Below are 70,350 nucleotides of genomic sequence, written 5' to 3' on the forward strand. Positions count from 1 at the left end.
TAACCCACTCCCCCACCGGGGGCCTGGAGAAAAGAAGGGCTCTGCAAACCTGTGGCCAGATTCACCCCCACCCCCACCTCCCCAAGGACCCTGTCCTGGTGCTGCTCTCACTGCTGATGCTGAAGCCCCTTCTGAGGGCCCTTGCCTTCTAGGAAGGACCTGGCAAAGCTAAGGCGAGGGTAGCAGGCAGGTGGGCAGGGCAGCAAGCACCCAGGCACACAGGGTCAAATCCAGTGACCCCACCCGTCACAGACGACATGAGCAGCAGGCAGGCATCCAGGCCTCCCCTCAGCTCAGTCTTCAACCTGCTGCCACGTCGATGAAGGGGTTTAACACACCGTCTGGGGCTCTGATTTCGTATGTGAGCTTGACGCTGAGTCATCTTGACTCCTGATGGCCCAGGTGTCACAGGTAGGGCAAACGGGCCTTTCTCCCGAGCCACTGGGTGGGCTACCATCTGCACCATGTGAAGACAACCCCAAAGGAGCCCTGGCCGCACGGTGGGCTGAGCACTGGGCTCCCCACCACAGCAGTGGTTCGAGGCCAGCAGCCGCTCCCCACAAAGAGAAGGCTGTCAGGTCCCAAGACCTCCAGCCTTCGCGGGTCGTACTAAAAGGGCATCAACTGATGACACCGGCTCTCACGGCCCCACAGTGACCATGATGACAGGGAGGGGGCTCCCCAGGAGGGTGGTCAGCTGCAGAGGGCTGGGCCATGGCGGACAGCTAAGTGAAGGGGTGGGGAGTGAGGCCAGGCCCCTTGGCTGGCTTCATTTGAGCAGGCTCCCCGCAGGTTCCTTCCCTCCACCCCCACTGGCACGTGTGTGGGGGGTTAAATTCTTCCTCAACCAGCTTCTCCGAGACAGGCATCCTGGCTTCGCAGCGCTTGTGGCTGCTAGCCCAGCATCAGCGGTTCAAACCCAGCCGCTGCCCCACCATGAGAAGATGGAGTCGTCTGCCCTCCTAAGACAACAGCCTTGGAAACCTCAAGGGGAAGTTCTGCACTGTCCCATGCGGTCACTCGGATTCAGAATGGGCTCCACAGCAGTGGGCTTAGGGTTCAGAGACAGCACCGACTATGCCAGGACGGCGTGACGTGCTAACTGGGGTCTCTGCACCCCTCCATGGCCAGGCCATGCTCACAAACATGCTGGCACACAATGTACCAAGAGGTGCTGTGGCAGCACCCAGTGTCTCCCTGCAATATGGCCTCAGCACTGGGGAGAGGGGCTGCCAGGGTTCCCCTTCCTTCCCACAAGGTGTACCTCTCCCTCCTTAAGGTCCTGCTGGTCCCTGGGTCCAAATCAATCCAACTACCACACCCTGGGGTGTGACCCCCTCCGCACAACCCCAACACACCTGTGTTGACTGGGTGGACGGAAGGATGTGTGGGTGTCAAAAGGGCTCCTGTCACTGGTCTGCCTGTGTTTCTGAGGCTTACGTGGCCAGCTGAGTTGCCCCCGCGTTTGGTCCAGGGGGAAGCGCTGCCAGCAGGCAGGGAGGGCAGGTACCCTGCAGATTCTGCGGTCTCTTCTCCCTGGTTGCCCTCTGCACAGACGCCTTCCTCATTCCTCTCATGTCCCGGGGCCCCTCCAAGTCTAGCCCTACCCCCAGTCGCGGTCACTGCAATCCGGGGGCCAAAGCCCCATGGGCAGAGGCCGCAGGCGATGGCGGGGGTGGGTAGGAGTTTCTCTAACTGCCCACATGGGGTAAGCGTCGGCTGCCAACAGCTAGGTGGGCGGTTCCGACCCCCGGCCGCTCTGCCGGGGAAAGAAGAGGCCGTCTGCTCTATCTGGCCCCGTCCCTGGCCGCCCCTGGACCTGCTGTGTCACCGAGGCGCCCGTGGCGCCCGCAACGGAGCGGTGACCGCCATCCCCAGGCCGGCGGGGCCCGTCAGGCGGTTTCAACTGCGGCTCCGCGCGAAGAGCACGGGAGGCTGGGGGCGCCCGGAGCCCCCGCCCCACCCCGCCGCGCACGCTACCTGCAAGCCCCGGCCCGGCCTGCACCGCCGCCCCGGGAGGCCCGTCCGGGCCGCCGCCCTCCGCCATGGGCGCTCCGGCCTCGGCGCCGCCACTGCAGCCTGCGCCGGCCCCTGCCGGCCAGTTCCCCACCCCACCACGGGCCACTTCCGGCGCCGCGAGAGCCACTTCCGCCTGCCCGGCTTCCGACTTCCGGCGCCCCGCGCCCTCCCGCTGGCCCTGCTTCCGGAGACGCGACGGCGGGCTGCCGGCTGGGAGGACGTGGGGATCGGGTAGCGCAGGGCTCGGGGCCGGGGTCGGAGGCCGCCGCCGTTTCCCCAGAGGGAACGGGGACCCCAGGAAAACACGGCCAGCTGCGGGTGGGGCTCGGGCGGAGCCTTGGGTGCACGCCCCTGGGCACGGAGTGGGCGTGGCCTGCCCGTTGTGGGCGGGGCCGGGAAGAGACCTGTGGAAGCGCGCGGATTCCAATACTGCCAAGCCCAGAGCCTGGCAGCAATGTGCCCGTGCACAACCCGGTTGTGACAGCCGCCGCAGAGGCTAGGTCTCAGGGGGTGGTGAGTGCAGGTGGCCGCCAGGGCACACGTGCACGCGGACGGACGGACGTACGAGATGGCTGAGCGCTGCAGGCTCCGGACACCTGGCTGCAGACACTGCCGGGCGCAGGGCCGGGGCTGAGACCTCATGGAAGAACTGTATCCTCAGCCATTTCTGATCCCGAATTGTAGCCTGGCCCTTCCCTAATAAACCCGCTATCATGCGGATGCTCTCTGGGGCTACTAGAGCCATGGATTAGAGAACCCAAGAGAAGCCGAGACACTGGGACGGCTGGTGTCAGGCATCTGCCACAGAGGAAGCAGCTTGGCGTTGTCCCCCCACCCCAGCTGCCTGTTTTCCACAGCCTATCTCAGGAGGCAGGAGCTAGGGTGGAGGAGGGGCAGCAGATGAGACTAGCAGTTGATGGGCTGGGAACCATGCCATCCAAGGTGTGGCCCTGTGAGGCCCAGATATACCCACCAAGGACCTGGCTGGGTCTGCAGGTGTTCAGAACAGATAGCAGCTGCACGCACTGCGGTGGCATGGGGACAGGGTGACATTGGGTGTGAAGTGAGGTGGCACCGAAGGGAAGTCCATTCTGACAGCAACCCCAGGGTTCATGGCAAAGTTGAGCAGCCCCATGGGCTTCCAAGGCTGGGATCTTTAAAGAATCAGACAGCCTCGTCTTTTCTCCTGCAGGGTGGCTGGTGGGTTTGAATGCAAACCTGGGTTTATTAGCAGCCCTAATGCTTAACTCACTGCCATAAACTCAATGCCATTGAGTTGATTCTGACTCATGGAGACCCTTTCGGACAAGGTAGAACTGCCCTTGTGCACTTCTGAGACTAACTCTTCACAAGCATAGAAAGGACTTTCTCCCGCGGAGCGGCTGGTGATTTCGAACTGCCGACCTTACAGTGAGAAGCCCAACACACAACCATATAAGCTCCCAGGGTTCCTGACCCACTGTTAGTGGTGGCATAATTCAGGAAAGGGCAGTGGACACACGCCACAACACGAAGAATAGCATGAATGGTATTGAATAAGTCATATGAAATGTACTGGTGAGCGTTTTGCTGTGTAACTTTTTACCCCAAAAGCAAAACGGAAGCCCCAGCCTGGGCCTCCCTCTGGGATTTTGATGTCCTTGATCTGAGCTGGGAGTCTGGGCCTCTATCTGTGGCCTGTGCCTGTGCAGATCCTCAACACCTCCCTGGGGCCCCACTGCCCTGGCTCCTGGGCAGAAGTTTTTCACAGCAGTTTTTCAAAGCCATCGGGATACTGGGTATGAACACTCAACACCACACCCTGCCCAACCAGGACCTGCTTCTCAGAGGGCAGAGGGCAGGTTCTGGGCTGAGCTGAGCCAAGGGGGCAGGTAGCAGGATTCAAGCCCAGGACCCTTGACACACTGCCCCTTCTCTGGGCCCCACCTCTCCCTCTGACCCGCTCAGCTACCCAGACCTGGCCTCAAAGCCCCATGGGCCTCACTGCTGCCCACTGGGAGGGACACAGACCCTGAGGCTTAGTCGAGGTGGTGGTCTTTGCCCCCCAAGGCCCCACAACACCCTGGCAGACTCCCTGATGCTGCCTCCTCCCCCCACAGCCCTTCACTCATTTATGTCCCCAAAACAAAACACCCAGTTGGCACCAAGGGTGAAGTCCTGGGCTCTTAACAAGGTTGACTTTTTGTACCCAAGAGCAGCTTCACAGTTTGGAAAGACGTGGCTGTCTGCTCCAGGAAGGACTGACAGCCTAGAAACCCTGCGTGGAGTTACTGAGTCAGAGCCCTTCCATGGCTGTGAGCCCCCCCAGGGTGTCCCGCGCGGGAAGAGGGCAGCCCGGTGTTCCTGGAAGGTAACATGGCGGTCTCTCCATCCAAGCACAGGTCAGTTTGGGGATCCTCCATCTCCACCTGACTCTCAGAGCCTTGGGCAGCACCAACCTCACAGCCAATGCCCCACCCTGACCTCCCTGGGGCTGGGAAGGGGGAGGTGGGGCGGGATCTCTGTGCTCACCAAGCCCCTCCCCCACCCACAGGCACTGCCAGGACAGGAAGGGGGGGCTTTTCTGGAAGCACACAGCAGGGATTTGCGGGTAGAGGGAAGCAATTAGAAGCCTTTCAGAGACAGAGACATGAGCACAAGTCCTGGGCTGTGAGCTAGAAGGTTCTTTGCCCCCTCCCAATGCCCTCCAGAGAGAGTGGGCCTCCTGGGGGGCTATCAGGCTAGGAGACTGCAGTGTGGTGCTGACCTCTGCAGCCTCCTGGGCTTCCCCCACCCCCACCCCCAGGCCCATGCAGCCCTCTGGTCTCCTGTGGCTGATGGCAGGAAATATGTAAAAAGCTTTCAAAAGTACACTTCCTTTCCCATGGGGCAGTTCTGCTCTGTCGTGTAGGGTCACTGTGAGCCAAAAATGACCCAGTGGGAGAAAGGAAAGGGGTTTTTAGGACATATGCCTGACCTCGTGTCATCTAGACTTGGTCACGTCTTGGACCAAAGGCTCATTATATTTGGCCTTCAGGACATTTGTGTTTTATTTCAGATTAAATTACAGTGGTGGTGGTGGTTGTCAGTGAAAAAAATAGTACACTTTCTTTAATGCTTCCGCTTGAAGTCCAGATGAATCCACCTTCTCTTCTCAAAGGCCATGAGTCCAATGTGGGCCGGCGGGGGGATACTACAGGGACACCCTGAGTGTGGCTGCTGGCCAGGAAACCAATCGGCTCTGTCCACGCTCACCCAAATCACAATCGCCACTGCTGTCAAGTCCATGCCGACACACAGCGATCCCGGCTAGTGTTTCTGAGACTGAGTCTTTAAGGCAGCAGACAGCCTCATCTTTCCCCCAAGGACTGGATGATGGGTTTGAACTGCCGGCCGTGCAGTCAGCACCCCAACCAATGCCTAGCCCACCATGTCACCGGGGCTCCTCAGATCACCATGAACAGGTTTTCTGCTGTGTTTGTTTTTTAACAAAAGGCCTTAAGCCAGAAAACAAGTGCCCAGACAGGGACACTTGGCAGCCTTCGTCCACTGCACAGTGCCGCCCTCCCTGCTGTTCCCAGGGGTGGGGAAGATGGTGTAGGCCCCAGCGAGGCCTGGTTCTGGAGCCAAAAAGTCGTCGGGGGCTGCTGATGGAGGGGAACAAAGCCAGGCTTCATGCTCCACCTGGTGGCCCATTTGGTGAAGCACTTAGGAGGGCCTAGGACACACACACACACACACACGAGGGCCTAGGACAGACACACACACACACACACACACGAGGGCCTAGGACAGACACACACACACACCTCCACCCCTTGGCTTTCATGACAGCCTGTGAATTTATTTTTCCCAGAGAGATATTTGCCCAGGGGTATGGCTGTGCGTGCGTGCTTCCTACAGGACATCTGTTGTGTTTTAAGTCCCAGGTTTATAAAGCAGGGGGACCCGGAGAATGCTGCCAACAGCCCCACGTCCCGTGGGGTCCCTGAGAGAAACCTCCAGGCTGCTTAGCCACTTCCCTCTCGAGTTTTCAGGACTCTTGAGAAAACGCTTTTGTGTGTGCCCCTGGCCCGGTGCTATGGCAAGACACACACAGACATCGATTCAGCTTCCAAAAGGAGAATTCGCTGTCACCGAATCAATGCTGACTTCCAGAGACCCCGGGGGCACGGCAGGGCTGTGCCCTGTGGGCTTCTGAGGCTGTGACTCTTTCCGGGGCAGAAGCCTCATCTTTCTCCTGCAGGGCCCATAGCAGGAGACTCGGCATCGACACAGAGCCCGGAAGTCAGGGAAGGAGAGGCAGGATGATGAGTGGACAGCAGGAGCCCAGGGAAGAAGCGGAGAGAGCGCTGCCAGCCCAAGGGGCATGTCACCAAGTACAAGCCGTGAGGAAGGCTGGATGGGAAGCGAATGTGCTCTGAGAACGCCCGCCCAAGCAGCGGTCCACATTGAGCAGCGGCAGCAGTGGCGGCAGCGGAGAAGAACCCACCAGGAGCATACAGAACACTTCCTAAGACAGTAGAGTATAGCCAAGTATTAAGTGTGACTGGGATAAATTCCCCGAGGCCAAAAAAAAACAACAGACTACTCAGTAGGATGTTTACAAGAGACAAATTAGAAATAGGAGGATTTGCGTTTGGAGACCTGAAGGTCAAGGGTGAAAAACTCCAGCGCTGGCATGAACTGCATGGGGAGATCCATTTTGACAGTTGGTGGGACACCCAAAAGCACCTCAGTCAGTGCTGGAGCAAGCAGCGCCTGCAAGGGCGTGAATCGGAGCAGCGGCAGGAACAACAGACCCTTTTTAGAAATTACATGGACATGTCGTGAAACCTGTGTTCAAAGTCCAAGGGGGGCACCGGTACCCGCCTGCCACACACTGAACACGGGGCAAGGGTATCAGGGGTCAAGGAGAAGATGGCCGGCCACACTGCACGTGGGCCAGAGAAGAGGCGATGACAGAGAGGAAGGACAAGATAAGATGCTCAGTCAACGGCATCAGACGCGTGGCTAGGTGAACACTGAGCGTCACAATGGGAATGCCGTGAACTGCTCACAGAGACAAAGAAGTCAGCGTTGCATAAAGGAGGCGGCAGAATGTGCGTGTGTGTGTGTAATGCATACAAAATACACCATTGGGGGACAAACAGATGAGTAAATGGAGACTCGCCAGCAATGGGGTCACCGTTACAAGGTGACAGTACACGTGATGTTTATTTGCTATATGAATATTATGTCATCAGAAAAGAAGCACATGGGATTGTGACAAGAGTTGTGTGAGCCCCCAATAAAATGATTAAGAAAGAAAGAAAATAAGTGAATGTGGTTAGGATCAGGGACAAAGACTGCCTCCACTTTGTGGCCCACTGAGCTCCGGTACAGGCCGTCGCCGCCCTGCTCACAGGTGGGAGAAATGTCCCCGGGAGAAGTCACGACGGAAGGAGCACGTCCTGCAGGGCAAACATCCCGGGGGACCAGAGGGGTGTCACAGCCAACCCAGCTGAGAAGGGCCCTTTCTCTCCCACCCTTGGGTCTTCGGCTGCAGCCCCCACCCACTTCAAACAGGGCCGTGCCCTCTCCAGCTCCGGGTCGTGGCCTCCCCTTTGTGCGTCCCATCCCCCTGCTTCCAAGAAGTCTGCCCAGACACCCGGACGAGGGCCTCCCCTTGGCCTGCTGGCAGGTGTTTGACAAGGGGTGTTGGCAACATCCCTGGAAAAAACGCACACGTGTGTGTCAGTCACTGCGTCTCTTCGAGCTCCCCACTGGGTCTATCCGCTCTGCGCGCATCCAAGTAGAGAGCTGGGCCAGCCTTTCTCTGGCGTGTTCCCGGCTGGAATGGAACCTCCAACCTGTGGGCACGCCTTCCAGGGCGTCCCCAGAGGGAGCCTTCAAGCACGCCGGGAAGTGGACGAGCGCAGACGCGGTCAGCTTACCATCAGACCTCCCTCTGGAGCCACTGTCAATGGGTTCCGGTTTGTAATATTTTTCTGCTTTCTTTTCTCTTACGGTTCTTCTCTATTTTACTTTGCTGTCGTTGTTAAGTTTAGAAAAACATTCCAAACTTAACGAAACCCCAAAGAAACAATTGATGCAATTATTGTCTCTATCCATCTACCTATCATCTATCACCTATTACCCATCACCTACCATTGACGGATCATTTACAATCATCTATGCATCCATCCAAACATCCGTCTACCTATCAATCATCTAACAGTCCTTTATCTACCTATAATCAATAATCATCTACCTGAAGCACTTGCTGATAAAGATCAAGGATTGCAGTGTTCAGGATGGATGACAACTCAATGTAAACACGACCAAAATCCTCACCTCTGGACCAGTAGGTAACAGCATGATCAGCAGATGAAAGGTTGTCAGGATTTCGTCTTGCCTGGATCCACAGTCAATGCTCACGGAAGCCGCAGTCAAGAGGTGCAAAGACGCACTGCGTTAGGTAACTCTGGTGCGCAAGACCTCCCTCCTTAGAGCGCTGAAAAGCAAGGACGGGACTTTCAGGACTAACGTGCACCTGACTCGAGCCGTGGTGTTTTCGTTGCCTCCTGTGCTGTGGAAGTTGAACACTGAATGAAGAGCACTGAAGAAGAATCGATGTGTTTGAACTGCGGTGCTGGAGCTGAATAAAAGGGCAAGCCCATGTGTCTTGGAAGAAACACGACCACAGAGCTCCTTAGAGGCGAGGACGGCAAGACTTCGTTTGTGTTACATACTGTGGCCATCTTGTCGGGAGAGGCTAGTCCCTGGAGAAGGAAGGACATCATGCTTGACAGTGGACGCACACCTGTGAGCTCGAGAACAGGCACGGCGGTGAGGCTGATGCAGGACTGGGCTGGCTTCGCTCTGTGGTGCGGAAGGTCGCTATGGGCCAGCACCAGCTCGATGGCACCTAACAACAAAAGCCGCCTATCAGTTATCTACCTCCCTGCTTACCAGCTCGCCATCAGCTACCTATCTAGCACACAGAGGTTGTTTCCCACACAAAGAAGGCAGCACAATTGATAATAACAAACACTGACGCTATTAGGAATTCCGTGAGACAACTGGGTCTCCAAGAAAGTGCTGGCTGGTTTTTGCTTAACCTCCCTCCACGGCCAGCCTCTGTTGCCACGGATGACACGTGTGGCTGGGACATGAGCGCTGCTCGTGTTCAGGAGTAAGAGGAGAAGGCCAGCGTGGCGGTGGGGACCTGCCCACCCCGTGGAGGATGCGAGCACCTTGGCTGTAGGAGAGTCGTGGCTGGCCCCTGGGCAGGTACGCCTGTGTTCAGTGTGATTTGAGCCTCAAAGGCACCAGACTCGGGCTCCTCTCCTGACCTCTCACCCGGGCGGTCGGCAGTGCCTTCCTGCCAGGGCCTCCTTAAATGGGGACAATCGTCAAAACCGTGAGGCCAGCCCGATTTGCAGATCGAGCCCTGGTGGCATCGCGGTGACCTGTGGGCCGTGATCGCACGTCACAGCGCGAAACCACCAGCCAGCAATTCGCGAGGCGGGCTTTCACGCCTGTAGAGTGACCACCTAAGACGCCCAGGGGCAGTTCTACCCTCGCTGTGAGTTGGCACGGAGTCAAGAACAGTGAGGCTGCTCACGTTCTGTGTGTGTGCCAATGACCCTGATGTAAACCCTCCCGTCTTGGTCGATGATGACGTCACTCAACAGGGAACGGCACGCGTTGGCAGGGGGAAACGGAGACACGCTAGGGAACAGTGAGTGAGGGGCTGGCATCTCACTTTTTTTGCACAACGCCTGGGAACTTCGTGAGAATTAACCCGGCCGGTCTCCAGCCTGCTCCCGGTGCTCAGGCCCTTCTGGGAAGAAGGCTTTGGAGGCTGCAGAGTGTGGGAGTCAGGAGTCACTCAGCATGCCTGGAGGTAGCCGTTCAGCTGGAGTGGTGCCCCCCAGGCTGGGCCCTGCTAAGTTCTTCCTAAGGGTATCTGGGGGGCCCTAACAGCAGACTGGCCCAAACATGCCTGCCACTGTGGCCCGGTCAGTCTCTTTCATTGCTGGAGGACTGTTTTAACACCGCAAATGGATGTTTGGTCAGGTGTGAAAATGAGACCCCGGGCCCGGCATGTGGCTTTACAGGCCCAGAGTGAGCCGCTGCATGAAGGATATGGCCCGGAGCCCGCGATGGTGCTTGTGGCTGGCAGGGAAGCCACCACGGACAGCAGCCTCCCGGCCCCGCCACTGGCGCTGGGCCAGGAGCTTCCGGAAGGGTTTGGGTCTGCAACCGGCCCGGGTTTCATGCTCAAAATTCACCCGAGAGCCTGTGTGGAAGTTTCACGTTTTAAAAGCGTCCTGGTGTTTGTATTGAAACGGCCCCAAAAACTCCCTCCAGAGCCGTAATTCCGGAAACAGAACACCTCCCGATGTGGCTCCACTCCCGGGTGCGTCCTGGGGTGGGGGACACTGCGGGGTCAGCCTGCGGGGGGTCCAGGCCACACAGGGCTGCCGACACTTGGCTCCCTTATGATTCTCATGGGCACCAGGCACCTTCTCCCATAAAAAAATATTAAAAACTCCATTTTACAACCCTGTGGATCCGGAGACCTTAAATCTATTAGCAGGGCATATTAAAACATCTTGACTTCAAAGTCCCTTTCTCCTGATTATAAGAGATTAAACTACTTTGGGGAGTACCTAGCAGCCTGTGGGCCCGGGTGCTGTGCCCCCGTGATCTAGGTCAGCCTCCCGGGAGCACCCGTTTTAGGAGCTCCTTAGGGCCATGGTCTCGGCTCAAGTGAGGGCTCCGGGCCGGGAGAGGGGCAGCGGGGGCACCCTGGAACTCGCATCAGAAGCTCTACAGGCCCCTGGGCGAGTGCTTGCTAGGTACCGTGGGTGTAATGGTCTACCCCAAATGGACGGGGGATGTCCCAGCCTCTGTCCGCGCACGCCCAACCTCATTTGACAAACAGCATTGCAGGTGCCATCGCGATACAGTAGCTCCCGCCCAAGAGCCGCATGAAGACAGGCCGCGTCGAGATATGTGTCCGTGAGGGCAAGCTGCCCGCTCTGCCCATGTACCAGCCCCCCAGCTCTGGGCCATTCTGGCCCAGGGGATGCATCGTCCTTCCACAGAGCCCGGGAGCGGGGGGGGGCGAGCAGGGGGCGGTGTCCTCCGAGGCTCGCAGGATCGGGCCTCTCCCGCCCACCATATACTTCATTTGAAGACAGTGGTTGAATATGCCCATTTTGAATTTTGAAAAGTATCCCCAAGACATCCCCCCAAAATAGCCATTCCCATGACCATGCATCACACGCACTCGATATCAGTGTCTAAGGCAAGCTGGGCCCCGATGACAACGACAGGCAGGGGAGCGAGCGGGTGCTGGTGTGGATGTACCTACTCACAGGTCACCAAGCACCAAGGGACTGGCTCCCCATCACGCAGCTGGGGGGGCCTCTCAGCATGTCGTCTCTGCTGACTCACTCACAAATCTCACAGCCTCCGAGTCCACGCCGACTCACAGCGACCCTCCAGGACAGAACTGCCCTGTGGGTCACTCTATGGCAGTGGGTCGCCTCATCTTTCTCCTCGAGTCGGCTGGTGGTTTTGAACTGGTGGCCTCGAGGTTAGCAGCCCAGCGTGGAATCCACAGACCCACGGGGGCTCTGCAGAGAGGCAGGCTTGTTGTGCTGCCCGACCAGTGGCCTGCTTGCCCCCTTTATCCACCCTTGCCTTAGGGTGCATTGGCTTCTTGGTTAGAGAATCTTGTGTACGGCTCTCAGTTGGGGGCTGTCTCAGTGTCCCACAGCTGTCATCTCAAACTACCACCAAGAATGGCCCTGTTGGGTGAGCTGACCACAAGGCAAGGACACACCTGAGCACATGGTGGCTCCCGAAAATGGGTCACCTGCGTCCGGCGTCACGCAGGATGCCGAGAGATGACACAGGCTCAGGCCCGTCCAGCCGGGAGTGGAGCTCTGCACAGCACCGTGCTGCGGCTGGGCTCTGTTTCATCACATCGGAGTCCTGGCGGGCAGTGGGCGATGCGTGGGGCTGCCAGCTGGAAGGTCAGCAGTTTGAAACCACCCGCTGCTCCGTGGGAGAAAGGCGAGGGTCTGACACCCACGGGGGCAGTTCTACCCTGGCCCGGCGGGCCCTTCGTGCCCACGTGGGCTACCTGGCAGGGAGTTTGGTCTGCTCCCGTCAGAACAACATCGTCCCACGAGCAGCTTCGGCCATCAGGAAGACAGGCGGGAGAAGCGCATGGAAAACCTGGATTTTATGCTTTGGCAACTTTGACCGAGAACTGGTCCCAGCTCCGCTTTTAAAATCCAAATTCCCGAAGGACAACTGCATTCACTCCCTAACGCACACGCCCGGTGGTGGAAAGCATCTAATGACCGCCCACCCCCACCCCCACCCCCGCGTGCGGTTCCTTGAGAGAATGAGTCAGCTGGAATCTCCAAACTCGGAGCTCGGGGTCAGGCGAGTCTGTCTCGCATGTCAGGCTGCAGAAAGGGGTGCGACCGCAGAGGCATGGGAAGACACACATCCCGCAGCTCCTTCAAAAGAGCAACAGGATGCCCCTGCCCCGCGTGAACGGAACTACAATCCAGGCGCTTCTAGAAAAAATACGCAATTGCTTTTAATGACTTGTGTATAAAAGAAAAATAGATTTTAAGATACAATTTGATCAACTGCTTCATACAAAATGTTCACTTGGGCACTACGAGTGCGATTTCCGGCGAGACACACACAGCAAGCGGTTCACAGACCGCAGCAGTGCCCTGTCTGGGCTTGGCAGAAAAGGCCCACAGGCCGCACACAGGAGGGAGGAGACGTGTCCAGGTGCTCCGGCCCCCCGAGGGCCCTGTGGGCGAGCTGGGCCACTGGGACCTTTAAGATGGTGGGCTTCTGCACCTGCTCTGGGCCTTCTTCAGCTCAGACGGCCCAGAGCCCCAGTCCAGGGCTTCGTCTGGAAATGGCACTGAAGCAAGACAGGTCCCACCAGGGTTGACGCTCCTGCAGCCATGGCCTCAGGCGTAGCCACAGACTGGCTGGGGCAGGCCCATCCCTGCCCAGTGACAGTGAGGTTCTGGGGCTCGGTTTTCTCTAGTCACAGGCCCAAAGAGCTGGCATGGAGCCCCCAGTGCAGGGTCCCTTTACACAGTACCCCACTTACAACAGCCGACCACGTGGGGAACAGAACTGAAACCAGGTACGAAAGTATAACACAAGACCACCTTTGTGCAAAGACAACTCCCAACAACAAAGGGAACACTGGGCTGGCCCACAGGTGGTCCCGCAGCCCTTGGTCTCCTTGGGTAGACGCCCCTGTGCAGTGGGGAGGGTCAGGGCCAGGGGGGCTCCATAAAGGGGCAGAAGGGGCCGCCCCGGGGGCCACAGCAGCATCTGTGTGCAGGTGGAAGCTAGGGCACCGAGTGGGGGGCAGGGAAGGGTCGCCTGAGACAACGGCCGGTCCACACTGTTGGAGTCTCTGCGCTCAGCCGGTGGGACACAGGCGTACTGCACGGCGGTCCACTCCCCGACAGACTGGTATCCACGAGGAGCAGAGCACCCAGGCTGTGCCCTCCCTCAGAGCCTGTGGCTTCGCGTGCAGTTCCTTCCACCAGAGTGCAAACTGGGGCCCGGTCCCTCTGTGTCGTGGCCCACTTACCTGCAGGGCTTCTGGCACAGTGCCCAGCATGGCACGAGGCCTTCCTTGTGGCTGCCCTCGCTCAGGACAAGGTCGGGAGCCACGCCTGGTCTCTGCAGAGCCCCGAGGCCTCCGTGGTCCACGGCCGCGGCCGAGCGAAGGGAGGCGCACAGAGCGGGGGAAGTTTCTAGCTCCGTTTATTGAGAGCAGGCTGCGTCCAGGCTCACCTGCGGGAGCTCACGTTGACACTGTGCACCATCTTCTGGATCTTGTCCTCGTTCCGCAGGATGTTGGCCTTCACCGCACAGATCTTGTCCCGCTGCTCCCGGATGAGCTGCTCCAGCTCAGCCAGCTCGGCCGCCAGCGGCTCCACAGCCGCGTCCGTGATGCTGGGGGCGGACAGCGGGCCGTCAGGTCAAAGCTGCGGCCTGCGGTGCTCGCTCCCGTCCGGGAAAGGAGGACACACAGATGCGTGCAATACTGACAAAACCTAACCCGCTCATACTCCAAAACCTAACCCACTGCTGCGGCTCAGAGCCGCCTGGGTCATCGTGACCCTCCAGGACAGCGCAGAGCTGCCCATCCCTGTGGGCTTCACAAGCGGGACATCTGTATGAGAGCAGACAGCCTCCTCTTTCTCCCACAGAGCAGCTCCTGGGTTGGAACCACCAACCTTGCAGGCAGCAGCCCACAATGCCGCCAGGCATCCTCTAACCGAAGGTAGAGCTCGTCAACAAGGCGCTTTGAGCGTCTGGAGAGAAAGAAGGGGCTTTCTGTTCCCACAAAGAGCTCCTGTCGCATAAACTCGCAGGGGCACTTCTGCGCTGTCCTATGGGTCCTGACGAGTTGGAATCCACTCCAAGTCCGTGAACTTGGGGCTTTTTTATTTTCGTTTTGTTTTTGAGTATATGAGTCAGAATCGACTCACAGGGGCAGTGGGTTTGGGTTGGAGCTGTGTGTGCCGAAGTGGGCGATTCCTGGGACCACCGTGAGCTGAATGGACACAGCAGTGACCAGCAACCCAGCCTGCCACCTGGGGTCGCCGATGGTCAGCATGCTCAGGAGAAAGCTCACTGTCCTGAGGTGAGTGCAAGCCCACCACAACAGTGATCAGAAAGGCACTCCTCCCCAGGGGCAGCAGCTCACGTACCGTCAAGGGTCCAATGCCTCAAGGGTGCACGGCCCCCAGACGAAGGGGATTTTGATAAGGCACATGAGAAATGATGTGCAGATTATAAAGTCCCCTGCAATCCTGAATTTCAAAATCTATTTTATATGCATAGTAAGTACACATCTTTGTGGTTCCTTTAGACAAACACAGATTGTGCTGTATACAAAGAGGTTAATGGGGGAAGGTAGTGGAAGGAGGGCTTTTCCTAGAGACTTCTCTCTGCTCCAAGGTTATAGGGTAGGAGACCCACTGGCCCCCAGCACACCCAGCACCCCTTCCTTCCAGCTAACCTCTGCTCCTGCTGCAGGACCCCCGGTATACCCCACTCCCCAAGCTGACCTCTGCTCCTGCTGCAGGGCCCCTAGTACACCCCACTCCCCAAGCTGACCTCTGCTCCTGCTGCAGGGCCCCAGTACACCCCACTCCCCAAGCTGACCTCTGCTCCTGCTGCAGGGTCCCCGGTACACCCCACTCCCCAAGCTGACCTCTGCTCCTGCTGCAGGACCCTGGTACACCCCACTCCCCAAGCTGACCTCTGCTCCTGCTGCAGGGCCCCCGGTACACCCCACTCCCCAAGCTGACCTCTGCTCCTGCTACAGGGTCCCTAGTACACCCCACTCCCCAAGCTGACCTCTGCTCCTGCTGCAGGGCCTCGGCGTGCTGCCGGCTCTCGCTGTGCCACAGCTGCAGCTCGTTCTGCATGGCGTCCACGTCCTCCTGGAGATAGTCCATGATCTTGCCCAGAGGCAGCGCGCTCCGGCACAGCGTCTGGATGGACGTGCGCAGCTTCTCCATCTCCTTGCAGGCAATGTCCTTCTCCTTCCTCCAGGCTGACTCGTAGACCAGCGACTTCTCCTGCAGTGGGGGGCAGGGGACAGAGCTCAGCTCAGGGCCCGTGGGGCCACTCACACACGCCCTGCGCCCAGTGGCTGGGGAGCAGGCTTCCAACCATGTGCCCTCACCACCGCTCTGTGACACACGCAGAAGACAGTGCGCTGGCAGTCAGGCAGCTGGGCGCGGGGCTCAACGCACTGGCCTCCTGTCCCTGGGCAGGGGTCTCTTCTGCACGGCTGTCTGAGGGCCATATCTCTGTACAGGACACCGCTGGCCGGACCTTCTGTGGCCACCACCTCACAGGCTTAGCACCCGCAGTGACCTTCTCAAACGGGCTCCCTCAAGGGAGTGGTCCTGGGTCTGGTTATGCAGAGGGACCACCTGTCTGTCCGGCGCAACCCTGCCACCAGCTCCCTAGGATTCAGAAGGGGGTGCGCCAGACACAGGAGGGAAGCAGCACAGGAGGGGTCTCGAGACCACGTGTGGCTGAGGGCCCAGGGGAACGCGGGCTGACAGGGTGCCTGGCTGGGGTCAGGAGTCCTGGGGTTCCGGGTAGGGACCTGTACTCCATTTGAGTCGGTCTCCCAGAGGCTGGAGGCATTGGTCAGGAGGAGGAGTTTCTCATGATAAGCCGGTCGTTTGTCCAGGAGCCTTTTGAGCGCCATCCCAGCCCACCTCACGGGCCGCGGGGCCCCTGCTTCCCCCACTGCCAACACCAGGGAGACGCTTTCCGCTGTAGGTCACTAATGTCTTGTCTGTGTCTTAACTTACTATGGTCTGTCCTGGAGTACCGGCCGAGTGGGCGGATGAACAGAGGGTCACCCTGTCTGTGCGAGCACACAGGAGATGCTCAACAGTGGGACTGACAATAAGACGGGAAGCTCCTAGAACTGCCGAGTGAGTTCCATGAAGCGACAGGACGGTAAACAAGCAAAGACAAATGGCATTTCTACAGTTCATCTAACGAACACCAAGATGGACGAGTGAGGCCACTGCCGATCACTTTTCTGTTTAAATACTTTTATTGGAGGCTCTTCCATACATCCCTCCAGTGTCAAGCACATTTGCACATATGCCGCCATCATTTTCAAAGCATTCTCTTCCCACTTGAGCCCCCAATATCAGCTCCCCATTTCTTTCCCCTCCCTCCCCCACCCGCCCTCCCTCACAAACGCTTGATAAGCTATAGATTATGTTTTCCTTATCTTACACCGTCCTCCGTCACCCCTCACCCACTTTTCTGTTATTCGCCCCCCTGGGAAGGGGTTCTAGTTGATCCTTGGGATCGGTTCCCCCTCTCCCCTTCCTCCCATAATCCTCCTGGCATCTCTACTCTCCTTGTTGGCCCTGTGATAATCACTTTTCAGAAACAAAATGCTTGGGAGTAAACCTAACGAAGCACGTGTAGGCCTTGCATGCCGAAACCCTCACCAAGCTGATAACGAAGTCAGCTATGACCTGAAGACATGGAGAGGCAGACCGTGTTCACGGACCGAAAAGACTAAGGCAGGAAACTGACATAGAGGCTGGATATAATTCCTACAAAATCTCAGCAGAATCACCTGGTCGTGTTGCAGGTGCACCCGTTGGGCTGCTAACCACAAGTTCAGCGGTTCAAAACCACCAGTCCTTAATGGGAGGGAGATGAGGCTTTCTACTCCCGTCAAGAAGTAGATGAAACCCACAGGGACAGTGCCTTCCTGTCCCGTAGGGCTGCTATGAGTTGGAATCGACTCGATGGCAGTGAGTTAGGTTTGATTTTTTTTGGCTTTTTTAAAGATTATTCTAAAATGTATACGGAAAGGCAAAGAAACTAGAATAGCCAAGCCCATTTTGAAAAAGACGAAAATAGAGGGCAGAATTGATCGACCCAGTTCCAGGCCTTGTTATAGGGCCACAATGAAGCCCTCGTGGCATGGGGAGCGGCACAGGCACAGAGATCGAAAAAACCCAACAGAGAGCCTAGAAATAGACCCGAACAAATACATCCAACTGGTTTCTTTCCACTCCACAGAGGGTCCTGGCCTTTTCAACAAATTGGGAAACCCCAGGGGTCCCCATGAGTCAGGCCGACTCACAGGCACACAGCAACAATGGCTGTGACATAGCTGTAAGACAGCACAACGCTCCCACCGTCGTCGACACTTTCACTAGAAGTCTCCTGCAGTCTCACGGGGCGTGCTTTCAAAGCACAACCCTGACCGTCTGTAAGTGAGGGAAAGGTCACAGGACAAGAGAACCGACCGTGCGATTTTCCCACGGCCTTTCCGACGCCCCTCCCCCGCGGTTCCTGCGGCTCACCATCAACCATCAATCTTCCATGAGCAAACAGACCTCTGACCTGAGCATGAGGGCTCAGTCCCGTGACTGAACTCTGACAAAGGAAGAACAACCCCGTTTCCAAGTCTTAGGGCGACATGAGGGCCTGTCTGAAGCATGAAGGGCCCGTGGGAAACTCAGTGGGTGGTCGGGAGGCTGTGCGCTGCAGGGCCCGGCCTTGGCTCAGCTTCTCCATACCTCCCCTCACTCCCACTTAGATGAAAAGTCATGTTGCAGGGCAGTGAGTGAGCTATTGGATGTGGCTCTTCTACCCAGAGTCTAACTCCCACCAAACAACCTCCCTGCACTGGTCTCCTAAGACACTGGAGGAAGACACTGACAGGCCTCGCCCTGCGTCCAGGTGTGGCATCCTGCTGAAGCCAGCCCTCGGAGCAGCAGGAGGGAGGGAGCTCTTTATTAGCAAGAGCCAGGAGTGGAACACATCCTCTGGACCGGAGCTTTCTGCACAGGATCCTGGATCCAGCAGACAGGGCAGCTACAGCATCAAAGGAGCAGCAGCAGCAGAACCCGGAGTCCGAGCGTGGAACAGAGCAACAGGCTTCCCCACCCGCAGAGCAAATCAGCTGAGTGCTTTTCTGCAGGAGCGGGGCGCCTCTGAGCACCTAACCCAGGGAGCTGAGCTTGCTCACCCACGGGCTGGAGCGGATGTGCCTTTCGGGATGAGGCTGACAGCAGAGTGGTGTGCCCCTTTGGGCACTGAGCAGCAGACCTGAAGCTTTGTCGCAGGTCCTGGCAAGCAACTACCCTGGGCATTTCTCCCTGGCAGGACAACTGCCCACTTCCTAGAAGAACCCTTGAATCCTGAAATGCGGCTGAGTTCCATGCAGCCATCACAGTGGACAGTAGGACCCAGAGACCCAGGAGAGGGCTGAAATAGAGGACATCAGGCCCGTGGGTGCGATTGGCATCAGAAGGGGGACTCAATCGATGGCTCCAGACTCATAAAGGCATTGGGGGGGGGGGTCTTTAAGAAAAGCCGGGGAAGTGAAGCACTGATTCCTGGAATGACTACGTTGGTGACTGCTGTGTGTAACGGACGGTCGCAGGGGTGAAGGACATGCTGCCACTGAGAGGGAAACATCTGCTCTGGGCCGGCCTGGGGGAAGCCGGGCAGGCCGAGCTTGCGGCCCGCAGTAGACAGGAGACACACTCCAGAGGTGGAAAAGAGATTCAAAGGGTTAAATAACAGCAAAAACACGAACAACCACACACCTGAACAACAGAGAAAGGGATAAGCTGTCTCTGGCACATTCACGCTATGGAAGTTTAGGCATCAACCAACAATAATAGCAACTCTCTCACACACCACAAGACGTGGACAAAGCCAGAGAACATGGTGCTTGGCAAACTCAGCCAATCTTAAAAAGGCAATTATTCCCCATCCCCGTCATTATAAGGGAAGGGAACGAAGAAGAACTCTGGTCTGGGCATCGTCGATGAGGCTCTGATGAGTGGTTACGAGGAGGTCAGGAATGGGAGCAGGAACAAGGAGGGGAGAGGGGCAAACACAGGAGGCTCCATGGGATAGTGTTGATTTCCCTACATGGTCACAGTCCTTTAAGAACAAATACTTCCAGGTGCTCAGTCCGCAAACCAGCATGACGGAGGTAAGACACAACTCAAGTGGACTCAAGTGGACTCGGAGTCTTAGGTGACAAGCACATCTCACAAAAGGGAGGGGGGTTAAGGGTTACAGGTTTCTCCTCTTCACACCTGACCCTCAGTATTCCTCTTCTTGGTCCTAAGGAAATCAATCAGTCACAGAATGGCAATCGTAATCGCAAGCTCTTCCACCTTCAGCCTATATTTGATTGGAGATGCTAAAAGAGGAGTTAGGAATTGTCTGAAAAGAAAAGGCTTTTTGTCTGAAGCCAAGGTAGATGGAAGTGCTTACAAAGAAAGCCTGAGCGCCACCCAGAAGTGCTGGGGGAAAGGCTGAGTGTTACTTCTGAGATCTGAAAGCCAGCACTTTGCCTGGAATGCGCACGACAGGAGAGTCTGTGCCCCGCAGAGAGCCTCCTCCTGGGGCGGGAAGTGAATGAGCTCACCAAGGCCCCACCTGGATTCACCTACAGAGAGGGCTGACCTGGGCAGGCCTGCTCCAGAGGCTAGGGTGAGCGTGAGGGGAAGGCTGGTTGGTCTCAGTTTATAAACTTGGCGTGTGGACTCCCAGGCTGGCAGCTGGTGGTATAGGCGGGGCCGGCCGGCCAGGCTGAGGTGAGCAGAGCCCGTCACAGTCAAGCCTCAATGGTTGTGCTGGGCTTCCCAGCGCATGGGGTGGGGGGAGGGGACACCACAGGCCCATAGAAAAGTGAAACTCAAAGGTAACAGTGTTCCCACCACCACTACACTGTGGGTGGAAACGTCTGAAACAGTGTGAGCATGGCCAACACGCTAGGAACAGAGGCTACTGGGAAACAGCCCCAGACTCGGCTACTCACAGCTGCCCCAGGTGCCCACTATGACGACACAGGGCATATCGGCCAGGGGCATACACCACACGGTCACTGCCAGCATGCCCCAGGAAATGCAATGCCACGTTTGCCAAAATCACCAAGAATTTCACAAGGAAACCGGTGACCCTGCCTACCAGTAACAAACGGGGGAGGGCGGGGGGGGGGGGGATGAAGCAGGCGGTTTTTGTAACAGCAGAACATGAGAATACCGAGGTGTAAACCTCAGAGGACAAATGACTGGGTGCCCAGGTGTAAGCCTAAGGGCAGGTGAGCACACCTTTACCAAGCGCAGGGCTGAGTTTGCGGGCCACTGGAGGAAGGGGTGGGTGCATGCAGAGTGCCCGGGCTCAGGAAAGCCCGCAGCAATCTCTTGCTTCTGACGTCCATCCTGTGACCCTGCCGCAGGGTCAGACCCCAGGGGAGCAGGGGCAGCCCTCCTTCCACAGCCTGTGGCTGCCTCATCAAGGAGCCTTCCTGTCCTCTCCCTGAGCTGAGAATGGATGTGACTTTGCCCACAGCTTAAAGAATAACCCCCTTGGCACAAGACAAGCAAAGGCACTGCCATCGAGTCGAGTCTGACTCACAGCGACGCCACAGGACAGGGCAGACCTGCCCGGTGGCAGGTGCCTGCTATAAACCGGGCCCAGCCACATGAGGGAGGTGCTGCTCCCACCAACCGCCAAGGGAACGGCCTGACCGGCAGGTGCTGTGCTGAGCCCCACTGCCCACCGGACCATCCCAGGTGTGGGGTCACCTGCAGGCATTCAGCAGCCCCACCAGCCCCAGCCCTGTGTAAAGTTCCCCAGTCCATCTCCCGGCGTCCACCGAAGGGCAAAGGAGGATGCTGTGTGCTGGGGGGCCTGTGGGGAGGCGCAGGGAGAAGTGAGTCGGCTCGGTCTCTGCAAAGGCTGATGGTTACTACATGAAGGGGGGTCTGGGGTGAAGCTGGACCACAACTCCGCCAGGACAGGGAGGGACAAGTCATTTTTTGAGGACTTACTGGGAAGATGAGAGCCCTCTCGGGGAAAACTCAGGGTGGGCCATGCCCTGTTCCTCCGGAAAAGTCTCTGTTCATCTGAGAGCACTGGGGACCGGGACCCACTCAGGACAAAAGCCCACCTTCCTAGCTGACCTCCAGACTTCAGGCCCCAAAGCTGCTCTCAGCACACGTGGTGTGGAAATCCTCTTGGCCCCCCACCCTACAGCTTTCCAGGCTGTGAGCCCACCCCCACCCCAGAGTGCAGCTCACTGATGGTCAGTGCCCATGTGGAGGGCTCCAGGCGCCACCCCGTGGTCAGTGTGAGCACCTGCAGGGCCAGCACATCCCTGACCCAGTTCTTCCTGCACCCCTGCCAGGGGACATTGCCTCTGGCGTCTCTCAGACGCCAGACACCAAGGACACTGCCACCAACAGAGAGGAGCCAGGAAGGGAGTGTCCTCTGGGTACCGAGACCCCTGCAGGGAGCCTCCTTGACTCAGGAAACAGAGTTCAGCCACCAGCAGGGTGGGGCGGCTTCCAGAGGACAGCTCAGAAACCCCACCGTGCTCGACCCAGTCCTGTGGGGCCGAGAGCCGGAACCCACTAGGTGCAGTGGCTGTAGGGCTCCCGAAGGAGCCTCCTTGCAACCCCAAGGACCCACCCCGCACCCCAAAGACCCTCCCTGCACCCCAAGGACACACTGGCAGCCTCCTCACTGCCTGCTCCCGAGGGAACCAGTGTGTTTTCAGCAAAATTATCCAAAATAAGCTACGCCCCACCTGCCACCTGGAGTCACCTCTGGCTCACAGGCCATCCCCACCCCACCCCACCCCCCGTTAGGGACTCTACCTTCTCGCCAGCTCTGGGAGACTGCTGTGCTTTCTCGTAGTCCTTCTTGGTCTCCAGAATCTTCTTCACCAGCCCTCCTGTGGGAGCCAGGGCTGTTAGCTCACCCAGTCACAAGGACAGAGATGGGGGGAGGGGGACACGCTTCAAGGCGTTGTTTCCTCTGTCAGTGTCGCCAGTGTCTGACAAAGGGGAGAGCACGCAGGCAGCACCTGCAGAGCGTCACGGTGTTTGGAAGAAATGGTTTCTTGGGTGGCAAGGAACTTGAGAGGGGAACCTCCTTTCTAGACTACTTCCAAGGCTGGGGAGAAGCTCGGCTGACGTCAGGAGTCGAGCACAGGGGGATTCGGAACCACTCCCCCAGTTAAAGAGCCCCGGGTCGAGGGCCGTCCCTGCCCCACTTCCCAGTATCTGTGGGAGGTTCAGACTGCTCCTCCCACAGAACTGCCCCACCGGGTCTCCAGGTGGCTGGGCCTTGCTCTCAGGGGCCCACTGGGCGGATGAGAAGCGCGGGAGAGCCCTTCGGAGAGCAGGTTCTTTGCTTAGAAAAGGCACCCCTGTGGGCAGACGTCACAGGGAACACTGGTCCCGCCGTCCTGTGCACTGGCTGCCTGTGGTGCAGCCAACTCATGGGCCATGCAGTAGGTGGTGTGGACAGCTCCCTGGGCTGCCAGAGGGAGCGTGCGCACATGGGTGGTGCGTGTGTGCGTGCGTGCGTGCAGGCACCATCAAGCTCAAGTGACCAGAATTGGCTATTCTGAATCAAATGATCATCTAGTTTACTGCTCCAGGAACATCTGTCAGGAGAGGCCAGTCCCTGGACCGTCGTGCTTGGTAAAGACGAGGGGCAGCAACACAGAGGAGAAGAACGGACCCCGTGGCTGCAGCCATGAGCTCAGGCACAGGGACCACTGTGAGGACGGCGCGGGACCGGGCAGTGTTCCCTTCTGCTGTGCACGGGGTCGCTGTGGGTCAGAGCCGACCCGATGGCACCTGACAACGATGATGACAACACGCCAGGAACACAGACGGGGGCGGAGACGAGTCTTTACACGTGCACCTGCTCGCTCTCGCACACACACGGGATGCTTCCAGAGTTCATGGGAGAAGAATTAAAACACAGACTTTTCCCATCACACATACGTGCTGTTGTGAGGTGCTGTCAGGTCTACTCTGACTCAGCCCATTGCAAAACGAACCCGGCCAGTCCAGCGCCATGCCCCGTTCTCACGCCTGAGCCCACGGTGGCCTTCCCCGTGTGTGCTGCCCTCCTTCACCAAGCACGGCCTCCTCCTCCAGGGGCTGGCTCGGCCAACATGCCCCAGGAGGAGGTTTGTCAAGCAAACAAGCATCCATGAACCAGACCCATCCACACGATGCACGTCCCTAAGATAAACCAGGGACGGGCCCTGGTGATGCGGCAGGTTCAGTGCTTGGCTGCTAACCAAAGGTTGGCAGTTTGAACCCTCTGGCGGCCTGCTTGGAGAAGCTGCGGCCATCTGAATCTGGAAGGCGGGCAGCTCTGGAGACCCTGCGGGCAGCTCCTCCTTCCCACAGGGCGGCTGTGTCCGAATGCAGCCCAGGGCAATGGGGCTGGCTTTCCGGGTCAGGCGAGAGGAGAGGAAAGCCTGGAGCGCAGGGCAAAGCCAGAGACAGAGCACCCACAGGCCACTGGGCATCGAAATGCTGCTGAACTTTGGCAGCAAAAAGGAACTGGAGAACTTTATCCCGGGCGCAGCCAGGCGGGGCCCTCGGGCGCTAGCTGCCCCCTAGTAGAGATAAGTGCGCCGTCCACCCCCGGAAGGGAGGCTGGAGGCAGTGGCCCTCGTGTCCAGTGTTGCCCAGATGGGGCGGAGTGGGCAGTGGCAGCTCCACAGCCACGGGTACCATCTTCCCGACAGCATGTGCTCACTTCCTGTCCCTCTCTGTCCCATGGTCACGGCACAGGTCACAGACAACCACAGGGCCAGCAGCACTTCCCTGAGTGTGCACACCCGTGTACACCTGTCTGTCTGGAGAACTCTGTCCCGGACCCCGTGTTCTAAGTCACATGTAGAGGACAGGCACCACCACCTGCCCACATGCGTGTCTTCCCTGTGCCCACCGGGGCCTACCGTGCTTCTCGTCCTCGTCCAGGTCCACAGCTGCCACCTGAGCGGAAGGGAGGGTGGGGACACGTGAGGCACCACATGCCGACATCCAGGGGCCAGCTGCGTGTCTCCCCCTGACCCCCCGGGCAGACTCACCGCTTCCACCTCGGGCACTTCCGAGAGCTGGGGGGCAGCCTCCACCACAAACTGCTCGTCCTCCTCGTTGTCCGAGAGCTGCGTGTCTGTGATCACGTGCGACGGCGCCCTGCCACTGCCCACCCTGGGGGGAGGGGGGTGTCAGGGGCCCCAGCTCAGGCGCACACCTTCCTCAACCCACGGCCCCTGAGCTGTGCCCGCAGTGACGGGGCTGCAGTGCCATGGAGATGGGCCGCGGTGCTCTGGCGCCTCAGGCTCAGTCTGAGCTGTCTGCACTGCACTGTCACCCTCTTCCTTCTGAGGCGTTTGAGGGGAGGGAGGCCTGACCTGATGACCTGACGGCGTGTGTGTGTGTGTGTGTGTGTGTGTGTGTGTCAAACTCTCCCAGCACCACTGACTCCCCTTTCTACACTTGCATGTTTCTGTGTAAGGCAGTGAGTGAGTGAGTGAGTGAGTGAGTGAGTGAATGAGTGTGTGTGTGTGTGTGTGTGTGTGTGTGTGTGTGTGTTAGTTCAACTCTCCCAGCAACACTGACTCCCCTTTCTACACTTGCATATTTCTGGGCAGGCACCGACTGTGTGTGTTGTGTGCATGTGCGTCATACACCTGCCCCACGTCCTTCACATGCACAGCTCAGGAACACCAGCTCCATCCACCACGCGGTTCTTCCCCGGGTGTCTTATAGAGTGGCTATCGCCAAAGGAGACGAGCTCAATGGCTGGCCTGCAAGCCCGCCCGGAGGCCTCAGACGGAAGACAGGCCTGGCCACCCGCTTCCAAAACTCACAGGAAGCCTCCCCACCTCAACCACTGTCCATCGCCATGTCCTGGCCCCCACATCTTGGGGAGCCCGAGACAGCGGGGACCATGGAGTCAGCCTCACCTGTCAACAACTAACACCTCTGAGCTTTCTTGTCGCTTGATGCGGGGAGGGGCCGGTCTGGCGCTAGCCGGCCGAGGTATCTTTCTGAAGCACAGAAGTAAGACATTCCAGCTGGGACGGGATGAACCTGGCCAAGGCCTGCCCTGGTCCCAGGGCATCAGCAACACCCTCGGGTGGCCGTGCCCTACAGCATACAGCCCCCTCCCAGCAGGACCCAGAGGCTAAGGGGCCCCTGCTTAACCTTAGTTTCTGGTACCTCCAAGGTATTAAAATAATGTAACTATGAGAAATAAAAGCAGGGTGTAATTTAGCCACAGGCACAGACTCACCGAGGCCCCCAGACGCTCTATTTGGAATTGCTGAGTCAGAACTGACTCCGCGGCACCGAGGGTTCAGTAGCTAGCTTATTTGCTTGCACAAATACACCCTGGTGACTAAGCCTGAGCATGAAGTGAACAGCCAGGCTGGAAATTAAAACGTGAGGGCAGCGCCGGGGTGTCCAGGCCATAACACCCACCCCAATGTAAACTAGCCTTCCAAGGTGATGAGGCCAAAAGCCACAGACCTGACGTTGGATGCCGGCTCACTGGGGACTTCTGAGTTCTCGGGCACCTCACACTTCTCTTGGTCCGCAGGCCCCACTTCTCTCTCTAAACGGGAGACAAGTCAGTCATCAACTGCCCGAGGAAGAGCCTCTGTCCCTGCGACAGGACACGACGGGCACTGCGGAGCGGAATGTAGAGGGACGCCAGTTCCAATGGTCAGGAAACCTTTGCTGTTGTGTCGGTCAGCTCAGCTGCGAAGCCTAACATAAACTTGGCCTGAGAGAGGAGACGGGCGTGAGCCAGCACGCACGGGCCCAGATGTCCACCACACCGTCGCCACGACGTGGAGACTGTCAACACGGCCGTGTGATGGTGCACGCGGTAACTGCATGCACGCACGAGGGGCCGTTCCGTTCTCATCGCCCCTGCGTGCAGGGGGAGGCCCGGTGCCGGTGGCTCTGTACTGGCTGCCAACCTCAAGGTCACGAGCCAGCTCCTCCAAAGAACACGGCTCGCTGCTGCTCCTATAAGGGGACCGTCTCAGAAACTCACAGGGCCGCTCCGCCCCGTGCCGCGGGGCCACCGGGGTCAGCATGGCCGCGGCACAGGGAGGGCATCTCGTCTGTGGCATTCGTGGGACCATCCACAGTGGGGTCATCGCCACCATGGGTTCTACTCTCCCTGTGTCCCTGCGATTTTAAATGGGCTTTCATTTCTGCCTTTGGCCCTGGACCACACTGTTTCATCACCTTTACAGTTCTCGTATTTTGATGAGAAGTCCAAATTACTAAAATAACTGAATTGACTCCAATATTGAAAGTTTTATATTTCAGAGCAGCAGTTCTCAGTCTGTGGGTCTCAACCCCTGTGGGGTTTGAAAGATCCTGTCACAGAGGTCGCCCAACTCATAACAGTAACAAAATGACAGTGATGAAGTAGCAACGAAAATAATGTTATGGTTGGGGGTCACCACACATGAGGAACTGTGTGAGAGGGTCGAGGCGTGAGGAAGGTGGAGAACCACTGTTTCAGACTGTAATAAAAACAAAGGCACCTTTTATTCTGCCTTATCTTCATTGCACTGGAAACATGATTTATACTGAAAAGACATTTACACTGTGGGGAAACCTAAAATGTATCCTTTTGGAATAAAACCTCACACCATACGGCCCAGGTACGTTCCCTGAAAGTGAGTAACTCTCATGAGCATATCGTGACGGTCTGAATTACAAATCTGAGGATGCACTGGGCCACTGACACACACAGGCTCACAGGGACACATGCTCACAGGGACCCCACACGCTCACAGGGACACATGCTCACAGGGACACAGGCTCACAGGGACCCCACACGCTCACAGGGACACAGGCTCACAGGGACCCCACACGCTCACAGGGACCCCACACGTTCACAGGGACACAGGCTCACAGGGACCCCACACACTCACAAGGACACAGACTCACAGGGACCCCACACGCTCACAGGGACACACAGGCTCACAAGGACCCCACACGCTCATAGGGACACACAGGCTCACAGGGACCCCACATGCTCACGGGCTCACAAGGACACACAGGCTCACAGGGACCCCACACACTCACAGGCTTCCTGCTGTTTCTTACCTGCATCACTGGCAGAGTCCCCTACAAGAAAGCATATCAGAAAATCAGCCTTTGGGTCAGGAAGCCTGAAAACAGCAGACCTGCATTAGCAGAGCTGGGTGGGGGTGGGGTGGGGGCCCCGAGGTCACACAGTGGCCTGGTTACACAAACCAGACAGTGCCGAGGACAAACTGAGGGCCTTGGAGAGAGAGGACAGCAGGGCCTGAGGGCCCTGGACCAGAGACGGGATGGAGACAGGCAGTGTGGGGCCCAAGATTGAGGCTGGGGCTCTTGGGACAGAACCCGAGAGGTGGAGCAGGCGCAGAGAGTGGGCTCTGACAAGGCCGGCTCACGGCGGTCGTGTGCGCTGAGATGCAGACAGGGTCCCCAAAGTCAAGTCCCCGGCTTTTATCTGGGTGTTTAGGGGGCGGGGGAGATGTGGGTTCACACGGTGCTCAGAGGACAGCACTGAGAGGTGGTGACATGTTCTCAGACAGGGACACCAGCGGGGACTACACAGACATTCCCTGACCCCATGGACAGTCCTGCCATTGGCCTCCTGACCCCTCAACACTATCCTCACTGAAATGCCCCCCCTCCCCCCTGGCTTCTGTGATGCCTGCTGCTACTCTCCTGAGATCCTCACCACGGGCCAGACCCTCTGTGCCCGGAGGGCTACAACCCACCCACCCCAAGACAGCAGAGCCACAGCATGGTGAGTCCCCACCAGCGATGCCAACTCCAGCTAGGCGGCACCCGGGAACCTGCCATCTCTCCCACTACCCACCCACATCTCCCCCGGCCCCTCCTCTAACTCCCGAAGTGTAGCATGGTGTTCTCTTCAGCACCAACGGCCCCGCCACCCAGTCATTGTACTAGACCCCAGGGGGTCTCAGGACTGGGCATAACCAGCCCTCTGTCCACTTGCCCCCATGGCCCCACCCAGGGCACCTCAAGTCCTGTCTCCACAGAGGCTGTCCTCACCGTTGCTCTGTCTCTTCCTGGGGTGGGACGGGGCTACACGGTCGGAACAGCGCGTGTGGACACGTGTATCCTGACCAAGCACGCCCAGCAGTCAGGCCCAGCCCGCCACACCCTGCGTCCACCATCCCCAGAGCCATGGCCGTGCCTGCCTGGCCCATGTTCCCGGGAGAGCAGAGCTGTGACCTGGGATCCCATGTCGGGGCGGGGGTCTTAGACAAAGGCTGAGCAGAAGTCAGCTGCCAGCAGGGTCTCCCTGAGCTGCCACTCTGAGCAACCACTGCACAGGCTGCAGCAGAGCAATCGTCCGGGCACTGCTCGGCTCGGGGTCCCGCAGGCAGGTCCGCACCAGCACAGAGCCCCCACAAGCCCCCTGGGGGTACACAGGAGGGAGAGGCCTGGGACCAGGCATCGACCCTGGTTCCACTCCAGCTGACAGAGAGAACCGAGCTGTGGCCAGGGCCTCCCAGGGGTCAAGAGACTGGCCCCTGGCGGGCCCAAGAGGACCTGTAGCTCAATGGGCCCCCTACAACTCCGCCTTCCTCCGGCGAGGCATGGGGAGGGAGTCCCCCTTACCTTTGGGCTTTGCTGCTGGCCCAGCCAGGAGGCTCTCTGGCCACAGCATGGCGGCACTGTCACTGGAGACGCTGGTGGCAGGAGGATGAGCGTCTCGGGCCCCTGACATGAGACAGGGCAGGGCCAGCCATTCAGACAGCCCTGTGCACCCACCACTGCCGATGCCCCACTGCCCACTGAGCTGGTGAGACCAAGGTCCCCCACAATGAGGCAGGGGAGCCCAGACTAGACTGGTGAGAGTGCGGCCCCATATCGAGGCCGGGGAGGACCTCCAGTTCCTATCTCTGGGAGCAGCAGCCCCACAGTAGTGTGGTCCCGAAGCTCAGGAGACGCACAGGAGAAGCAAAAGGAGCCTCTAAGCCCCTTGCACACAGGGTCAGGGGGTGGGGGTGGGGGTGAGGGAGGTGTGGGGGGGTTGTGGTACAGTGGTCAGCGCTCTGCCCACCAGAGACCCCGGAGCAGTTGTGCCGGGTCCCACAGGGAGTCAGGATGGGGGAGGGCACTAGAAGTGCATCCCGGAAGGGTTTCCAGAAGCATTTGTGGGCAGGAGACAGCGCAGTGTGGGGACGCTGCTCACGGCCACCAGGGGGCATCCAGAGCCTAGCTGGGCCCTGTTCCCCCAGGGCTCCTCTACTTCTAAGTGACAGTTCTCTTTCTGGGGTGACGCACTGGGTTGCCAACCCCAAGGCCAGCAGTTCAGACCCACCAGCCTGTCCACAGGAAAAAGAAAGTTTTCTACAGGGACAGTTCTGTCCTGACCTATAGGGTCACTATGAGGCGGAAACGACTCGGTGACAGTGTGTCCTGGTTTCCATGGGAGCCCAGCTCTACCAGAGTAGTTAGCTCTGTGGCCCTGATCTGGGTGCTCTGTGGCCCTTTCAGGAGCCTGGTGGGTGATACAATGAGTCAACAGCCAGGTCCGTGGTTCAGACCCACCAACCCCTTGCTTTGTGGGAGAAAGAGGGGGCTGTCAGGTCCTGTGGAGATTGACAGTCTCTGAAACCCGGCAGGGCAGCTCTGCTCTGTGCTGCAGGGTCACTGTAGTCTGAGGCCCGTCCCTCACCACAGTCCCTAAGAAGCTTGAGACCTGCCTAAGTGGACCAGGACTCCTCCCCGTGCCAGCCTGGCCAGCCAGCACTCAGGGTGCCATGTCACTGCCCAGGGACCATGTCCACACTCTGTGCAACCAGGTCTCACCTACAGTGCCATCACCCCTGGGTCAGGAGTCCCTTCGTCCCCTACAGGTACATACTGATGGCACGTACTGAAGAGCTGTGCCCAGCACCCCACAGTACCATTGAAAATGCACCCCTTCAGGACCAGCCGGGGTCATGGGCAGCTTTCCAGGGGCCGGGAGCAGACTGCCTACTGCCTACTGTGGGTGTGTGGGCAGGGCGGGGGGAGATTAACACTACTAAGGGTTCACCACCTGACCAGCCAAGGCAGCAACGGGAGGCCACATCCAGGCTCCATAAACAGGGGCAGCTCTGCCCATGGCGGGAGCCTGGTGGGACTGCTGAGTGGCTGTGCAGACAGAGCAGGTGAGGCCTTACTGGCTTTGCTCGGCAGTCACCTCTGTCAGGTAAGGGGCGCCCAGGGGAATCAAGTGCAGCCCACTCACTCCCTGTGCTTTATGCTGAGCCCTGGACCCCAGGAAGGGTCTGGGCGAGAGAGGGGCCCCGTGCTGAGGGTCTGGCTCTGGGAGGGGGCCTTACCTCCTTCTGGGGCTGCCGGCTCATGACCTGCTTCACTATCTGGTCCACACGCCACGACGGCAGGCTCTGCAGCTCTAGCTGGGACACTACCTTCCTTTCTTCCTGACATAAAACAGCGACACCACGAGACCCGCTGGGCCGGCGGGGGCCGGGTGGCTTCAGTTAGGTGTGACAGGGTTTGTTGGAGGCCAGGATGCCCGGCAGGTTCTGTCCGGTCTGGCTCAGTGGGCGGTCTTCAGACTCTGGGGGACCCCGGGCACCCCCTCCCAGTCCCGACCTGCCTCCCTGGTGGTGCAGCAGCACCTCATGCTGCACAGACCTCCCTAGTTCACCTACAGACCTCACTGCCCACCCCCACCTTGGCTCAGTCTCCAACCTACTGGGGCCACTTGGTCTACCACCCAGCTTAATTAAAGGCACTCGGCTCTAACAAGGGTGCCTCCAAACAGACTTCTTCCACCTCTTCCTCCCACAGCCTCCCAGCTCAGCGCCCACTGTCAGACCCTGAGCCACCTGGTCCCAGCCGTCGCCTCTCACCTGGATGCTCCAGTCCCAACCCCCGACCACCAGCCAAGGGCCTGCTCTCTTATTTACACCCAAGCTCCCAAGGCCCTGTCACCATGCCCTGCCTACTGGTCAGTGCCCTGGGCTGGCCTCACCCATTCTTGTGGGTTGTGTGTCCTCCCACATCCCAGTGAGCTCTCTGTTCAGCCGCCCCCTCTTCAGAGCCCCAAGGGCCCCTCCCCCACTGCCCACCACTGATTTTCTTCCCAGCCAATGCTGTGTCCCCCACCCTGACCCCAGGATCAGTCCCTCCAGGAAGGCAGGGGATCCATAGCGCCAAGCTGAGGAGGAAGGTACAGACTGAGGAAATCTCCACTCTGAAGCCCTGGCCCTGCTGTGTGGTCCCCACTGAGCCAGACCTGATCCAGTTCCCTTGGGAACAAAGAGCCCACAGCTAAGGGGGCCAAGACCACCCCTCAGAGGAAAGGCTCTGCCCACCGGCTCTCCAGCCCCTTCCTGACGCCACCAACACGTCCAGCTCACAGCACCTCAGTGCCTGCTGTGCACTGCCGGGTGGCCCCACTGCAGATAGAGTCGCCCAAGCCCGGGCTCAGACAGCAAGTTTGTGGGTCCCAACTGATTCCACAGCTGTCTGGGAAGCAAGTGAAACCGAGCCCGAGCCCAGGCCAGCAGGCAGGTAAAATGTCCCCCAGCCAGGACAGCCGCTGATCATTCTAGGTCAGCAGGAAAGCACCTGGGTTTGGCTTCTCGTGCACCCACATCGGCAGCCCCCAAGTCCACCAGCAATAAGCAGGGGACCCAGTCCTCTCCCGCCTGGAACCTAACCCCAGAGGGCCCCGAGACAGCCCTAAAGGCTCCCCCAGAGCAGTTCCCCAGCCTGGGCCATGACGGGGATGCAGCTGGCCCTCTGTCCCGTGCTGCCCCCATCTGTAGAGCAAAGACCCCCACACGTCACCTCCTCACCCTGCTCTTCCCACACGAGCACAGGAAAGGGAGGTGCTTGGACACTGTTCATCCGTATTCCAGTCAACTGCCCTCTGACCTCTGACACACCGGCGTCTAGTCCCCGGGCGTCAGGCTGACGCTCTGCCCCACCTCCTGGCCTGTGCAAGGAGGCCCCGTCCCTGCAGCTGGCCTGCCTCTCCTGCGGGAGGGTGCTTAGCCAGCCTTCCAGCATACGGCCCTGAGACATGCACCATCCTTCCATCCCCGGATCCTGTGGCCAGCCCAGATCTCCTGCCACAGCCGGGCAGCTCACTGCCGCCCGGCACTACGACTACGACCGTCCACACGGAGAGCCGTGCCGGCACTGCAGGGAAGCATGCATGTCCCAGTACCTTCCCCAGAAGTTTTCGACCGCCGTTTTGACGCCTTTGTCATCTGCAACCGGGAGACCTCAGTCTGAAAGCACAAAGAGGGGAGGTGGGGCTGTCAGCGGGTGTGGGTCAGCCGGGTCGGCCAAGCTCAGCTGGAGAAGGGGCGCCGCGCTCCACAGCTCAAGCCCCTGCCCGAGGCTGAGGTCACAGCATCAGCATCGTGCATGGCCTGGGGCCTCGCCCTGAGAGGAGCCCGTCAGCCCCTGCTCGGGGGCAGACTGCCCTCTCAAGGGCGTGTGGGCAGCACGGTGAAGGGCTACACTCCATGTCCACGAGCATGTCACAGAGCACCGTTCACCTGAGCTCCGTGGGAGAAGCCCTGGCCTAAGCACCTCTCAGCCGCCACACAAGCTCCTAACAGCCCCTGCCATCCACACCCCCATAGACACACACCGCAGCTGCCGGAGCGGCCTCGCTGGATTTATAAAAGGGACCCTGTGGGGGCCCAGGGTGGCTCCCAGTGGCCTGGCACAAAGTCAAGCCACTACAGGAAGGGCGACAGGAAAGGGGTCAGTCAGACCAGGCCTCCCGCCCTTTGACACGCCGTGACTATGGCCCAGCAGAGCAGGGAGGACACCAGCCCCACCCCACCCTGCGGCTTCTGTCCCCAGTCCCTCTGGACACATGGTGCCCCTCGGGCTCATCCCCCTGCACCCAGTGACATGCTCCCTGTGCACCGCAGACACTGCCGGGGAAGCAAAGTCCAGAAGCCCAGATGTCCGCCCAAGGAGTGGACACTGCAATAGCTACACCAAAGCAGCCACTATCGGTGCATCCACCCCACACCGAGCCCGCACTCTCCCTGCCGCCCCGAGGAGCAGGGCAGGCAGGCTGCAGGGCCCTTGCTGGCACGACTGTCTGCTGGGGCTCCTCACTGTCGCACCTACCTCCACCTCGGCCTTGGCGTCTCTGAGAGGCCCGTCTGACGGCTTCTTAGACACCTCCCCTGCGCCTGCCGGCTACAGAGGGAAACAGAAAGACAAAATTCTTCCAGGCTTGGACTGCTCCAGCCTGTAACTCCTACATACTGGGACCCCAAGAAACACGTCTCAGTGTTGGATGGAACACGACAGCAGCCAGACAGATGGCTTCTCAGGAGGAAGGACTGAAGATGTTGCTGCTGCTGCTACTAGGGGCTGTGGGGTCGTGGCCAACTCGCAGCGACCCCACATATGAGAAGATGACACACTGCCCACCCTGCACCACACTCAGCATCAACCCTCATCGCTGCCACGGTACCCACTTCCGAAGAGTCCCCGAAAGTGGGCAGCTCCAGTCTTTAGACAGATACCCAAGCTCTCTCACGGCCTGCCTGGGCTGGGGGCCACGGCTGTGAACAGAGACCAGCCTCTTAACACCTCACATACCACCAGCTGCCCTGTGTCCATTCCAAAGCTGGCCTGGGTGAGCAGTCAAGCATGCACTCCCCAGGGCCGCCACATCTCAAGGGGGGTGAGGACAGTGAGCTGGGGGGGTAGGGACAGTGAGTCCCAGGGCAGGGGACAGTGAGTCCCAGGGGGTGGGGACAGTGAGTCCCAGGGGGTGGGGACAGTGAGTCCCAGGGGGTAGGGACAGTGAGTCCCAGGGCAGGGGACAGTGAGTCCCAGGGATGGGGGACAGTGAGTCCCAGAGAGGGGGGACAGTGAGTCCCAGGGCTGGGGGACGAGCCGCAGGGGAGAGTGCCCACGTGTAGGCAGAGGTCACCTTTTTCTCCAGCTTCAAGTGCTCTCCATTGTAGTCCCTCGCAGGGTCCCGGGCAGGGTCTCCATTCTTGGCCCTGCGTCGCTCCCTGTCCCGGTCACGGTCTCGCTCCTTGGCCCGCTCCTTGTCTCGTCGCGGCCGCTCCACGGTGCGGTCCCTGTGGCCCCGTTCTCGCTCCGGCTTGGCCCTGCCCCTGCTCTCCTTCTCGGGGGGCTCGCGGGCCCGTGCTCGCTCTCTCTCTGGGGCCTTGTCCCGCTCCTTGTCCCGGGATGGGCGCTCTTCCCTGGGCTCTGCCGGGGGTCTCTGCTCCTGGCCAGGACTTCCCTCTGTCTCGGAGTTCCTTCTCTCCTGGAACCAACGCGCAGTTGGGGTGGACCCATGCTGCCCCGCCCCGCAGGACCAGACTGCCCAAGGACCCTGCTCGCTCACCTCCTTGTCCTTGTGAGGCCGGGGGACCCCGTCCTTGAGGACTTTGTTATCTGCCTCTTGGGACTTGGCGGCCCTGCTCTTCCCGTCGCCCCGCTCTCCAGCCAGAACTCTCCGCACAGCGTCCTCACTGGGGAGCTGGGTGTGAAGTGGGAGGAGACTCAGGTGAACGTGAGCCGATGGCGTGGGGCCTGGGGCCGACAGCAGTGCTCAGTCAGAGACTGCTCAGCACACTGGGCTCTGCCCACCAGAGGCACTGGGGCAAACCAGCCACAGGTGAAGGACAGGGCCTGCCAGCGGCCATCCCCTTCCAGCACATCCAGGGCCATCAACTGGGGTCCACCCCCGAGCACGCACTGGACTCTGCTCTACCCAAAGTCTCCAAGCCCTGCTGGCTGGCGCCCCTAGACAGAACCCCAGGACCCAGAGCCAGACATTGGCGAGCTCGTCCCCCAGCCTCGGCAGCCTCCAGGCCTCTAAGAGCCGGGTCGAGACTCCCTGGACATACAAGGTGTCCCAGGCTGGGCGAGGGTGCCCTGTGAGCAGGCAGACACCCAGGTCTGGGTCCCCCTCTGGCCCTGTCCTTGCTGAGGCAACACCGCCGTCTTCCCTAGCTCCAGGCTCCCAGCACTGGGGCACCCCATATCTTGCTGAGGCAGCAGCACCCCTGGCTCCCCGAGTATTGGGGTCCCCCACCCCATACCTTGCTGAGGCAGCAGCGCCCTAGCACCTGCAGCAACTCATTGGTCCTCTCAGGCTCGTGACCAGCCACGATGCGTGCGGGCTTGGCGCTCAGTGGCTCCCCGGAGACCAGGACCAGCACGTCGATGGCCTTCTGCAGGAAGCTGATTTTGGCATCTTTATCCTGAAGGGTTTCCAGGGAAAACATGTCACCCTCCCCCGAGCACGCTCACAGGCAGCGCAGCCGCTGCAGAAGGTGCAGCCAGTGCGGCAGGAGGAAGGTTGAGAACCACTGCTCTACGACCTCTATTGCCTGTGGGTGGCGGGCGGAGGCCCCAAGATACAGATGAACAGTGAGTTCCCAAGAGGGCTGCCACACGGGTACCTCTACAAACAGAGGGGGGGCTCCCACAGACAGAGGGGTTCCTGGTGCCAATGCACAGCTGCTCACCCAGAGCCCCAGCCACCAGCCCAGCCCCCAGGGCAGCACACTGGCACCCACCTCAGGATTTCCAGCCAGGGTCCTGAGATAAGTATGTGGGAGCCCCACCCTCCCAGAGGACAACACAGTCCAGGTAAGGTCCTGGGCCACCGTCCACGACCCCACAGGCCCGGAACGGGGCGCTCGCCATAGCCCGCAGACCCACCTTCACGTTGTCAGACTTGAGCTCGGAGTCACTGTACAGGCCCTTCATGAAACCGGTCGTTCGGATCACCTGCAAGCACAGCCCGGCATCAGACGGAACTCGGGCCACCAATGACCTGGCCAGCATCTGAGCACACACCCTGTGCTGGGTGAACACACACATGTGAGGCCTGGGCTGCACCTGCTCTACATGGCACAGTGAGGTTCAGGCGCCCACATCTTGCTGGCAGCAGGGCATACAGGAGCAGGGACAGGACAAGGTGCAAACTCAGTCTACAAATGTAGCCCCAAAACCTTGATGAAAGGACAAGAGGGGAAGGGACTCCCGGGCATGTCTTCATCGGGTCTACGTGCATCACTGGCGGGCCTTTGGGCTTGCTCAGCCTCCCCTGAAGACTCCATGGCAGACGTTGACTCCTGGGGAGCCAGATCCGGGCTGCAGGAGGATGGGGGACGCCCCAGCGGCCCACACAGACCCTCCCAGAACCAGCAAGTACACGGGCAGCGTGATGGGGTAAAACTTGGCTGGCCTTTGCCGCACCCACTCGATTGTCAAGTTTTCTTTAAACTTCTTCCTGATTCGCCTGTGATCAGCCTGTGTCCCTTCAAAGGAATCCAAGAACACAGTTGCCATAACCTTCCTGAGCTGACCACTGGCTTGGACTGGACGGGCCCCACAAAGCCGCTGCTTTCGGAGGACGCCGGGGGCACAAAGACGCGTGTGTTGCTTTGACAGCTTGTCACGTTTTGGTTGGAATGACCCCATGCAGGGTGCACTGGGGCCTCACTGCAGTACTTTGTGACAGGCCCATGTATTTCAGAAGCAGGATTAGACCACAGGAGGTGCCCGAAAGAAGTTCCAGGACGTGAACTTGGTGCAGAGATGTATATGGAAGGAGGAGGAGGACCCGGAACAATGAGCTGTACCCGTGTGGCATCGGTGCAGACCAAGAGGCAGTTATCCCAACAGAGCTAAGGGACATCGTGCGGCTCACAATTGGGGACGATGTGTGTCAGGGATACACTTTCTCTATCTGCATGCTGGGAAAACAATACCAGAAAGCCAAAACCAAACTCCTCGACAGCACATCCATTCCCAGAGGCTGACCTTTCTGAAGAAGAAGGTAGCATCGGATCGGAGGAGGGCTTATTGAAGACACAACCTTGTTTACTGAGAGCCAAGAGGGCTGACCGGACGCACCTCCTGACGGAGAGTGAGATGACAGCCTTCAGGACGGATGACACCTCAACATCGAGAAAAGCAAAATCCTCGCAAGGTGAGCCACTTCACAGGGGACACGGGAAAGGCTGGAGCTGTCAACGACTTCCTGTCATTTGGATCTGCTATCAACGGCCATGAGAACAGCAGCCAGGAAATCCAGGGGCCCGTCGCAGTGGGCAAATCTGCTGCAGAAGACCTCTTTAAAGGGTCGAGGTGCAGGGCTGCTGCCTTGAGGAGGACCGCACACCTGACCCAAGCCATGGCATTTCCAATTGCCTCCTATGCTGGACAGTGGAGGCTGAACAGTGAGTGAGCAGCACGGGAGAGCAGGTGTCCTGACTTAGGGTGCTGGCGCATGCGCTGAAATCCCCGTGTCGCCGCTGTTGGTAGGTGCCCTGGGGTCGGTTCCAGCTTGCAGCGACCACGTGACGGTCTTGCACCAGCCTCACAGCCATTCTTGGGTTTGAGCCCGTTGATGCCGCCATGGTCAGTGTCCGTCCATCTGGTCGAGGGTTCTCCTCCTTTTCGCTGCCAAGCCTGGTGCCCTTCTCCAAGGACTGGTCTCTCCTGACAACATGTCCAAAGCACATGGTGGCGGCGGCGGCGTGTCGCCACCCTTGCCTCTGAGGAGCAGTCCGACTCTGCCTCCTCTGAGTTCTGTGTGCTCTTTGGTACTTTCTCTGACACCACAATGGTTCGACTGCACCCACGCTGCTTCGGTCCTCCTTATTCAGTGTCCAACTTTCACATGCAGAGGAGGTGACTTAAAATACCATGGCTCGGGTCAGGTGCACCCCAGTCCTCAAAGTTAAGTCCCTATTGTTTTTACACTTTAAAGAGGTCCCATGCAGCAGATTTGCCCAGTGCAATGTGCCCTCTGATCTCTTGACGGCTGTTTCCAGGAGCACTGATTGTGGATCCAAGCAAGACGAAATCCTTGCCAACATCCATCTTTTCTTCACTTTACCATGATGCTACCTACTGGTCCAATTGTGAGTTGTAAGGATGCTGTCTTTACATTGAGTTGTAATCCATAGTGCAGGCTGCGACCCTCGATCTTCATCAGTAAGAGTTTCAATTCCTCCTCACTTTCAGCAAGCAAGGCTGTGTCAACTGCCTATCAGTCAGAGTTTGTGAATAAGCCTCCTTCGATGCTGATGCCACATTCTTCCTCATGTAAGAACCATGAACTGCCAAAATAACAAATGAGTCCATCTTAAGAAGTACCACTAGAATGTTCCTTAGAAGCAAGGATGGAGAGCGACGTTGTCTCACACGCTCGTCGAACGTGTCATTAGGAGGCACTACCAGTCCATGGAGAAGGACCCCGTGCTTGGTAAAGCATGTGTGTGTGGTGGGGGGAGGGCACAGCAAAAAAAGAGGAAGGTTCTCGACAAGATGGACTGACACCATGGCGGCAACAATGGTCTCCAATGCACAAGGCCCGTCGGGATGGTACAGATCTAGGCTCTGTTGGACATGAGGTCACCGGGAGACGGAACCAACTGGACAGCACCTAACAACGGCAGGGTTTGGAGTGGAGACATTCCAGAGGGAAGGGGGAGAGTAAGTCAGAGGGAGTGAAGCTGAAAGAAGTGAGGTTGGAGGACTGGCAGGCCCAGGGCGGCAAGCTGCAAACCAGCAAGTTCAGCCTGACTCCTGGTTGCTGAAGAGCATGCCCGTGTCCAGTGCCTGCACACAAGTACACCAGAGAAACAGGCACTGTCACCCATGAATCACACACACACACAAAGGGACTGGGCAGAGTCCATTCAACCAGCCAGTGTTTGCTGCGTTCTATGTACCTCCTTCAGGGCCGTGTGCCCAGAATATGCCAACAGAGACGGGCGGCCCAGTCTCCTGGGTGCAGGAATTCATTCCCTAGCCTAGTAGCTCGGTGTACCGTGGGGGTGTGCATGCTGCTGGAAGCTATGCCGCCAGTGTTACAAATCCCAGCAGGGTCACGCATGGGGGATAGGTTACGGCAGACTCGGAAGAAAGGCCTGGTCGCCTACGCCCACAATCTGCTGGTGGGAACTGTATGGATCACAACAGAACACGGCCTGGTGTTCTGCAAAAGCAGCCCCATGGGGGACGGTGTGTTGACACGGCCACCCAGCGGCCCACCACCGAGGGCGGAGGTGCTCGGGACCAGGTGGCCGTGTATTCTGTTGTCTGCGGGGTTGCCATGAGCTGGCGCCAACGCCACAGCAACCAACACGCTGGCAACCCCCGTGGGGAAAAAGGGCTCACAGGCAGGGGCTGAAAGACACCTTAGTTTCTCCTACAACACCCTCCCAAAAATTCACCAGCAAGCCCTTGTTAAGCTGGCAAACTGTGGGCACTTAAGAAAAGGGTATTCTCCTTGAGTTAACTTAACCCCTTTGGGCAACGCCTCCCAATAGGGCTCACTAAGGGGAAGCATGGGGAAAAGGAAAAAAGCTAAACTCCCTGCTATCAGTCGATGCTGCCTCATAGTGACCCTAGAGGACAGGGTAGAACTGCCCCTGTGGGTTTCCCAGACTGCGGGGTGGAGTGAGTGGGGAGTAGAAAGCCTAGCCTTCTCCAGGGGGTGGTTTCAAACTGCTAACATTGCAGTTAGCAGCCCGATGTGTAAGAGAGCTCTGAGGGTCAGCGTGCACCACCTGCTGTAACTAGACACTGGGGGTCAGCATGGACCATCAGCTGTGACTAGACACACGGGGTCAGCATGTACCATCAGCTGTGACTAGATACAAGGGGTCAGCATGGACAATCAGCTGTGACTAGACACAGGGGTCAGCGTGGACCATCAGCTGTGACTAGATACAAGGGGTCAGCATGGACAATCAGCTGTGACTAGACACAGGGGTCAGCGTGGACCATCAGCTGTGACTAGGCACAGGGGGTCAGCATGGACCATCAGCTGTGACTAGACACAGGGGTCAGCGTGGACCATCAGCTGTGACTAGGCACACGGGGTCAGCATGGACCATCAGCTGTGACTAGACACACGGGGTCAGCGTGGACCATCAGCTGTGACTAGACACACGGGGTCAGCATGGACCATCAGCTGTGACTAGACACAGGGGTCAGCGTGGACCATCAGCTGTGACTAGACACAGGGGTCAGCGTGGACAATCAGCTGTGACTAGACACAGGGGTCAGCGTGGACCATCAGCTGTGACTAGGCACACGGGGTCAGCATGGACCATCAGCTGTGACTAGACACACGGAGTCAGCATGAACCACCAGCTGTGACTAGATACAAGGGGTCAGCATGGACAATCAGCTGTGACTAGACACAGGGGTCAGCATGGACCATCAGCTGTGACTAGACACAGGGGTCAGCGTGGACCATCAGCTGTGACTAGACACAGGGGTCAGCATGGACAATCAGCTGTGACTAGACACAGGGGTCAGCGTGGACCATCAGCTGTGACTAGGCACACGGGGTCAGCATGGACCATCAGCTGTGACTAGACACACGGGGTCAGCATGAACCACCAGCTGTGACTAGGCGCACGGGGTCAGAGGGGACGACCAGATGTGACTAGGCACAGGGGGGCAGCATGGACCACCAGCTATAACCAGGCACGCAGGGAGGCGGGAGGGCAGACAGCGCTCCCCCAGGGCCCAGGAGGATGGGTGACAAGGACAAGGGCCCAGGCGGCGACTCTCGGAGAGGGCACCGGGGCCCTGTGGCCTCCCCTCGGGCTGCGGGCCGGACCAAAGGCCGGTCTCGGCCGGCAGACGCAGCCGAGCCAGGCAGGGCCCCCGCCAGCCTGCCCCGGCCGGCTCGCCCGGCCCCCGACCCCGCTCCGGCTCCGGCTCCGGCCCCGGCGCCCACCTCCGTGACGATGTCGTGCAGGTAGCGGAACGGGGGCTTGTTCAGCAGCTTCTCCGTCAGCGGCGGCCTCCGGATCACCTTGCCCAGCGCGTCCTGCGTCCGCCTCACCACCGCCGCGTTCATGGCGACCGGCCCGCTCCGGCCCCGCGTCCCGCCCGGGTCCCGCCGCCGCCGCCCGGCCGCCTCGACGCGCCGCCCGGCTTCCGTCCCACAGTGCACGGCGGCCGGCACTGCGCGTGCGCGCCGCGCGCCCCGTCGCCAGGGCAGCGCGCCCTTAGCAACGGCCGCGCCACCGCCCCGCTGCCGGGCGGCGCCGCGGAGAGGGCGGCCGGGAGCGGAGTGCGCACGCGCGGGGCCGCGCCGAGCCTGGACAGCCCGCCCCGCGGAGCGCGCGGTCGCCCCGGCTACGGGGCTGGACAGCTGATCCTGAGAGCCGCGTTGCCCTGCGCTGTCGCCGGGTGAAAAGAAAAACCAAGCCGGTTCTGACTCACAGCGAAGGCTTGGAACTGCCCCTGTGGGTTTCCGAGCCCAGAACTCTTTCCCGGAGTAGAAAGCTTCGTCCTTCTCCGAGGAGCAGCTGGTGGGTTTGAACTGACGCTCGTAGGTTTGCTGACTAACGTGGAACGCATCACTCCCTTCCAAAAGCAAAACCAAACTGACTGCCACTAGGTCAGTGTCAGCTCACAGCGACCCTGTAGGATAGTGTGGAACTGTCCCATGGGTGTCTTTACCGGAGTAGAAAGTTGGTGGTTTCGAACCACTGACCTTGCGGTTAGTAGCCCCACTATACCACCAGGGTTCCTTAGAAATCCCCAAAGACACTGAATTGAATGCCCTGTTTATCTCTATTGCTTACAAAGGCGTCCTGGACAAATCACCTGCTCCCTCTGAGGTTCAACCCCACCGACAGGCCCCCCCCCCTATTTGTGCTCGCCTGCCTTACCTGCCCACTGCCTCACGTTCACACCAACTCATGGCCTGTGCATGTCAAGAAGCACTATGTACTGAAAAATAGCTAGGGAAGTAGTTCTCAACCTGTGGGTCGCGACCCCTTTTGGGGGCTGGGGTGGTCATTTCCAGTGGTCTTAGGAACCGAAACACTGCTCCTCTATCCGTCTCCAAGCGGGTACGCCCACATGCAGATACACCCACATACGAGTACCCACGCAAAGACTGTTAGCCATGCTACACCATGTTTCAAGACAAAATTTCATTCGTCATTAGAAATAAATATTTCACAATATATAATTACATATTATTTCTGTGATTAATCACTATGCTTTAATTATGTTCAATTTATAACAATGAAAATACATCCTGCATATCAGATATTTACATGACGATTCATAACAGTAGCAAAATGACACTGATGAAGTAGCAACAAAATAATTTTATGCTTGGGGGTCCCCACCACACGAGGAACTGTTTTAAAGTGTCATGGCTTGAGGAAGGTTGAGAACCACTGCTCTAGGGTTTTCTATGGCAGATTCTTCAGAAATCAACCACCAGGCCTTTCCTCCAGGACACCTGAGGGACTTGGTGGGGAGAAGAAATAAGACTCCCACCTTCCTGTTATCTGCTGAGCATGTTTTCACCAGTCAGGGCTCCACCCACAGGGACTGTGAAGTTCAGTTCCCAGGCTTTTGTCCCACAGACAACTAGCAAGCCCCATACCTGTGTGGTTTGTTAGGGTCCAGAGAAAAGACACACACACACACACACACACACGTACACACACACACACAGCAGCAGCAGCAGCAGAGTTAAGCCACAGCGTTACTAAAGCACAGAGTCACTTCAAAAGCGTAGAAGTGGGTCACCTCTGTGGGGTCAAGAAAGACACCTTAGATAAGAGACATTTCTTCGCTCTGGAGGGGAAGCAGGGCCCCCTCAGGAGTTGAGATGAGGATATTGTCTGAGGAATGCTTGCAGTTTTTGTATATGGCGCTTTCAAAGGGGGATGCCCTTCTGCAGATGGTCAGAGTGATGTTGTAACTAGTTACTCAGGTCATCCTCGGGTCTCCCATGCTGTTTCTTTCCGGGTTGCTGCTTTGTGGTCAGCATGTCTCAGAATTATCTTCAAGCACAGTCCTGTGCCAGACTTTGACAGGGACCCAGCTTCAGGTTTGTGTGTGCCAGTTCTCACAGACTCCTTGTGTTCATCACTATGTCTCAAGGCCCTTTGTTCATCCCCAGGCAGATAGAACAGAAATCTGGACCACCCGTGGTCCAGACAGGACAGATAGGACCACCCATGGATGACCAGAACCCCCAACAGAGGCATCTCCAGGTGTTAGTGCCTCAGTGTCTCTGCTCTCAGCATCCAGGATGCAGTGACATCTCCCTGGACGTGAGAGCCCTGCGGTCTGGCGATTCACCCTCCACAGCCCTCCACAGGAGAGGCTTTGGACAGAGCTGGGAAGCAGCAGCAAAGACTCCTGGTGCAAGAAAGAGGCCTGAATCTGGCACTGGGGTGGGGCAGGCAGAGGGTGGGGCTGCTGGGGGCACAGCAGGGAGCCAGGAGCGGCCTCTACCTAAATCACCTGCCTCCCTCTCCAGGAGCCCTGAAAGCAACGGGGAAAGAAAAGCCATTCATAAAAAGGTGACTCAATTAAATGCCTACAGAAAAACAGAGAAATGTGTGACAAATGCCTGGAGGGGGCAGCCTCAGAAAGCAGTGTTTTTGAATGAAAGACAAGGCCTGACTCACAGGTGGGGGCCCACAAAGCCAGGGGGAGGCTAGGCCAGCCTCTCCCACCCCCACCCCCACCACACACACACACACACACACACACACACACCACCCCTACCACCCCTGCCCTGAGGCAAGGCCTGGGAAAGTGGACATGGCCAATCTACACCCAGAATGTAGGTCAAGCTGCAGGGAGGACTGGGGAAACAGACCCAGGCCCAGGGAAAGCCTGCCACCACCTTGTCAGCTCTGGATGCAGAGAAGATAGGACCACTTTCACCCCTCCCCCACCCCCACCCAGCTAACCATCAATACCCGCCTTAGTATATCATCTACCCCAGGCCATCAGTGGGCTGTAAAATCTGCCACAGAGCCCACTGTGACTCATGGGGACCCCACAGGATGGGGTAGAACTGCCCTGTGGGTTTCTGAGACTGTCACTCTTTACAGGAGCAGAGAACCTTGTCTTTCTCCCTCGGATCGGCTGGTGGTTGCAAACTGCTGACCTTGCTGTTAGCTACCCAAAGCATAAGCATGATGTCTCCAGGGCTGTGAGCGATACACACTGAAAATGTGCCTCTTGTTCATGTGGACAGCACCTGTAACTGGACAGTCTGTGTCTTGGTTGGACACATCAGCCCCTCCAGCTGGGGCTGCAGACCCCACTCACACCGCCCAGGGAGCCCCGAGGACGTTCTGGATGGGAAACGTCCTTCCTGCCTTTCTGCTCTTCGAGGTTATGCTAAGGAGACCTCACACCTGCGAACCTTGTCTTTTCCCGATGCACCCTGCCCCCGGCTTCACCTGCAGGGTCCTGCCCCTCCAAATGCCTGTGCCCCATCTGAAGACACCCCCCCCACACACAGGCTGGAGGGGAACATCCAACAAACAGACAAGGACCCATCACACCTTCCCCAGCTGGTGTGGATTGGAGGAAGACCCAGGTCTTGGTTTCCTCCCCACCAACCGGAAGCTCTGCTTCTCTCCAGGGGAAGAGGTACAAGTTCTGCCTCACAGTGCCCCACCACATGGTTTGACCACCCCCCTAAACTGCCATCCAGTGCAATCCGACTCACCGCACAAGGGTTCCCCGGGCTGTCATCGGTACAGAAGCCGACAGTCTCATTGTTCTCCCCCAGAGCAGTTGGTGGACTCGAACCAGGCACCCTTCTGTTAACAACTGGCCACTTAGCCATGGCACCCCCAGGGCCCCTTCCCTTTGATCCAGCTACTGCAAAGGCTGCGGGTGGGGTAGGGGGGAATAGAGCTGGGGGGACCCACTCATGTGCCCACAGCACAAGCCTCACCTCCCACACACACACTCAGTGTCCCCCACCAAGGCACCTCCAGGGTCGTCAGGGGACCACTCACTGGCCACGTTCCTGCTGCCCTCGTGACCTGTGAGAAAATTACGTGGAGGGAAATATGACGAGGACTCTATTCCCTTACTTCTGACAGAGATAATCTGGAAAGCTGGTATTCCACAGTAGGAAAGTCACCACTTTCATAAGTTAGAGATAAAGTCCAAGTACATGATCCTGCTTTAAATATCACTCCTACAGATTCTCCCCTAAAGTGAGCATGTGGTTGATTCTGTCTGCCTGTCGAAGCAGACATTCTTGTTACCTCCTCCCACTGCGGCACCCATCCCCCCCATGCCTTCCCCCAATGCAGGTATTAGGTTTCCTCACCTGTGAGCTCAGGGACTTTACTGTGGTTACCACCCCCCTTGTGACGCATGTAACTGCTGAATATGCATGTCTTATGGCTCCTACAAATATCTCCAGACAGTAAAGATTTTCTCTGCTCAGACCTGACGGCTGAGACCATGGCCGTCCCGGAGGTGAGCATGTTACCACGGTATGGGTCTTACTCCTTTACTTGATCTCGCCTGTCTTCTATGACTTTACTATGGTCTTTCTATATTATCGGTGTACAATGGCGCCTATGGACCCTGTGGTGGTGAGAGGTTGGTTTACTCTGACAGTGGTCAGGGGCTCTGCACACAGAGCAGCTTGCGCTGTTTCCATGATTGGTCCTGAAAAGCTCTGTGTATTAAAGTCTGTCCACCAGGGTCCCAGGGACCAGCTCACACAGGCAGCCGCTGAGCCCCTCCCACGGCTGGGAGATGACCATTGTGTGAGTTGGGAGGAAGGAGCCCCTGGGTGCTGGAAAGCTTGTGGGCTGCTAAGCACAGGGCTGGCGGTTCAAACCCACCAGCTGCTCCACGGGAAGACTGCTGTTGGTCTGCTTCTGGAAAGATGCCCAGCTGTGGGCCACAGGGTCTCTGGGGTCTGGTTGACTTTGGCTGGTGGAGAGAGCACACCTGCTCCCCACCTTTGGAGCGGAGGATGGAAAGGATCACAGTCCCTGCGTGCCTTGCATCGAGGCTCAGCAGGTGACCCAGCTCTGCCAGGGGCACCAGACTTCAAGCGCCTCACTCTCCACCACACTGGGGCTGAGATCGGGGCAGGTGCAGGGTCAGCCTGTCCCTGGTGCTGGCTCACTGCCGTCACCTCACACCTGGCTCTCAGGAGGCCTGTGTGGAGTCATCAGCTGGAGCTGGCTGCCATCACTCCCGCCAAGGGCCCTGCCTGCTCTGCAAGGTGCCCTGGTCTCAGGCCCCTGGGCTGGCTGTAGGGCCCTGGCACAACAAGAGGATTCTGCCCCGGAGGCAGGGAAATGTGTCGGGATGTGAGGGCAGAGTGGTCAAGGCAGAGCTGAGGGTTTCAGCAGCGGAACCTGACCTTTAACTAACTCGGCCTTAGGGAAGGGCAAATAGGCCAAGGCACTTTAACCAAACCCAGCACCATTAGTGCCGGCTCCCTGCCCCTCTGCAGGACAGGGTAGAGGGCGGGGGCGGGAGAGGGGGGCAGGGGGGCACCTAGGCTGTAGAGCAGAGGGCCAGGGAGGAAGAGGAAGCCCCTCAACCAACAGGAGTGGACACACTGGCTCGGAGGCGGCAGGATCGGACCGGGCTTCCTGCTGCTTTAGCTAAGGTGGCTGTGAGTGGGACCGACTGGGTGCACCTAACATAAGGTGACCAGATTTTAACCTGGTAAAGCAGGATGCCATTGACTGGGGTTAGGGGGTGGGGGTGGGGGGGTTCTTGATTAAAAATTTGGTCTATATGGGGCAACAAAAATTTTCATGGAACACAAAAATAGTACTGTAGTATATATATTTTTAATTTCAACATAAGTACGATTTACAAATATAATACATTAAAATTATGTATAGTGTTATTTTATTCTTTGGCATATTTCTCATTTGAGTGATTTTTCAGTAGATTGCTGTTGTTGTTTAAAAGGTCATGAAATTTTTCACAAGAATTTGTTAAATTCTATTTCACAAATAAAATGGCTTTCAAAGTCTCAACATTTAATTGTGATTTTTCTGATGCCCACATTCTATTTACTGTAGGAAAAATGCATTCAGTCACAGCATTAGTTCCTGGTAAGGACAGCGTGTATTCCACAATTTTAGTGAATTATTCTATGGAACATGGTTTGTTTCAAAATGATGAAATATTTCTAACCATTTGTTCTCTACTGTGATTTTTGCTGATGCCCAAGACTTAACCTTTTCCTTATCAATATGTATTTGTAATAATAATACCTCATTAAAAAGATCATTCTTTGAAATACTACTATATGGGAAATTTTGAGTAATATGATCAAATGATTTTTGCACATCATTCCAATTAAGTTCTTGTTTTAATGTAACACAATGAAAATGTTCAATATCATTGTCATGTACCGACCACTCTTCTAAATAATCTATGCAGTTACTATAGAACTTTTTAACGCGATTCATGATATCTGCACGATTTATTGTACCTTGTTCTTATAACTGGCGTTTACTATTACAGATAGTTAACAGAAGAAAATTATTTTCTAACCACTCTTGACACTGAAATTTTAAATTATTAACTTCATTTTCTACTTTGATTACCAAAATTTTGTCACCTTCAATAAGTTTTATAGCATTTTGAAAAAGAGCTTCTTGATGGTGTACAAACTCTAGCCAAATTTTTGAAGATTCTTTTTCAAAACACTCTCCTAAAATTCTAGGACATTTATCCTGTGATAGAAAGTAGGATTTCAAAGGATCAGATATTTTCAAAATTCTTTCGACAGCTGGCAAAAGAGCTAACCAGCGCGTTTTACTGTGTCCAAGTATTTTCTGATATTCTACTTCCACAGTTTCACAAAATTCTTTAAGCATTTCAAAGTGCACAGTGTATATAGAGAAATAAGAATATATTTTAATAACAATATTTTCCACATCTACAGGCAACAAATCAGCAGCTGTTTGAATGGCGTTATGTATTATGTGCGCTGCACAACCAACACCAATGTTTTGATTAAGGTTTTTGTTTAATTTATAAAAAATATTTTTTGTACCTCTTCTCGATTTGCCTCCAAAATTTGCGTTCGTGTTGTCTGCACAATATGCAATCATTTTATGTTTTAAATGGTTTTTTTCCAAAATATTGATAATGGAACTGAAAATTATTTAAGAAGTTTCGCCGGGCACAGAAATGAAATCTAAAATTCTAATTTTTATTCCAGTTTCCGAATCAAAAAATGTAATAATGGTTGGAAATAACTTTATATCCGTATGATTAGATGCATCAGAATATATGGATATCACATTAATTTTTTCTAGATTATTGTTTAATTCTGAAAATGCATATGGGGAAAGCACATTACACACAATTGCCTCGGATTTTGTTCTAGCACGGGCAAATCTTTTGTTGATTAACTTTTTGACAACTTGTGATGTACAGTCCGTAGATCTGAAGGAATGAGTGTGATTCTGATAATGCCAATTTCTTTTCTTCGTCTCCATAAGTTGTTTTCTGAAAAAATTCCTTTGTTTTGGAGGAAGATGCAGCAGTATTTAAAGATCTTTTATGTTTCTGTGTCTTCAAGTGCTTTGAAATATCATTCTTCCCGCCGTGCAAAATAGAAAATTCACCATTACATTTCTCACATTTTACCATGTAATCACTTTTGGATTTTTTAATAAAAGGAAATCCACTTCTTAGATCATCATTGAATTTGCATCTTCTTTTCCTACTCATTATGTTAAAAAATCTAAAAATAATCATTTAAATTTGTATTATAAATTATTATATACATATTGCTTAAAAACACAGCAAGTAGGTACATAATTACATGAACATATTTTATTGTTAGTTTATAAATTAAATTAATTTGATTGTTATAAAGTAACTATATATTTTTAATTATTTTAATTTTAATCCTATATTTCTTTCTAAATAACAATACTAACTTGTATTATATTTTTCTCTGAATTTTCCATAACGTAAGTCATAAGTGTCTCTTTCAAGGCCGGCGCTAGACTTTTTGCCGCCACTATAAAATATAAATAATATGAGTCCTGTCTGCTAAATTCAAGAAAATGTATGTATTTATGAAATAAATAAATAAACAAATTACTTACCTAAATGATCTGAATGGCTGATTTTGTTGACATCACTTGTTTAACTAGCACTAGCACACAGTACGATGTGTATCCTCTGAGAGAGAGTTACAAAATGTTTCCGTTGTTGCCAATGCCAAAAAATGCCATGGTTCATAAGTCCAAACAATGGTGGTTGAATTCTAACAACTGATCAACAATGCGAACTTTGATAAGCAGTTCTCGATAATCAGTTCTCAACAATTATTTGTTATTATTAAAGTTTAACATTATAAAATTAACAGAAATAATATAAAACTCATATCCTGGTGAAATAGCCACATGGCAGCTGAAAATCGCATATTCCCTTCCCGTTCTCCCACCGTTCCCTAGCTTGTCCTGCATTCTTTCTAAAAATTGGGACTTTTTTAAAACACCACGGGACAAATTGTTAAAAATCAGGACTGTCCCGCCAAAAGTGGGACGTCTGGTCACCTTAACCTAACTGCAAATGTTCACATCGCTGACACCCGCATCTCTGTCCCCCAGAGTGGCAGGTACGACCAAACCACTGACCTTTAAGCCTAGGGTTTCAACCACTGCGCCACCAGGGCCCCTCCTGTTTATCCTGGGCAGCCCTTGTCTACAATGGCTGGGCCAGTGAATCCTGCAGAGCACAGCAGACGGAGGGACGACGTTGGGTGGAATCGGTGGGTAAGTTGGACCAGGGACACACCACCCTCGCCTGATCTTAGTCCGAGACGGCCTGCTAGTGCAGTGGGCCACACCCTGGACTGGCCATTGTAGGTAGGGGGTTCGAGCCCACCCGTGTTGTCCGTGGTAAAGGAGGAAGGAGCCTTTCGACTCCCATAAAGAGTTAGTCTCTCTCCCTCCTTCCCCTTTTCAGTTCCGGCTCTCCTTTTCCCACGTGGGTCTTCACCCTCCCCTGAAGAGGCCATCTTCAGTCTCAAACTCTTGTACGGTCCCCCTTCCGGTGTGCTGTCTGAGACTGCACTGCCCGACACATCCCAGTCCCTCATCAAAGGTACTTGGATTACCAAAAAAAGAGAGTTACCGGCTCGGAAGCGCACAGGGGCAGTTCTCCCGCCCGCGCGAGTTTGCAGTTGGGGTTCCTGCGGCGTCAAGTGTCGGCAGCTAGATGACGGGTCAGCAGTTCAAACCCACCTGCTGCTCCGCGGGAGCAACATGTAGCTGCCTGCTCCCATACAGACTGGCAGCCTCGGAGACTCTGTAGTGCAGTGCCCGTCTGTCCCAAAGGATTCTACGAAGCTGAGGCCCGTCCAACCGAGAGGTGTGTGCCTGTGTTTACACTTAGAAACGGAAGGAACAGCTCACTCGGCCGGCCGAGGGCAGTAGGCCAGGAGCACCAGCCTCCAGGGCTCATGCAGGCCTCTGGCCTCACTCAGATAAGGGACATCGGTTGGTAGCAGGAGTCCAGGTGGGTTCCCAAGACTGGAGTCTGAAGGGCTTCTGAGGGCACCCTGCAGATCAAAGCTGCTCCGGCAAAGTGTGCCCATGAACAGGGCAGGCTATAACCCATCTGGCACATGATACACGTTGCACTTGGCCCTGAAACAATTTGGGGCTTGGGGTGCCAGCCCTCATGTAGTCAGAAACCCACATGTAACTTTAGACTCCCTGACCCTCTCCCCCCCAACGTAAAACTATGAATAACCCGACCAATAACATCAACTCCAAACTCACTTCCATGGAGCCAAGGCGTGCATGTGCGTGTCTGTGTGTGTGTGTGTGTGTGTGTGTGCATGTGTGTGTGTGCATGTGTGTGTGTTAGTCCGGGCAGACTAGAGACACGGATGCATAGGCACCTGTGTGTGTATAAGTAAAAGCTTTATATAAAGAGTAATTGTACATTAACATCCCAGCCCAGTCCAGATCAAGGCCATTAAGTCTGATATAGCCCATATGTCCCATAACAATCTATAAAGTCCTCTTCAGACTCACATGATGCCATGATGCCAAGCAGGAAGATCACAGACCAGTGGGTGCATCCAGTGGGATGTAATCATCTCAGCACTGGCAGGGTCTTCACGGGGCTCCTCCATGTCAGGGCACTCGCTTAGCTCCATGTGTCTTGTCGACTGCAATGTCTCCCAGCGAGTGAGCCGAGAGAGTGTCTCCCGCCTCCAAGGAGGAAGACAGGAGTTCCCAGAATCCTCAGGAGAAGGCCATGCCCACACAGAGGGTTCATTGACTATGACCTGATTAATGGGGTAGACCCCGCCCCTTCACTCTGAATCCTCTCGAATTGACAAACGCTTATATAACTACCACCCTGTGTGTGTGTGCATGCGCGCGCATGTGATGTACTACACACTTGTACCCATCCAAGCCATGGTACTTTCGATCTCCTCCCAGGCACGTGAACGGTGCACACTGAATAAGGAAGTCCTCAGAAGACTGGATGCGTCTGAATGACAGTGCTGCTGGGGAGGATGGAAAGTACCAGGGATTCTGGAAAGCACCAACCATCTGCTTTGGGAAGCCCTTGAGAAGCAAGCAGGGCGGGACCTTGTGTCCCGTGCTTTGGACACGAGGTCAGGAGAACTCAGTCCCTGGAGAAGGACATCCGGCTCCGTAAGAGAGGAAGGCCCTCAGTGGACGCCGCGGGAATGGGCTCAACCCTAGGAACCATGTTGAGGATGGAGCAGAGCTGGGCAGGGTTGTGTTCTGTTGTTCACCGGGTCTCTGTGAGTCGGAACCGAGAGCAATGTGTCGCACCCGCGTGAACGCTGCGTTGTTTCCATGTAACATGCCTCCTTGCCCTGGTGGCGATGTCCCAGCCTGGAGTCGCATCTCCTGAAAAGGCAGCGACCGCAGAGTGAGTCCTCACCCTCCAGCTCGTCCTTGCCACCCCAAGACGTTGCTCGGCTTCTCTGGCCCTTCCAGCAGCCCTGGTGGCACGTCCGGCGGGCCGTGAGGGGACTCGAGGTTCACTACGGAGGAAACACCCAGGAGCCCCCGGAGAGCTCTGTGGACGGCCTGCCACTCGAAGATGAGGGCCGCGCGGCCCTCGGGAGAAGGCCACGCCGAAGGCCCCACCCGCTCAAAGCCATGCTGTCCACGGTCACCTGGATCTTTCCTGAGACCCGGGCAGCTCCCCGACACTTTCGGACCCCTCCCTTCTGCAGCTCCTGAGCCAGCTGTTTCTGGGCAAAGGATTGTCCTCTTTAAAAGGCCAGCCCGTTGAAAGCTTTTGAAGTTGTTTCTGTGACCTTGAGGGATATTTTCTTTAAAGAAGCATCTTTTCCCCCCTGGGGATCCATCAGGACAGAGCTTGGCTGACATAAGAGTTGCACCCCTCTAATTCTTAACACCTGTCAAAGGTGTTCATTGCACACACACACAAGGAAACAACCTCTCTATCCAGACTCGCAGACACCCAGACACGTAGCGGGCGCAGAACTCCCGCCCTCAGCTTCACCCATCGCTCGGAACGAACACAGGGCTCACAAGCCCAGATCGCAGCGCTCCATTCCCCCTCCTGTCAATTTGACTCACAGACAGACAAGCAGACAAATCAACCTTGAGACCAACAGTCCGGACTCTCCGTTGTCTCCCCCCACACCCAGACCAGACCTTCAGCATCTACCTGACACCATCCAATGGTCAGACCACAGGCCCAGATGCCCATCATTTCTGCAGCCAACAGGAAATCAATTCCTGACCCGGAACGGAGTCAACCAGAAACTAAACCCACAACTCCCAAAACTCCCAAAACTCGGTGCGGTGCCATTAAGTCGAGTCTCATGCGTGGTAACAACCCTGCAGGGCAGGGTAGAGCTGCCCTGGTGGGTTTCAGAGACTGTCACTCTTTATGGAAATAGAAAGCCTATCTTTTTCCTGAGGAGCGGCTGGTGGTTTTGAACTGCTGATCTCCCTCTTAGCAACCCAACACGTAACCACTACACCAAACAGAGAAAGAATCAGTGAAGTCAACGTTCTATTGCTGCTGAGGTTCTCTTTAGGAACCAAGAGGTGGCCGCGAAGTGCCCTGCTGTGGTAGTTTCATAATCTGTTGTCAACTTGAGACTATTAAGAGTGAAGGGGTGGAGTTTAACCTGTCAATCAGGTTGCAGCTTGATGACCTCATTTGGAGGCACACTGGAGATAAATAGCTCGCCGGAGGCCGGAGACCAGACACACCCTCTCTGCTTGTGTGTCTGTGAGACATTACTGTTGGCAAGCCACATGGAGCTACACTGATGGAGCCAGAGCCCTGGAGCTGGAGGAGCCATGTGGAGACCCACACCAGCGCTGAGATGCTTCCACCACCACTGGATCCACAAGACTCTCCACCCACTGGCCTGTGATCTTCCTGCATTTTGAGTCATTGCATGTTGAGTCTGAAGAGGAATTTATAGACAGGTCCCAGACATAGGGGATAATATCAGACTATGGACTTGATCTGGATTGGGCTGGGATGTTTTCTTAATTTACAATGACTCTTTGATAAAAAATTATTTCTTACACACATATGAGTGTCTCTGGATTTGTTTCTCTAGTCCACCTAGACTCATACACCTCCTCGAACACCACACAGCAGAGGGTTCAGCGGGCCACAGTAAGACCCTCGTGCAAACAGAGGACACTGCTTGTGATGGGTTGTGCTCCATTCGTTTTGTGAGTGAGGAAACCAGGAAGATGTTCAGAAGCCCCCAGGGGCCCAAGGAGCCAGGGCTGTGTGTGGCTGGAGACACGTGAGTGGGAGAACAGTGGTAGGGAATCCTGGCATCTCTTGAAAACCAAGGTAAACTTTCGCATTTACTGTGTGGGAACACTGGCTTGTTTTCAGCACACACACACACACACACACACACACACACACACACACACACCAGTGAGGAAAGCAATGGGCAGAGCGCACGCAATGGAAAGACCAGTGGAGAAGCCATTGCAATGATCCAAAGCAAGAGGGGGCGGCGGTAGCAGCACTTGTGGGTCCAAAGGGATGACAAGTGGCAGACAGAACTCCATAGCAACCGTGACGCTGAGTACCTGGGTGGTGACACACTGAGACCGTCATCTCTGCCCACCATCCCCCTCAGCCCGGTGACTAAGATGACTTCTGAAATAGGTTCTGAAATGTATATAGACTCCTGCTCCCATTGCCTTTTTGTCTGCCTGCAATGTATCAACATTGTGATTTTTCTGGTGGCCTGTCGCTTCTGCCTTCTCAATAAGTCACAACTTTCATAATCCGACACAAACATCGAAAAGCAGGGAATCAGAGGAGACCCCCACGGAGGGAAAATTGCAACACTGTAGAGTGTTGGCTCTGGGGAGAGACAGAGTCCAAGAAGCCCAGAAATATACAAGGTAAGCAAAAAGGTATCTCTACAAAACCAGAGCCATTTTTACACTAACCAAAACAGCAAGGTGTGAAGCCATTGTTTTTCAACATACCCTCCTTCGAGGTGGAGATACTTCTGGAAGGCAGTCTTTCCATCTCTCTGACCACCGTTCCCCGCAAAGAATTCTGCACTCTCTGAGTCCCACCCCTGGGAAGCAGTGGTTATGCATCTTGGAAGGACTCAGATGATCTTCCTTTTTAACACTCTTTGAGATTGGGAACCAAAAGGAAGTGTCCAGGAGCGAGACCAGGGCTGAAAGGTGGACGAGGTAAGATAAGGTGTCCTGATGAAACACTCATAAGAGAGCTCAGCTGCCCCCCGACAAGGGGCCAGGCATCATCACACGGGAACTCAATGCTCAACGTCCCTGGCCTCTTCGCCATGCATGTGTCTCTCCATGTCCGTAAGACTCCCTCGTATGAGCCCTGTGGTCTTCCTGTGCCCTTGGAGGAAACGGACTCTCCAAACTGAACCCCTTTAGAATCAGAGCAACACCAGTGACCACCACCTCCTTCCTGGGTCGACCTCGGGTGGAACTGGCCCCAGCAGCTGTCCTCTGAAGTCACGGTGTCACTGGCCCTCTCTCACGAAGACGCCCGAAGGAGACCCACTCAGAATGCCAAACCCACTGCCACCAAGCAAATTCCGGTCACAGCGACGCTACAGGACAGGGCAGAACTGCCCCTGTGGGTCCCAGGACTGTGACTCTTGACGGGAGTGGAGCGCGTCCTCTTTCTCCTGAGGAGTGGCTGGTGGTTTGGGACCGCAGGCTTTGCAGTTAGCATTCCAGTGAGTGCCGGACACTAAACAGGTGGATCACTGAGAGTTCATCTGCAGCACGCCACTGATGGTGACGGCATCTTTAAACACGTTTTTCTTGGAATAATCCCAGGCCTGTCTGTTGGGGAACCGCTCACAGCAATACTTAACAACTTACCTCCCAATGTTGGCTCTTGATGGGGCTCTTGATAAGAGGGGGTTACCCAAGACTGGAGAGCCTTCCCTGGGTCTGCAATCAGGTCATCCCTGCAGCCTCCGCCTTTTCTACCTGTGAGAATGGGGACAATTTTGAAATCTTCAGTCCTCAGATGCTTCGCAAGGGAAGTGAGGGATTTGAACTTTAAGTCCTAAAGTCCCCTTTCCAGTAACCATCACTAATGGGCATCCTTGATGGATGTCCCCAGGAAAGAATCAGAGCAAAACCCCGATGCCGTTGTCTTACCCGAAGTCAGGTGTCTTAGATTGTTTCTCTGGAGAAGCAAAACAACGAAGCGTCTCCATGAGGGGCTTCAAGAAGTTCGTGGAAAATAGAATTAAATTTTTTTTTTAAATTTCTTTTACCAACTCTTTGAAGCCCCTTTCTATATCTATGGAGAGATTTCTCCTCAGGAGATGGCTTATGGGATTGTAGATGTGACATGGCCCAAGTCCACGGTCAGCAATCAGGTGGGAGACTGCTGACCCACCTAACTGCAGGAGCTTAGGAACCCAAGATTGGCGGCTCAGACAGCAGGCTGTTGGCTCACAGGTGAGTGGAAGCTAAGGAATCCCAAGGTCAGCCAGCAATATGGCAGGCCGCTCGCTCAACTCCAAAGTACCAGCAGTCAGATGATGACAAGCCAAATGGAAGATCAGGTCAAACAAAAAGCTGAGAGCTTTGCCGACACCACCTCACCACACCCCACCACACCCCACTGCCGTCCAATTGATTCTGACTCTGATTCGTAATCGCCCTATGAAATGCAGTAGACCCACTCTTAAACTTCTCCAGGAACAAGACAGCCCCGTCTTTTCCCAGCTTGGGGGGTTTTGAACCAGGGCCCTGCAATCAGCAACAACGAGCAATGCACAGCCCTGCCTTGGAGCTTGGCCACGTGACAGTGCCCACAGCCCCAGGAAACTCCCTTTTGATTGGTTGGCTGCTGGCAGCAGATCTCATCATTAAGGCGATCATATCAGACCCCACCATGAGGCATGACTCCGTCAAAGAATGACGATGGCCCGGCCAAGTGGACACAACACTATAACAGTAGCCATCACACCACAGGCCCGGGGATCAGATCACCTCTAATCCCAGACAACACATTCAAAATCTACTGTGTAGGCACGTGCTTCTAGAAGGGGGACCCACGGCTTTCCTCGTGTCTGCAGAAGAAGTGGGTCCCCCAGAACGGGCAAGGATCTTCTCTGTTCAGCAAGCCCGGGGCCAGTCTTTCCCAGAAGTCTCTGGTGACTCAGTGTCCAGTCAGTGGCGATTGCCCTTCCCAACCACAAATGGAGATGAGGCACACAAGATGGGCCAGGGCACAGGTGTGGACTTGAGCTTTCTGCAGCAGGCGGCCATGTGGGAATGGGGCAATGGCCGTTGGGCTGACGTCATGCTGTTTGCCAGAGCTCAGAGGCAGCCCCGCTCCTTCCCCGGGACCAGGCTCTGCCTGTAAGTTCCACTTCCTCACACGTTCCAATGGCTTCCTCTGGGTTATGTGAAAACAGAGTTCCTCCTCCTGGCATGTTCTCTGTAAGACACTCCTAATGACCTCATTGGTCAGCTCCTCAAAGGGCACTTCCTTGACTCGAGTCTCCCAGAGTCTCCTATGGCCCCCTGACCTCAGCTTCCATCTGGGGTCTTAAAGGCTTGAAGGTAAACAAGCTGCCATCTAGCTCAGAAGCAACAAAGCCCACAGGGAAGAAGCACACCAGCCTGAGTGATCAGGAGGTGTTGAAGGGATCAGGTAGCAGACACCACAGAACAAAAACCATCATTGTGTGCTCACCTTCCCCACATAAACACTGAAGACGAATGTGTGCATAAGTAAGTGTGGCGAAGAAGGCTGGTGGTGCCCAGCTATTGAGAGATATTGCATCTGGGGTCTTAAAGGCTTGAAGGCAAATAAGCAGCCATCTAGCTCAGAAGCAACAAAGCCCACAGAAGCACCCCAGCCTGTGCGATCACGAGGGGTCAATGTATCAAGCACCAAAGAACAAAAAAAAATCATATCATTGTGAATGAGGAGGAGTGCAGGATGGGAACCCATTGTCCATCTGTAGACAACTGGACATCCCTTGCAGAGGGGTAGAGGGAGGAGATGAGTCACTCAGGGTGCAGTGTAGCACAGATGAAGCACACAACTTTCCTCTAGCTCTTAAATGTTTCCTCCCGACCCCCCATCATGATCCCAATTCTACCTTATAAAACCTGGTATCCAGGACAGATGAACCCCTCAGGACCAGTGGTGAGAGTGGAGATACCGGGAGGGAGGAGGGACGGGGGGATAGAAAGGGGGAACCGATTACAAGGATCTACATATAACCTCCTCTCTGAGGGATGGACAACAGAAAAGTGGGTGAAGGGAAACGTCGGGCAGAGTAAGATATGATAAAATAATAATTTATAAGTTATCAAGGGTTCATGAGGGAGGGGTGAGCAGGGAGGAAAAAAGAAAAATGAGGAACTGATTCCAAGAGGCCAAGTGGAAAGCAAATGTTTTGAGAATGATGAGGGCAATGAATGCATAAGTGTGCTTGACACCGTTGACATATGTATGGATTGTGATAAGAGTGGTATGAGCCCCCAATAAAATGATTTTTTTTTTAAAACCCACCAGGTTTGCACAGGAATGGGGTCCCTGGCAGACTCTGGTCTCTTTGCCTTGAGGGCAGGAGCCAGGATTCAGACGTCTCCTCAGAACACACATGGACAGCAGCTGAATGAACACACGAATGAGTAACTCACCTTCTCCACTGAGGTGGCCTTGTCACTGTGTGGGGGCTGCAGGGGCCACCGGGTGCTCGAGATTGAGCGAAAGCACTCACTCCCCAGCCACCAGGAGGGCTGGTTCCTGCCACCTTGTGAGCTAGTTGTGTGCAAGGCTTGTGAGCCAGAGCGCAGCCATCTTCCTTGGGTGGGTGACGTTTAAGTGCATCGATCCCCTTGAAGTGGGTCATAGACTTATTATTGTGCACGTTAGCTGTTTCCAGGGGTCAATCGGGAGCCTAGAATGTGCGTGACTGCTTGAGTTCTACTCGGGGCTGATTTCACACACACACACACTCACACACACACACACACACACACACACACTCCAACTTTCTCAGCATATAATTGAAGAGGGCAGCCATCTGGAAAGTTGGTGGGCACCATCAAGTCCGTTCCGACGTGTGTTACAAGTAACAGGGACACCCTCACCATTGTTCTCCTGTCTGACTAAGCCCATCGCCGCTGCCCTCCTGTCCACGCATCTTCTCTCGGGCCTTCCTCTTTTCACCGCTTCGAATGCGGCCGAGCACGATGCCCTACTCCGGGGACTGATCTCTCCCGATCGCATGTCCAGAGCACGGACCATCCTTGCCTCTAAGGAGCATTTTGACGGCGCTTCTCCCAGGACAGATGTGCTTGCTCTTTGGGCGTTCCATGGTACTTTCGAGTCAGGTGCATCAACGTGACATCCGTGCTGCTCAAAGCTCTAATGACTTCGTGTGCGACAGATCTACCTAACGCAGCGCATCGGTGATCTCTCAACTGCGGCTTCCACGAGCATTGACGGTGGCTTGTGGCTCGGCTTGATGGTGCGAGTGTAGAAGCCAGCGAGATAAAATTCTTGACAGCTCCCGCCTCTTCTCCGTTTACCATGATGTGACTCATGGTTCCGTTGTGAGGCTTTTGGCCTTTGGACGGTACATTGTTGTCCCTTGTGAAGCTGCCCTCTGCGATCGTCATCAGCGACTGCTTGGAGAGCTCCTGGCTTCCAGCGGTTGTGAATCGGTCTTCCACCCATCCTGACACGGACTCCCCTTCTTAGACTCCAGCTTCTCTGATTATTTGCTCACGTCTGGAAAGCACACATGAAAATAAAGAATTACGGAATTCCTTTTATGTCGTTGGAGTCGATTCAATGGCAGCAGGCCGGTGCTCTTCCCGCCTCTTCGCTCGGTAGCTGCCTTTCGGCGCGTCCACAGTGACATCCATCAGCAGAACCGGCAACTCGCATGTGGGGGAGACGGAGTACTGAAGCGGGGTCACCTCATACGGCCAGTTCTCTTTTGAAGATGGATGCCCTTGTATTACAACCTCCTACTTAGAACTGGTGTTTTGAAACAAGAGGAAGTTCTCTCTCTTTTTTTTAACCGTGTAGCGCCTGGTCTCTGCATGGAAGATGGAGCTCAGCTTGGAGCTAACTGCAGTCTCTGTCAACCACATCCGAAATGTTCCGAGATTTGCACATCAGCGTGTCTACAGTATCTGCTAGGTGTCCCCTGGGCATGCTCCAAAATTCAGGCTCTGAGTCAGGAAGGGGTGGTACAATTGGGTGGACCCCAATCTAGGCCAAGTGAGTTTACTTCAGCCAATGGCGTCAACCAGTGCCGTGGGTCATTCCTCCAGCAGAAGGGCTGATAAAATGCAGACTCTGAAGGCCACGGCCAAGCCACGCGAGGTGGTCTCCTCTGGCCGCAGGTCTCCATGTGCAGCTGTGAAGCGCCCTGAGGGGGCCTGTGTAAAACCTGAACTTCGTCTATCCTTCATAAAACTCACTTTGATCACAAACCCGCCTTCGGAAGTGAGTTCTTTCTCCTGCGAAGCCAAGGACTGGGGTGTTTCCACAGGAGAAACTTCACATATCGTGTGCTGGTTTTTCAGTGAAAGTCACAGCCCGTGTGCATTTCTGATGAGATGTGTACCCAGTCCCCTCCCTGAGCGGACAAGGGTTTTTTCGACGCCCATGCGTTCCCGGGCTGTCGGTGCCGGACTCTGCGTGGCCCGTTTCCTCTTCCTGTTTGTGCCAACGTGTCAGCGTAGAATCGCTGCTCTCCAGTGCTTATTAGTGCTGCATCTCGCCGTATCAACGTGTCCCATTGTATTTGTAACGCACAAGTCGTTTTTCATTTGGAACATTTGGAAAGAAAAGAGACATCCTTGAAGAAATAGCTCCGAGTCGTGAAATGGGGGCATGAGACACTTGGGGAGGGATGTGCAGACACCTTCCCTTCGCAGGGGAAACCAGACCCGTTTTGTTTGGTGAAGTAAACAAAGGAAACCTTGGTTGTTAACTCAATTCTCAGCCCCACGTTAATTCCTCGTCTTCTGCTACAATGTGGCCAAGGCAGTATTCTTAAGACAGACTGTGTAAACGTGTGGATGGGGGAGTGGGGTCTTGTGGGTCAATAAAGACAGATTGGTTAAGGATGGTTTGGTTAAGGAGAAGAGGGGCTTGAATCTGCTGATCTGCAGCCTTTGAAATGTAAAACACTGTTTACCTGGCTCCGGAGTGACAGTGTCTGAGACCAATTTGCCTCCTATTCAAGGGGTTTAAGGAGCCCCAAACAATTCTTCACCTAGGCTAGAGCTTCTGACAATGGCTTTCTTTGTTATCTGGGTCATAAAGAGGAATAAAAAGGCTGAAAGGCTTCTTTTTAAAATCATTTTATTGGGGCTCCTTCAATTCTTATTACAATCCATACATACAGCCATTGTGTCAAGCACATATGTATATTTGTTGCCATCATCATTCTCAAAACATTCACCTCTACTTGAGCCCTTAATATCAGCTCCTTTTTCCCCCTTCCTCCTCCCTCCCCCCTCCCTCATGAACCCTTCATCATTCATAAATTATTATTTTGTCATATGTTACACTGTCCGACGTCTCCCCCCACCCGCCCTCTTCTCTGCTGTCCATCCCCCAGGGAGGAGGCTATATGTAGATTCCTGTAATCGGTTCCCCCTTTCTACCCCACATTCTCTCCACCCTCCAGGCATCGCCACTCTCACCACTGGTCCTGGAGGAGTCATCTGTCCTGGATTCCCTGTGGAAAGGCTTCTTTAGAAAGGTCGAAATGAAAATCTTCACTTAATTTGACATGGAGTTTTGATTAGGTCTGAAGTCATCCTATTCGGACATCCTTGTACCTCAGAGATTTTTCTAGGTCTCTGCTACCACAGAGCTAATGCAATTTGTTCTGCTGGGGGGCTTCTCCCTGCCTGCCCTCTAATGTCCCCCGTGTGTCATGGAAAGTCTTCCTGGAGCCTGTCCCACCAGGCACTTGGGAAGCACATTCCACATCTAGATTCCACAGGTCCTTCTCAGGAAGGAGTGTACCTGAAGCCCCGCCCATATTGAACTTCAATGATTCAGAAGATGAGACCTCAAATTTGAAGTTAAGACCTTGGGGAGGATGTGATGGGGCGGGGGTAGGGGGATGTGTTTTTCTTGTAGCAAGAACCCATTTTGGGGGACAGAGCAGAAGCTCAGAAGAGACAAGGACTTGCCTCTAGAGCAGAGGCAGAGAGAGAAAGAGACTTTACCTAGAGCAGGCACCCTGGATTCAGAGTTCTGGCCGCCTAAACTGTAAGAGAATACATATCTGTTTGTCAAAACCACCCCTTGTGGTCTATCTGCTACAAGCGTTCCAAGGAACTGAGACACCTGATGAAGGAACTGGGGACTGAAAAAGCCAGGATTGTCCAGTGCCACACAAGGAAGGAAGGGGGTACACAGTGAGCATTACATTGAACTCTAAGTGATGACGGTCACTGGTCACTGGTCACGGTCACGCTCTGCGCCCAGCTGGTGAGGAGGACGTGCATCCTGATCCTCGGTAGAGAAGGGGGTATGTCTGGCGCCCAGCCTGGGCATCTCCTGATACTCCAGGGTGCGGGGAGGGGGGGAGGCAGGTGGGGCAGTCACAACCTAAGAAGATCTAATGATGGGGAGGGACTCCATCCTGGGGAGCCGACCCAGGGCATCCCTCTAGGCACTGTAGGTGCTAGCAGAGGTGTGAGGGTCATAAACCACAATCACAAGCCATTGATCCAATGTTTATGAGTCTTCCTGAGGAACCTCTGGTCTCCAGAACGGAGACTTTTGATGTATACTCAGGAGTAGATGACCCTTGATGTGTGTGGGGGTGGGGGTGGGGGAGGGACCAGGAGCATTTCAACAACGGGATACGGGATTATATTTTCACTTGTCGTGTGTCCTTGTGACTCCTGTCTATATGAATCCCTTCACCCAATGCCAGAATCATAACCCACGTGTTAACACGGGCTTTCTATTCCAGTCAAGGCTGATGGTCTGGGAAACACAGTGGCAGCTGTACCCTGCCCTACAGCCTGGAAATGAGTCGGCATTCACTCGATGGCAGTGAGAGTGAGCTGTATGTTATCCTTAGTAAACACTTTGTTTTTCTTTTTAAAATCATTTTATTGGGGAGCTCATACAACTCTTATCACAATCCATACATCCGTCCTCTGTGACAGACAGTTTGGGCTGGCGCAGGGGGGCCCTCCAAGGACTAGTGTCTCTGAGATCCAGCTCTGGGCCCCTCCACTTGGCTGTGGTGATTATTGGCTCAGTCGCCCCCGGGCAAGGGCTCCACATTGGAGGCGGTAGAGGAAGGGGGCGTTTATAATGGGTACTGGAAGTGGGCAGTGGTGGGAGATGGTGGGATGCAGTGAGACCTTGAGAGACCAGTCATAACAGGGAAAGGCGACCAACCTCAGAATTCCAGGGTGGAGATGGGGGATGCTTCTACTTAGCACACAGAGCGGGCGGGAAAGCGGCCCAATGGACACCCTGGAAGATCAAGTAGCAGGCCACCCTAGGACATTCCTCGGGACTCTGGCTGAGTTCTCACGGAGGGGAGCTGCTTATTTCATGGATGTGTCCTCACTACTGACCACTGGATGGGCCAGGACACCCCCTAAGGTCCTACGAGAGGGCAAGCAGGCCCCTTTGGGGGTCTGCCTTCAGGCACAGGTCCAGCTCTGGCAAAATGCTTCAGAGAAGCTGATGTTGGGCCAACACGTTGAGATGTTAGAAGTCCTGGTAGTGCAGAGGGCTACAGTCCCCTGACCGCTAACCACAGGTGAGAGGAGCACTGGAGGTTTTACCCCCCTGTAAGATCCTGCTCTCACAGAGGGAGGGCTCTGCTCCATCCCAGAGGGTCGCTGTAAGCCAAAGTGACAGGGTGGCACGGAGATCGGGTTTGGGTCTTGCCCATTCCCTTTGCCCCACTGTGTGTGCGCACCCGATGGGAACAAAGCCAGGACAGGCAAGTTGCTTCTAGAAGAAAGCAGAGCATGGAGACACCACAGGAAGCCAGGCCCTCATCTGAGGCTGTTGGGGGCCACATGCTGGAGGAGCATGGAAGGTTCTAAGAGACGACAAAAGTGCTTTTAAATGCTCATAAGGGACATTTACAACCAACCAAAGACCTCAACTTGCAGCGCTGTGGAAGGCGCCCAGCACCTGCTGGGCCCACGGACTCCTCCTGGTGTGGAGGCTCCTGCAATTGAGCGTGTACCCCACCCCGCCACGGGGCCAGGGCCCCCACAGCTGGCTACCCATCCTGGCCACCGGCCAGGGCCAGGCTTTCAGGGCATCCCCATACTGCCTGATGCTGGCTGTATCTGGAGGGACAATGTTAACATTGTCACGGAGACACAGCAAGCCTCCCCTGGAAATTGCCCAGTGAGAAGGGAAGTGAGAGTCCCCGGAGCTTGGCCCCACTTCCTCGGACCCCCCAGGTGCCCCCTCGGCTCCAAACAGAAGGCTCGCCCGGGACCTCGTTTCAGGCCTGCCTCACAAAGGAGAACAAAGCCTTCCCGACTGGAAGTGGGTCAGGCTTTAGTGCTGATGAACCACGCTGGTCCCCACGGGAGAAGCAGCACACATACAGACTCACATGCATGCACACACGTGTGTTCATATATGTAAACACACATGCACGCACACACACCCACAAATACATCTGTGCCTACGTGTGAGCAGATACACACATGTTCACACATGCATGCTTGTGCACATACATACAATCACAAACATGCACATAGTCATGCCCTTGTGTGTGCACATGCTCAAGCACATGCAGATACACACACATATGTATGTTCACGTGCATGCAGACATACATGCACACACTGCTGCTCAGAAGCACATGCACATATATACACTTACATGTTCCCATGCGTGCAGACACACTTGTGTGCATGCACAAACATATGTTTGCTTGCATCCAGGAACACATGTGCGCACACACATACACACAAGCACACCACATACCAGGCCACGCAGGTGGAGGCCCAGCCACCTTGGACAGCTCCTCTGAAGGGTCTCCGCCCAGGGCCTAGAAAGAGAGGGAAGATTCCAGCCTGCGAGGTGCTGCTCCTGGTGGGCCACACCACAGGCGGGCACAGGCTCTCCTGGAAGACAGTGCATCCCAGCGTGGCTGCGTCATGGCAGCCCACGCCCCAGGGGAAAGAGAAGAGGGAGGAAGGAACTTTAAAGTCATACTTTGAGATTAAATGAGGGTCATGTTTGAAAGGGGGGGGATTGCTCTTGCGAGCAAGTGGGAAACGAATTTGGGGAGCACACCTAACTGCAGCCCCAGTCGAGGGGAGGGGCGATTCTTAAGCGAAAACCCCTCAGGAACCCGGGCCCTGATGCTGGCCAAGCTGCCCGCGGGTGCACTAGCCCTCACTGTGGGGTTACTCTGTGTAACCTGACGGTGTGTGCGTCAGGTGTCCACACAACTCCTGAAACATGCTGGGAAGACGGAAGCATGCCAACCCTCTGGGGAACCTGCAGGACGTGGCCAGACCGACAGAGGCTGAGGGAGGACATCTCAGCAAACCCACAGCGAAGGAAGAAATTGCAGCACAAAGGTCCCGGGCCAGAGGGCTTTGTGGATAGGGGGGTGGGAGGGACTCTATCAGAGAACAGGTGACACCAATTCCATATAATATAGAAAAGGAACCCCCCACCCCACTCAAAAACAAACTCCCCGAAAACAGAGTTGGGTGACCGACCCTCCCAAGACTGGGCCATGTGTCAGAATGCCACCGAAGCCCACCCAGATAGAGGCAAGCACCAGCTCCTGGGGCCTTGCCAAACTGATAACACCATCATGGGCGGCCCCCTGCCAGTCAATTGCATCCTCCCCACCAGCCTGGCCATCCTTCCCTGTGCAACGCTCTAGTGGCCCCTTCCAGGCGTGCCACCCCAGGCCCTGTCGGGGCGCCTCGGCCAGGGCATCAGGCCCTCTGGGGCCTAGACTGGCTCTCACCAGGGCTGGGTGTGGCACTGACTCCAAACCAGGGCTCCTTGTGATGTGCTGCTTTGGCATCTGGTGACATGAGCCAAGATACAAAATCCCTCTCCGCCCTGTTCACTCCAACCCTAGCAACTTTCCTATCACAGGGACCAGGCAGGGTCTGCGGACCCCGGAGTCGGGCCTTCAGCAGCTTTCCAGCCTGCAGGATTCTTCACTCAAGTGCACCCATCATCCATGGGAGCCAAGTGCCACCTTACCCACCCATTACTACAGAGCCTGTCCCCACTGTCCCTGGTAGGCCACCTTCCTCCCGAGTCAACCCCCACCCCCGTGTAGGTGTGCGGGAACTCTTTTGTCCTCCCTGGGCTGCGGGCCAATTCAACCAGACAACCACTGTCCACCTCGTTGTCGGGCCAGTGTTGGGTCCAGTGTGTCCAGCCACAGGGGGCTCACACACAGGGACGGTGCCCGAAGATGCTGAGGATGGTGCAGACTGAGCCGCGGGTGATCTGTTGTCTGTGGGGTCACGATGATCTAGAATCGGCCCGATGGCGCAGGACAACACAGGGGATGGGGGACAGATGCCACAGCTGGTCAGAGGGCCGCAAGATGGAGGCATGTCTGAGCTATGCTCCTCTGGGTCCGCACAGACCACAGGCCTCGAGTGCCCAGGCCTGCTGGCGGTCATCCCATTAAGGACCCTGTGGCTTTGAGCTCGGTTGACAGTCAAGCCCTGAGTCCCGCTTCTAGAACCTTGCCCAGTATCTTCATTAAGGCTCCCCAGAAAGCAGCCTGCGGGGATATCAGAGCTTGAATGCTCCGCAGGGGTGGGTGGTCCCAGGACAGCGACAGTGACGGAGAAGAGAAACCAGCGCGGTCACACGCTGCCCAGCTGCCTCTCGATGAACCCTGTGGGACAGCCAGGCTAGTGGAGTAGAAAGATGTCCCCTGTCCTTGAATGTGATTCACAGCGACCGTGCGTTTCACAGAAGGAAACACCGCCCAGGCCTGCGCCATCCTCACAAGCCTCACCGGGGGCTGTAGCCGCTGTGTCACTCCGTCCTGGGGTGGGGGTGCCTTCCTCTGATTTCTGCACTCTCACGGATGGCAGGGAGGTGAGCCCTGGTGTGGGAGGTCCCCACAGAGTGACCAGAGGGGAGCAGCCTCAAAGTAGAGTCAGCCTGAATTATGTGCGCGGAGTCAGCTTTGGGGCCCTGCCTCGGCTGGTGTGGCACAGCTCAAAACAACAGTTTCAAGCATCCGTTAACAAGAGGGTTGCGCCAAGTACCCAGAGGGGGCTGGGGGCCAGTTCTTGCTATTGTTGGGGGGGGGGGGTCCTGCCCTTCTCCCCATGCAGTTCTGTTGAAGCTGGTCCCGGCAGTCACGGTATCAACCCCTCTCATTGAGTGGCCTCTCCAGTTGACTCACTGTCTGTCTACTTAACATGTGTGATGTCCGTGGTGGCTCTCTAATCGTTTGTCCATTCGAGAGGATTCAGAGTGAAGGGGCGGAGTCTAGCCTGTCAATCAGGTCATAGCCAATGAGGCCTCTGTGTGGGCATGGCTTCCTGAGGATTCTGGGAACCCCTGTCTTCCTCCTTGGAGGCGGGATACTCTCTCTCGGCTCACTCCCTGAGAGACATTGCAGCTGACAAGACAAGTGGAACTACGCTAGTGCCCTGAGATGGAGAAGTCACGTGGAGACCCCCGCCAGCGATGAGATGCTTCCACCGCCACTGGATCCACAAGACCTTCCACCAGTGGCCTGTGATTGCCTTGCATTCGGCGTCATTGCATGTGTTTCGTGAGTCTGATGAGGAATTTATAGATTGGTGTTGGACATATGGGCTAATATCAGACTTAAGGACTTGATCTGGACTGGGCTGGGATGTCTTCTCAATAGTCAATTGCTCTTTTATATAAAGCTCTTTCCTATACACATCTGAGCATCTATGAATTTGTTTCTCTAGTCTGCCCGGCCTAATACAGTGTCCTGCTCCAGGACTCCTGACAATGTGTCCAAAGGGCATGAGATGAAGTCTCGCCCTCCTTCCATCTAAGGCACCGGTTTTCATTCTTCCAATGCTGTGACCCTTGAATACAGTTCCTCCTGTGTGGTGACCCCCCCAACCATAAAATTATTTTGGTTGCTACTACATCACTGTCATTTTGCTACTGTAATGAATCATCATGTAAATATCTGATAGGCAGGATGTATTTTCATTGTTACAAATTGAACATCATTAAAGCATACTGATTAATCACAAAAAGAATATGCAATTATATATTGTGAAATATTAGTTTCTAATGATAAATAAATGGAATTTGTCTTGAAGCATGGTGTAGCATGGCTAACAGTCTTAATATAACAACAGTAAACTACATGGCTACATTTTGGGACAGTATACGTAAAGGCCAATATCAGGTTGGCCAACGTTGAGAGAGCTTCTTTCTCACCAGATCAGCATATCTGCATGTGGGCGGACCCGCCTGGGGACAGAGGAGCCATGTCTCATTTCCCAAGACGATCAGAAATCTGTGTTTCCCATGGTCTTAGGAGACCCCTGTGAAAGGGTCGTTCCACCCCCAAAAGGGTCACGACCCACAGGTTGAGAATCGCTGCTCTAAGGAGCGCCATGCCTCCAGAATGCAGCCCAAAGGGTCTTCCAGTCAATGCCCCTTTATTACTTCCAAAGAGCCTGGTGCTGGGGTGATGAGGTATAGCTGGGAAAATGGTACCCATGACAACTGGTTATAATGGGTTGGCTGGCAGCCCACAGCTGAGCCAGCCCATCGAGCTGCTCGTTGGCGCCCCCAGTGTGTGACACCCAGGGCTTGTGCCCTTCCTACCATGTCCTGGACTTGAGGAGTATTGATTCTGTGTTGGCACAGGGGGATCTGGGCGGCGGGACAAGAACCAGGAGCAAGATGCAGCTGAGACCCAGGGGGGTGGAGCAAAGATGGCCCAAGAAAGCACGGAGAGGCAGAGGGAGGGAGGGGGCACGGCCAGGCCCTGTCTCCGGTCCATGGAGAGGCCTTGTGAGGCTGCATGGGGTGGCTCTCCTCGTCCCTCTCCTTCTCCCTATCCCAGTCCCCCATATGTTCTCTCTTCCCCTCCCTCGTTCTCCTCTCCCCTCTCTCTGCTTCTCTCTCTCTCTCTCTCTCTCTCTCTCTCTCTCTCTCTCTCTCTCTCTCTCTCTCTCTCTGTCTCTGTCTCTCTCTCCTTCTGGAAGGTCCTTGCTTCTTCCCAGCTTCTGTCCCAGGTTCCTTGGTGACAGCGTGGACCTCCACTCCAGTGGTGCTTCCTTCTCTGGGCCTCACCCCCTCTTTGCTGGATTTCAAAGCAGACTGGCTCACAGTGGTGACCCCACCCTGTCATGGGCTCATTCACAGAACAAAGGAAACCTGATTCCCAAGTGGAATGACAGACAGGGGGAGTTAGGATTTACCACGCATCTTTGGGGGAACGTGGTCCCATTGTGGCCAACAGCAGTCACCTAGGTTGGAGCTTTGGGCTTAGGAGAACGTTCTGGTAAGTGGGAGGGGCTCTGGAGCCTGAACTTCGGTTACCTTGTGACCCATTGGGTCAGTTCACTCCCAGACTGCATGCGAGTCATTCTAGGGACAAAGATGGTCTCTCCCAATAACGGGACACACAGCACCACTAGACCCCCTGCGTGCGGAGGCCATGAGGATGTGTGTGCCGGAGGGCAGTGGGGGTCCATGTGGCTGCTCTCCAGGCTGAGTGGTGAGGATTGAGGAAGAGGGTGTGCACAGCGTGGTGGGCGGCGTGATATCTAAGGCGCGGTGAGCACTGGCCACCTGGTGGCTGGGGCAGCATGAGGTCCACACACATGGCTGAACGTGAGGTCAAAGCTTGGTCTCTTGGATTCTGCTTAGTGTCCCCAAGGCCCAGAGACCCCAGTAGGAGAGCCTTGTGGGTCCTCCAGGGCATGTTGTTGTTAAGGACATGAGTCAGCTCTGACTCACAGTGCACAACCCCGAGGACAACAGAACAAAGCGCTGCCCAGAAGTCAATTTCCAGGACGAGCCGTCATCGCAGCCAGTGTCAGCTCCACGAGAGGCTTCCTCCAGGTCATTCAGGACCCCAGTTCATCCTTCAAGGACCCCAGTTCCTCACATCGCTTCAGGACATCTCTACTTGTGGGGTGAGGGAGAGCGAGGTGCTGGATGGATGTGTATGGTAGAGTCCTACCCTGTGTGATCCGGCTTTGTGTCCATTTGGCTGGGCCAGGATAGTAACCCCCACCACCTGACCTAACCCGAGGTAATCTCAGCCAATCCGTTCTAAGCCTCCATAATGGGATCAGATCAGCAAGGGTGGAAGGCAACACACACTTGCTCAGGTCACAGTCCTGATGGATTTGAAACAATGTTTCCTCAGAGGTATAACCGGCTGGACGCTGTGGGAAAGCTTGTTTGCCTCTTTGCTGGATCCAGATTCTGGACCTGACTCATCAATCTCCAGTTCTTTGGGGTTGAGCCAATACCTGACCTCTGGCCTGCCCATCCTGGGAAACATCAGTGGCCTCCCGTCTGACCTGCCAACCTTGGATCCGTTCACCATTCC

The 70,350-nt window shown here is 55.9% G+C and overlaps 2 protein-coding genes across 4 annotated transcripts in view; both read right to left on the reverse strand.

The window, feature by feature from the left end:
* Positions 1–2,143, reverse strand: part of ASB1 (ankyrin repeat and SOCS box containing 1) — an 11,231-nt gene extending 9,088 nt beyond the window's left edge. Inside the window, exon 1 of the mRNA XM_075528940.1 lies at positions 1,981–2,143. Within this exon, the coding sequence (XP_075385055.1) occupies positions 1,981–2,047 (67 nt within the window). The 5' untranslated portion in view covers positions 2,048–2,143. The remainder of the gene's footprint in view (positions 1–1,980) is intronic.
* A 5,066-nt stretch (positions 2,144–7,209) lies between these two features.
* Positions 7,210–41,401, reverse strand: TRAF3IP1 (TRAF3 interacting protein 1). Of its 3 annotated transcripts, XM_075529254.1 has the most exons (17): positions 41,200–41,401; positions 36,150–36,218; positions 35,525–35,686; positions 34,825–34,959; positions 34,399–34,743; positions 33,582–33,653; positions 32,656–32,719; positions 30,794–30,895; positions 29,079–29,180; positions 27,543–27,563; positions 25,941–26,025; positions 25,376–25,459; positions 24,494–24,617; positions 24,362–24,398; positions 22,251–22,327; positions 15,424–15,647; positions 12,619–14,010 (listed from the first exon to the last, which is right to left on the reverse strand). In XM_075529254.1, exons 1-17 carry the CDS (start codon positions 41,320–41,322, stop codon positions 13,845–13,847), a joined length of 1,992 nt encoding a protein of 663 aa, XP_075385369.1. In that variant the 5' UTR covers positions 41,323–41,401; the 3' UTR covers positions 12,619–13,844. The 3 variants fall into 3 exon arrangements, with proteins under 3 accessions (XP_075385371.1, XP_075385369.1, XP_075385372.1); XM_075529256.1 differs by lacking the exons at positions 29,079–29,180; positions 30,794–30,895 and adding an exon at positions 7,210–8,908 and having other exon boundaries at positions 13,849–14,010; XM_075529257.1 differs by lacking the exons at positions 29,079–29,180; positions 30,794–30,895.
* Positions 41,402–70,350: the final 28,949 nt, after the last annotated feature.

Source organism: Tenrec ecaudatus, chromosome 13 (genome assembly GCF_050624435.1).
Source record: "Tenrec ecaudatus isolate mTenEca1 chromosome 13, mTenEca1.hap1, whole genome shotgun sequence".
Lineage (NCBI taxonomy): Eukaryota > Metazoa > Chordata > Mammalia > Afrosoricida > Tenrecidae > Tenrec > Tenrec ecaudatus.

Excerpts from the sequence above, each read along its gene's own strand:
- TRAF3IP1 (XM_075529254.1), bottom strand. The coding sequence starts at position 41,322 with ATGAACGCGGCGGTGGTGAGGCGGACGCAGGACGCGCTGGGCAAGGTG. Across the intron at positions 27,564-29,078 it reads GCCAGCAGCAAAGCCCAAAG|GGGACTCTGCCAGTGATGCA; the intron begins GTAAGGGGGACT and ends GCTTTCTTGTAG. Across the intron at positions 22,328-24,361 it reads GGACGAGGACGAGAAGCACG|GAGGGCTGGTGAAGAAGATT; the intron begins GTAGGCCCCGGT and ends TGGCTCCCACAG.